At 40.5% G+C, this 72,089-nt stretch overlaps 2 protein-coding genes across 2 annotated transcripts; both read right to left on the bottom strand.

The window, feature by feature from the left end:
- Nucleotides 1-12,738: 12,738 nt before the first annotated feature.
- Nucleotides 12,739-14,791, bottom strand: POU4F1 (POU class 4 homeobox 1; the record flags this gene model as incomplete). The annotated part of the gene is made up of 2 exons (XM_084877124.1): nt 12,739-13,914; nt 14,669-14,791. 2 exons carry the CDS (start codon nt 14,789-14,791, stop codon nt 12,739-12,741), a joined length of 1,299 nt encoding a protein of 432 aa, XP_084733250.1.
- A 9,559-nt stretch (nt 14,792-24,350) lies between these two features.
- Nucleotides 24,351-63,558, bottom strand: OBI1 (ORC ubiquitin ligase 1). Its single transcript, XM_084877117.1, has 6 exons — nt 63,419-63,558; nt 52,961-53,096; nt 49,133-49,224; nt 47,525-47,773; nt 43,550-43,638; nt 24,351-27,090 (listed from the first exon to the last, which is right to left on the bottom strand). Exons 1-6 carry the CDS (start codon nt 63,488-63,490, stop codon nt 25,581-25,583), a joined length of 2,148 nt encoding a protein of 715 aa, XP_084733243.1. The 5' UTR covers nt 63,491-63,558; the 3' UTR covers nt 24,351-25,580.
- Nucleotides 63,559-72,089: the final 8,531 nt, after the last annotated feature.

Below are 72,089 nucleotides of genomic sequence, written 5' to 3'. Positions count from 1 at the left end.
TTGACGTTAAGTCAACAACAACTCGAACTACAGCAGTGCTTCAAGATTTAGTTATGATGGTAGAGATTACTGAACAAATAAGAGCCAGAAATGAATACAGATTTCTGAGGATCTGCCCCTGGCACCTTCTTCTTGACATTCTCCTCCATATGCTCCCCCTATTCAGACTGTATTATAATTAAAGATTTGCCTATGCCTTACGATTGGAAAAAGAACTTTAAAATAATTAGGCATATTCTCCTCTGTGTGTTTCTGTATTTTTTATTTTTTTTAAGGACAGGCTCAGGGAGAAAGCCAATTGAGTTTCATTATAAATTTCTTCGTGGCCTGAAAGTCACCCACTATAGGCTCCCTTACAGTGGGTGTTTAGTTTAGTTTAGTTTTTAAAAGATCTTACTTTCATTAAGAGTTTTTGGTAACTTTACTCGCTTACCTTTCCCTCCTTTCCTTTAAAGGAAAGAGTTGAGGACCTTCTAAAATATTTGAAGACTTTTGGCCAACTTAGGATCCCACTCGCGGGTGCGGATCCACTGCTAAATAATTAAACCGCACATAAAAAATTTCAGAAGTATTTAGATTTCACCTTTCCTGGGTCACAGGCTACGCTCCTCCCCCTGCACAACCCCATCCACCCTCTTCGGAGCTGGCCGTGGTGCTGAAAACCCAGCGTGATCTTTTGGGAAAGGAAGGCACCACTCATGGAGACTTTGGCTCCTCATAAGTGGGGGCTTAAATAATTGAGATTACATTTAAGCGCAAAGCAGTTCATTTCTCATCTTTTCATGGACAAAGGGGCTAATATGTTCCTAGTGTGCCTTTATTTATTCTGTGTGACTTCCTTATTGCAGTGGAATTGGTGACTCAATTTCCATTTGTCTTTTTGAACCAGCCAAGAACTTATTCCTTCCATGTTCTTCTCTTATTCCCCTACTTTCAGCTATAGTTTAGTCACCCCTAGTTTCTAAAATATTTATTTTGCTAGGATACATCCATATATTTGATTTTAAGGCTTTGCCCAATCAAGGGCTTGACACAATTTCTCTTTGTAGCTAGAAATTTATTTTCTGGGTTTCCAGGCACAGACCACTAGAGGCAATAAACTGGTACTAGATTCCCCCCCTCCAGATTTTATTTAAATATAGTATAATTGCACTCTGTAAAATAAGTTGCCCATCCCGGTTTCTCTCCCAATTTCTCATATTCCCCTCTCACGTATGCATATACCCATAATGTCTATAGATGTTTTCATCATGCTGGTTTTTAAATCACCCATTGTATCAGTTGTTTTCCCAAGTAAATAAGCCTGAAAATACAAAATTGCTAACCTTAAAATAAACAATATAATTCATAAGTAGAAAGGGATGTTTCATAATTATTTTGCCACTCCCCAGGATTAAACAATAAGTTATGCAATTGAAGCCCTTCTACCAGGGACAGAGGTGTAGTCCTGTATTCCTCCTCCTTTTAAAATATTGAATAGTACTCTCAGTCCAACAATGCATCTGTTTACAGTTTGCCTAAATTTGTTTCTGGATTTATATTTCAGTGTGCTCTTTAGGATGCAAAATTCCTGTCAAATTAAAGAGTGTTCAGGTCTTGCCCGCTTCCAGCAAATCACTCACAGCACCTAATAAATCCAGCTGGGGTTCCTTCCATAGCCCAATGCTGCCGAAATCATTATTGTCCTGCCTTGTTTCATGTCAGAGGCCTCTTCGCCTCATCTGTCATGAAACCAATTTCACTTTATTTACATCCATTTGCTAGTTTAATTACTGTGCTGATGAATAGCCTGAAGGAATTAAGTTACGAGTCTTTGGAAACCCAAAGCGACAGATATATGGGCTACCTTTTAACTACAGGGGAAGAAATGAAGGCCAGTGTGTGGCATGCACAAAAATTTAAAGATAATAAGTGTTTCTCTTTACCCAGCTACTCTTGAAATTCAGGATGATCCTGTCTTCATCCATTTGTCATCTCCTGGATGAAATACAGTGTGTTAGGACCCCTCATATTTGCAGATTGACTGCAGTTCTCTACAATACAGTATAGTTCCCTATTTTTAAAAAGCATTCAGGGTGTCAGATGATCTTCTAGCCAAACCAAATAGTCTAATGTACTGATGTTTTTAATTACAGGTACCTATAAATGTTAACCTTTCCTTGTAACTGAGAACTTCTATATAAACACAAATAGATGTTTTTGTGAAATGAAAGAATGTTTAATATAACTAATCTAATATACAGTACAAAGTACACCACTTATATATTATAAATAATGTAACAAAAGTCAGTTATATAAATTTTGTTTATCATTGAGCACAGTTTCACAGTGATATTCTTTTTTAATATATATTTTTATTATTGATATTATAGTATTACAGATGTCTCCCTTTCCCTCCCTTCTTTACTCCCCTTTTCCCAGCTTCTATCCACCCAGCCCCAGGTCTTCACCCCTCTATTCCTGCATCCATGGGCTATGCATATGAGTATATAAGTCCTTTGGTTTATCTTCTTTAATGTATTTTTAAATCATAAATAAGAACATTCTGAAGTCTCTTTTACAAGTCCAACATAATAGAGCACTGTGAACCTATGTTAATGACAGAGGGTTTGTGGTATGGTTGAATAATCTGTGCTCTCAAATATACATAAGTAGTCAATCATTTGCATATATTTTTTAAAACCTAACATTAATAAACTTCAGTCATTCCTTTATCCTATAAATTAGCTACTGTGGTATAAGCCTATTAATCATGACACTATTAAAATCATGCTTAATATAATATAATCTTCAAATTTTCTAAATGTTATCATTAATGTTAGACTTTAAACTGAACATTGATAATCCAGAAATTAAGTCTTTATATGGCTCATCTTCACTGAGTACCAATTAGAATAACAACAAACCAGAATTGACATTAATTTCATATTTTCTCTCCTCAGGTAACATCACATAAGAAAAGAATACAACTTTAAAATCTAATGCCTATATATTTTCCTTCCTTTGTTTCTGAGAGTTTCTGACATTTTAAAATCAGTACTTTCATTTTATTTCCCTAAAAATGATGAGTTTAAGGCACACAACAAATATATTCAGCATTTTAAGAAATAATCTAAATTTTTTTTTCCTATAGACTTAATGGACTTACTTAGACCATCTCCATGTTGTGCACATAATTACTTCTAAGGTTGTACAAACTTTCTAAACCGTCATCTAGTGGAATATTTTTTGAACATTCATGGAAGGGCAAGAAATTACTTCTAAATAAAACAGAAATGAGAAAAATTAAGGTTTTTAATGTTTTCTCATTTTCTCTCCTCCTAAAAGAATTAAATACCTTTTGTGCCTATAGACTTTGCAGTGTGGTTTATTACAAAGCCAGCTTCAAGAAAAGAATAAGAATATAAGCATTTTATATTTACTATCAGAAGACCTTAAAGTGCTGAAAACTCTACTATTTATGTAGATCTATATTAATAAGTTATATTTTCATTACAAACCCTCCAGCCTTAAATCCTCTAAAAATACACTTGCTCCATTCTTCCTCCCCCATGACTTTTAATAAAGCTTATTGACAAACAACCTACATTACAAAAACTAGTTTTTGTGTGTATCAAAGAACCTTGCTTATAAAAGTTTTTACAATAAAGGAACCCTAAACAGGACCCTACAGGTAAATTTTTCCTCTATTTTAATAGAACCAGATATTATTCCATTTTTTAGTAGAGATTTATGAACAGTCTTTAACTTGACAGAAAGGAAACCTGTATTGTTTGAGTCTCTTTAGTTATTTTTCTTCATTTTTTAAAATAAAAGAAGTGAGAATGATGGGGATTTAAAAATGCTTTTTCTTTCTCCCTCTTCCTCCCCCATTACTCTCCTTCTCCCCCTTTCTAAGACCTTCTTCTCCCTCTCCAGCTCTTTTTGATTAATAGATCCATGTGGCTAACGGCCTGACATATGGTGTGCGAAGCAGCTTGAGATAGTACCTTAGGCATCCCCTACGGCCATTAACATATTAGGGGCTTATGTGCAGTCAGACAGACCTCATCCAGAGCCTGCATTTTCAGAAAGGCTGCACCCCAGAGCTGTTTGATAGAGAGTTTCAATAATGCACCACTCTTCAATTTTAAGGGAGTTGCTTCTGGTACTGAAACACTGGAACAGAACCGGAATAAAGTTGAAAAACACCCAGTTACATTCACCAGCAATAGTAAAAATTGTGCTTACATATATTTGTATATATGAAGGCACACCTTCAAACTCACAAACATGCACCAGCTTCTAAGCATTATTGGTAAACAGCCTAATGTCAGCTGCCTAGATTTGGTTTAAAACTGTATTTTGTTTTAAAGTTCTCCTTATGCAGGGAACACTAACTAACAGTACAGTTACCGATAAAGATTATTTAAAAACACACACACAAAATATAGCATAACATTTAAGAAACTACTCTGAAACATATTACTTTCCCTAGTAAAAGAAATTAAGTGTATGTTTACATCTGTAGCCTTAAAACAAGGGGAGGAGGGGAAGGAAGAAAAATTTAAGTTTAAAAGATTTTATCACATTTTTAGATACATTCACAGATCAAATCCCTGGAGAGGTAACTATTCTTGTTCTACAAAACCTGAAAGTTTACAAACAAATTAAAGTCTGACAACTCAAAAAGATGGGGGAAGCCTCTAGTACGTGCATAGATGTCTATATAGACATATAATATATACATGTATGTATGTATGTATAAAATTTTGGAGAGAGGAATAATTCAAAATCAAAGCAGACATTCCACTTGGAGCTTATTTAGTTCACTTGAACGTCGTAATTGAAGCTTGAAATTCGTTTTGCCCAACGACCTTCTCTTCTAGCCTCCTGCTGCTAAACCACTGTACCTCCTTTTGAACTGTACTCTGGCAGTTTGCTTGGCAAATAAATGCTGTTCCGCCCTATTAAACCTTTTAGGTAGTTTCATCTTCGGATTTCTCAAATACAGAACTAATAAGGAGGTGCTTTGATGCTGCTTTACTTTCAAACTATAGCCTCCGGGCGTTAAAACGCGCAAAAGGTAAGCGAAAAAGTAAACTGCCACGAGCGAGGCGCACCCTCCCTTTCAAAGTCCCTCCGACCCTCCTCGGCGCACTGCGTGGCGCCGGAGAAAATCGCCTGTCCCATGCAGAACTAAGTTCCCTCGGCGGCCTCTGGGGTACTGAACGGGCGCCACGCTACCAGGGGGAGGAGGAGGAGAGAGGAGGCACTTTTAAGTGTAAAGCCCTGGGATCCCTTGGGGAAAGGGAAGGATGGGAGGCAGAAAAGGCAAAGGGTCCAAAAAGTTTATTTCAGGCAAAAAAAAATAACAGACAGGAAGTAAAGATTAAGAAATGTCAAACTGTTTAAGCAACCAGGAATAAAACTTTTGCATGAGGCGTGGCGGCGGCAGGACAGAGCCGGCCCTCCCAGCTCCAAGCTGGTTTTAAACCTCCGGCTCAGGTTACACCTTTGGAGGGAAGACCTTGGCGGGCACTCCTCCTGGCACCCTCTGGAAACCTCCAGCCCACCTCGGCCCACCTACCCATCGCCCTACCCTCCCACCTTAGTTGATTATAAGCAAATGAAACTATTGAAACGTAAATGTTTTCTTTAAAATTGGGATGAGTCTCCTGCTCAAAGGCGGCAAGGTTCCTCTCTCACGTAGGTCTATTTTCAGAAGAAATGGGAAGTCCCGGGGACTGCCTAGCGTCAAATGGACCCTCCCTGCTTTTTAAAAATGCCTGTATTTCCATTGCTAGCTCGTAAAACACATTTAAAGTGGGATAGTTGAGCTCCAGTCTCAGCCTCAGAGCTCCTTGTCACATCCTGCTTCTCTTTCTTTCCCTTTCCCATCAGAACGCTTTGGGAAAGTCGCATAAGTGATCAAAATTAACATAAATCATTATTAGTTATTAGGATTTGCTCTAAATTACACTGTGAATATCGCACCAGCCCCATCTGCCGCCCCAGCTCTCGCAGCAATAGATTGCAGATAAAATAAATGTCCTTACCCCCATTAGAAGGTTCCTGTCTCTGTAGCCAAAAGCCAAACAAAAGCAATAAATACCGGGCTTTTCCTCTCCACCATTCAAGCTGTGACTCTTTTCATCAGCTCTTCCTCTAGAAAAGCTCGATAGCTGCCTGAAAATATTGCATTTTATATCACCAAAGGGCGATTAATATTGCATTAACTGTATTTAACATTTTTAAGCCCGAATAAGCTACAATGAGTTTGTTTCTGCTATTGAGAACAGGGGGCATGGGAACTGCTGCAGACCACTTAAGTTATCTGTATAACCCTATTATTTGTCTCACACTTTGTATTTTTTTATATTATGTTGGAGTTAGCGGCGCACGCGATGTTTGAAGTGGAACAAGTATTCTGACACTGACTGGAGACATCCAAGTCCCTGCCTTCATTAAATGTTTATTGTCAACACTGGGTGGGGGGGCTGAGGTGGGGGCAGAGACTGGTGTAAGTGAATTTCCACGGCTGGAAATTGTCATCATTTTGTTTAATTCAAATCCGTACCCACAAAAGTTTGTTTACGTTATGCTGCACCGGAGTCAGGAGTCAGTTATCAAACTTTTGTTTGCAGTTCGTTTTGCCTAATTAATGCAAGGAAACTATTCCTCTTCCTCCCCCATGCCCCCTTTTCCAAATCTCTTTCCGGGCACTCTTTCAGCCCCCCTTCTCCTCTTCCTACCCTCTTTCTTTGCAGCCTCCGGTGCCTTCGGGATTGGGGCAGGGGATGGAGGCGGGAGCTCTTCGCCCACCCTGGTCTCTCACTACCTCTGCTTTTGTAGCTTCTCTGCGACCCAGATTTTTCACTCTCTGTTTTGCGATCCAGCATTCTATTGACTTCTTCGGAAGGAAAGCCCAGTGTTCAGCCCTCCTCCCGTCCGGAGTAAAACCCTTGCCTACCGTAATCAAATTCAAATCCGTAGCAGGGCTTTGGAGGTGTGCACCTTAACAACGAAACAAAAGCCAAGCTATCATTGCTCCCAGTTCTTTTGGGGGGAAATGCAAACCAGTTTTGAAAGTTTTGTGGTGTTTACGGCGTCTGTTTGCTTAGGGCAAACTGTGGGGAGGGGACTATGGGCGGCACTGGGCCCTTCCCTTTTCGGGACGTTCTCCGGGGCACTTGCAGGTGAAGCGAGCATCTCCGGGGGCGCTGCGTTCACCGGCCGCGGAACCCCACTCACCTCTCCGGCCGCAGCGACTCGGCGCGCGTAACGCGCATGCGCGGGCTCGGCGCGCTCCCTGCTCTACGCGCGCGCGCGCCTGTCCGCGCCCGCGCCCCGCCCGCCACGCCTGAGCACGCGCCCGAGAGCCGGGCCTCGGGCAGTGGACCCGCTCCGGTCCTCCGCCGCCCGGTCAGGTCCCGGCCGGAGCCCGCACGCCGGCGGCCGCCTCGCCAGCTGGTGAGGAGCTGCGGCTGCGGCAGCTGTAACCTCCGCCGGGCCGCGAACCTCGGGGCGACGGCGGAGGGGCGCGGACCGAGCTCACCGCGGCCGCTCGGCCAAGGCTTGAGCTCTGGGGATCTGGGATTCCCCGCGTAGACGGCCCCGAATGGGTGGGTGGGTGTTCCCACGGCACAGAAAGCGCTCCCTGCACGCCCGGGTGGATGGGGGGGCGGGTCCCCTCCTGGCTGCAGATTCTGACCCAATCAGCTCCGCCGGTGGTTTGAAAAGGCACCCGCCAACCCAGTCCGAAGTCGCGCTGGGGGAGAGGGGCTGTCTGCGGGCGGCCGCGGCTCGGAGGGAACGCAGCAGCCCCACCAGGCTGCACCCGCAATAGCTCCCGGAGTCCCGCTATGTGTCCCAGCCCCTCCTCAGTCCGAGCCCAGCCCTGTAGGTCCACCAGATTTCGGGATGGGGGAAAGAGAGGGGCTGCCTGTGCCCTATCGAGCTGACTTGAAAACAATTAGTAAAGTTTTTAATTAGCTCCTTGTTATCATTCATTATATGAATTTCCAGAAGTCTCAAGCCATGAATTATTCAAAAGCAAACCAGCGCAAGGGCTGCAGGGCCGCGAGCGCGCGCGCCCCCGCTGCAGATGCCCGGCCGGCTTCGGGGGCCGCTGCTCGCCCGCCCGCTGCCCCGAGGGGTGAGCCAGCCCCGCGCCGCCAGCCACGGTGGCGCTAAGGTTTGATCAAATATTAAATAACGTAATTATTGAGACAAGGCTTATCTCGCAGGTGGAAAGAGTAGCCCAACCCCCGTGAGAATAAGAATTTGACTGCTATTTTTTAAAAAATCAATTAAAGCTTGCGGTCTCTTTTGAAACCGCCATGGAGGACCAGGACTCAGTGGCTCTCATCCTGGGGCTGAGACTGCCGCAGCAATAGCACAGACAAGCAAAAACGGTACCCGATAATTTGTTGGAATCCCCTTTGCCATCCCGCTGGCCACCGAGGCCCTATGAATGGGGCGGGGGACGCTGCTTTCCCCAGGGTCCGAAGTCACAATTCCAACTTCACAGCCTAGATGATAAAAACCGGTCCACGTGAAGGATGGAGCAGGAATGCTTCGCTGCAGGGTTGGCGGGAGAGGCCGGGGCTGCAGAGCCCAGCCTGGAAGCTGGTTAGGTGAGTCCCATAGTGAGGGCGCCCTGTCCTCTCCAGGCATAGCCACTTGTAGGAACAGGACCTAAGTAGTTTTTCTCAAGAAAGTAAAAAAATCAATACAATCACGGCAGCGGTTGCCTACGGTTTGATTATGAGAGTGTAATAGAAATTTGAGAGCAATCTCAGAACACACATTAAAGAGAAATCTGTTCAGAAGTTAGTTGATGTGTCTTGAGGACATCATTTCTTAGACCTGCAGAAGGAAAGGAACGGGACCTGGAGCTAGGACTGGGGAAGGGAGAAAAATTTCAAACGAATGGATGGCACAGGCATGGCAGGTGCATTTGATGCTTATTTTTCTCTTGTCTTCCCCACTCCTCCACCACCTGGATTTCCTGGGAAGCCAAACGGAGGACAATTTCACACCCTCTCCAACTTATTTAGAGATTGTTCTTTAAAAGAACCAAAGTATTTCCACCGACCGGTGCCTTGAATGCGCTTAGAGTAAAATTCCTCTCTCCAGAACCAGAAAACTTTGAAAGGCCAACTATTGCTGAGTGCCAAACCTTTGCATTTCCTTCAGGTGGACATGTGTGTGTTTACCCGTTTGTTTGTTTCTTCACGAAATGACAGTTAAACTTGTCTTGGAATAGTCTTATTATTCCTGCCGGTGGTACACAGATTCACTCGCCAGATAGCAAAGCATATCTTGTTTTGCACAGTTTCCTACTACAGAAAATAGGAAACTCTGCAAAGCATGTATTTTTATAATCTGTTTTATTAACATAATATTGTCTTTTCATTTGGTAAGGGTTTTACTTAATACAAAACAAATGCTTAAGTTCTTATTACATACATTGGTCATCATTATATAATACAAATGTATTTGCAACATTTCGTTTGGGGCAGATATTTTTTTTAAAGCAGCCTTTGTAAATCTTTTCATCTGTTCATTCCTGGTTCTCCAACAATGAGATCGGTCATACTTTTCTATAAAATAACATGTTTTCTTTACAAATGCATTTTATTAAAAACTTTGATGACATTTCAAGTCAATAACAGAAAAAGTCAGTTTTAATGGAAGAGATCTATTTTTTAAAAATACCTCTAAGTGCTTTGTTTTAAAACATTAACAACTTTAAAATCACAGCTTTTTTAATGTACTATTCTTTGTTGAACATCAAATGCTTTGTTTCACAGATTTGCCGGTGAAATTAAAAAGATTTGGCTAAAGTAGGATGACTTCAGAAGATATAACCCCAGCTATTAAGAAACTTTGTACATTTGGCATCTGATCTAGTCCTGGGTCACCAAAAAATAAAGAATCTCTGGTTCCTCTGGAGCAGTAGGTGGCACACTAAATGTTCCAAATGAACAGAGGCATTTGTCTTGAGGGTGGGACAGATTAGTGGATGGTTTTTGTATTAGCTTCCAAAAGAAAAGGTCATTTAGTTACAATACTTTTACATAATGTTTTTAGGCTAGAACAAAACATATAAACCTCCAAATGCCTCTGTCCCTGAACCTTGATTTAAATATTTGGGGGTGCTTGGATATTTATTAGCTTCCACCACTCTGAAGGGAGTGGGGGTGGGGGCTGTGGGTTAAGAATTTCTGTAAAGAAAACTTTGATAAACACAGGCAACTAATATAGAATTCATTTTATTCAGAGCACCACTTTTCACATGAGTTGTCTGAAAGTGAATTCTGATTCAGCAGAAAAATACATCATTCTCACCCTTTCCCCTGTATTTTTGGTTGAATTGAGTTTCATTTGCTGACCGGCTCTACCAGGATTTGGCCTCGTATAGACACAAAAATGCACCCAAATCATAAAACTGCTCTTCTTTCAGTTATGTTTTATTTGTAAGTGTACTGGGACACATCCCCCTGTTGTATTTTGGCGCACATAAATGGTTCTGATAGAAGTGGGAAGGAGAAACAGTAATAGAGCAGACATAACCAAGGAGAAAGCTCAGCAGACATACATGGACAAGTATAACACTGGCAGTCTGTAACCACTGTGTGTGTGTGCATTAAAGAAAATATTTACAATAATCTTCCTGTTTTACCTTTTTTTTTTTTTCTAAATACAAGCATATGACAAGAATGCTGTGTTTTCGGTGAAAACAGGCGGTAGACTGTGAGATCACACTATCCACAAAACGGTCTATCAGAAAGCTAGCCCAGTTTAGTGCTCAGTTTCAAATGCATAGAATGTTTGCGCTGCAAACAATGATATACAATGTAATTAAATAAATAATGCCTAACCAGAGTGAGACCTAATTGTGTTTCTTTCTGCACTTTTCAGATCATGCATGATTTTAGTCTTGTTAAATGGCAAGGTTTTTTTTTTTTTCCTTTTCTTTCCACATTTGTTTTCAATTTTTTTAAGTTCATATTAAAGGATAGTAATAAACCATCCCCACGTGAGATCAAAAGAGTATCTTGTGCACCAAGCAAGCATTTTACCTAACCACCTTCAATTGTCTTTCTCATTTTTTAATCCATCAGCAGTTCATAAAGTACCTTGATTATAACTATGAAATACTATACACGGTTTTCTATCTGGGAGACTGGTAGTGCAAATTAAAGTTCTTGCTACCCAACATTTATCCCCAGCAATAAATTACTTTTGAATAATAATAATGAAACACAGTTGTTCTGCTTCCCCCCCTCCCAACATGCAGACCCTTTTGAAACAAACGGAGGACTTTAACTCTGTCTTCCTCTCATTTGGGATTTAGCTGATTTTTCCCCCACAGCCAACTCCTGCTCCAACAGAAAGCAAAAACTTCTCAATATTTCAACCATCTCATGTTCTCCAAGAGAGAAGGAAAGGGTACCTAGAAGAGCTAGATAAGTCTTGTTCTGTGGAGTACAAGGGACAGAGGATCTCTCCTATTGTTTTCCATCCCATTGATCTATTTGAATCGATAGGAAATAAAATTATTTTTCTGAGTGTAGTTCATTTAAAATAAACTACACTTAGAAAAATAAGTGAACATGAACGGGCAAGCAAGTTCTATGGAGGGGGGTGGCACTGATCTTGAAATAGTCTTGTTTCTAGATGTTAGATATAAAGCAAAAACAAAAAGAACTTGTTAAAATTGGTTTATTCTCTTAGAATAAAATTATTTCTTCCGGAGCTCTATAAATTCTGCCTATTAGTCAGCTCAAATACTACCTCTGGCTCCCTAAATATCCCCATCCCCAATGGGCCCAGGCCACAGGAATATAGGCTCCTAAATAGGCCATAATACCCCCACCCCCCTCTCAGCTGTTCCCCCTTCTCACTTTCTGGCAATGGAGAGCAGCCATCCAGTCTCTTTGGAACAGCAAAAAAATAAAGAGAACGTGGGTGGGGGTAGAGGTGAAACTGAGAAGGAAAAATTAAATTAAATGCACAGAACAACTAGCTTAGCTACCCACAATCTCACCTTCCAGTTCATTTGGTTTTCATTTGTCAGTTCATTTGTGAAGGGGTGGGTCAATGGTAATAATGGTGGTGCTTTTTTTTTTTCCTCTTCCTTGGGGAGGGGAGGGGGGAATTGAAGCTGCAGAATATGGCTCCCTGGAGTTAAATTTCTAAACGCATATTTTATTTGCTTTTGTTCTGCTTTGTTTTAGTTTGCTTTTATTTGTTTCGTTTTTTTGGTGGTTGGTAGATTTTTTTTTTTTTTTTGTACATAGTTCCTTGGTCCCCAGGAGATTTTGATAAATGTCTCTGGTCCAAAACAGTCCATTTCTCTACCCTTCCAGTCTCCCCTCCCCACCCCACCCCCAACCCTAACCCCCAGAACCATCCTGCTCCTCAACACCCCTCCTCCAGGCTCTGCTTTCTTTCGCCCTCGATAACTACCAGCTCCCCCAAACGCTCCCTCTCCGACGTCCACACCCAGCACCCAGGCCTCCGGGCTGGCAGAAGGGGAGGGCGAGGAGAGCACACGGAAGGAGGGGGGCGAAAGAGAGCGCCGGGAGGACAGATTCGCCAGAGGCAGGCTGGATAACAGACCCTCCACATCCACATCCGGGGAGGGGAGAAGCGGGCCCCGGGAAAAGCCCCGAAAGGCCCCTGCAGCTCCCCTGCTCTGCCACCCCCCATACCTCCAGCTCCCACCCACCCCAACCCACCCGACCCTCAGTAAGTGGCGGAGAATTTCATCCGCTTCTGCTTCTGTCTCTGGTTGCAAAACCACACCCGCACCACGTTCTTTTTGAGGTCCAGTTTCTCGGCGATGGCGGCGATCTTCTCGGAGGAGGGCCGCGGCTGCACGGCGAAGTAGGCCTCGAGGGAGCGCTTCTCGGGCGCGGCGATGGAAGTCCGCTTGCGCTTCTTCTCGCCGCCGTTGAAGAGCTCGGGCTTGTTCATTTTCTCGCGCTGCGCGCCCTCGGCCTCCTCCAGCCACGCCTGCAGGATGGGCTTGAGCGCGATCATGTTGTTGTGCGAGAGCGTGAGCGACTCGAACCTGCAGATGGTGCTCTGGCTGAGCGAGCCCACGCCGGGGATCTTGAGGTTGGCCAGCGCCGAGCCCACGTCGGCCTGCGTCACGCCCAGCTTGATGCGCCGCTGCTTGAAGCGCTCGGCGAACGCCTCGAGCTCGCGCGGGTCCGTGTCCGAGTCGCAGATGGACGCCAGGCCGGCCGCGCCCACCACGGCCGCCGCCGCCGACGCCGCCGCCGCCTGCCCCGCCGCCGCCGCGGCCGCCGCCGCCGCCGCCGCCGCGCCGTGGTGCGCCGCCGCCGCCACCAGCCCGGGGTGCGGCAGCCCCGACGGCATGTTCATGGCCGCCGCGGCCGCCGGGTGCGACAGGTGGCCCAGGCCGTGCATGTGCGGGTGCGGGTGCGCGGATCCGCCCAGCAGCCCGCCGCCGCCCGGGCCGCCGCCCCCGCCCCCCGGGCCGCCGCCGGGGCCTCCGGGGCCGCCGCCGCCGCCGCCCCCCGGACCGCCGCCGGGGCCGCCGGGGCCGCCGCCGCCCCCCGGACCGCCGCCCCCCGGACCGTCGTGGGCGCCGCCGCCGCCCGCCGTGCCCGCGCCGCCGCCCGCGCCCGCCATGAGCGCGAGCGACGGGGAGGAGATGTGGTCCAGCAGGTCGCCGGGCTCCAGCGCCTGGTGGTGGTGGTGGTGGTGGTGGTGGTGGTGCGCCAGCGGCACGGTGGCCGTGGACGTGCAGGGCACGCTGTTCATCGTGTGGTACGTGGCGTCCGGCTTGAACGGGTGGCTCTTGCCCTGGGACACGGCGATGTCCACCGCCGCCAGCGCCTCGGCCCGCGCCAGCAGCGTTTCGTCGAGGCTGGCGAAGAGGTTGCTCTGCAGCTGCAGGCGACACAAACCAAACCAAAAACAAAAACAAAAACACAAACACAAACACACCACAAAAAAAAACAAAAACACAAAACCAAACAAAACCACACACACACACACACACACACACACACACACAAACACACACACACACACACACCAGAAAGCACAACAAGCAAAGAACAAACGCAAAGCAATCAAAATAACGACAACATGGTTGGGGACAGTGGAGACCGGGGGAAACAGAATGGGGACGTGTTGGAGATGGGAACGGAGGAGAAGGGTCAGAGTGTGGGGAGGAGAGCAGATGGAGGGAGAGGAGAACACAGGAGCACATTGCGGGGAAAGAGAGGGAGAGACGAAAAAAGGAGAGGGGGGAAGAAGAAGAAGAAACGGAGATGTAAACTCGCAGCTGGGACCCGCGTCGCGCACCGAACAACGCGGAGATCGCCTCTCCGAGGCATGACATGAGCAGAGACAGTGTAGCAAAGTCGAGAGTCCCGGCCCCACCGGTCCCCACTCTAATCGCAAGCGCCCGACAGGAAGGCAGGAGCGACAGAGACATGACATTAAGTGCCCCTGTACAAAAAAATGTACCAAGCAACGGGATTTCTCTTAAAAAAAAAAAAAAAAATCCCTGCCCTCGAATCCCTGCACCGGGACCTTGGCACACACACACACACACCAGCGCCCGACATGCAGCGTCTCTCGGAGACGGGGAGGGGACGAGCGCGCGGGCTGGGACCGCGGGCATGGGGGCGCTTACCGGCGGCGTGGGCAGGCAGGCCCGCCGGATGGCCTCGGAGCTGGAGTGCAACGACGGGTACTTGTGCTCAGGGAGGGTGGGATGCATGGCAAAGTGGGGCTGCTTGCTGTTCATGGACATCATCTTGACGGCTTGGCAGGTAAATCCACAAACACTCCGAAAGTCCGCGGGAAAAGTCCGCGCGCCGGTCCCCCTGGCCTCCCTTCGGAGGCTGCAGCCTCGGCGGCTGGCGGCGCGGAGGCGGCGGCCACGCGGGGGGCTGCTGCTGCTGCTGCTGCTGCTGCTGCTGCTGCTGCTGCTCCTGCGGTCGCCGCTGCCTGCCGCCCGGCGCTCCCTTGGACCGCGCAGAGCGAGCCCACTTCTCCAAGAGCTCTAGCCCCGCGCGCGGACGGGATGCACTCCTCTTACACCTGAGCCCCACTTCTCGCGGCCGGCCTGGGGAGCTCTCGCGAGAGCTCTTGGCCCCGCCGCGCTGCTGCTGACAGTCATCAGCTGTCTGGGTCGGTCTGACGCGCGCTCTCCCGCTCCGCGGCGCGCGGTGCCACTGCGCGCGCGCGCGCGCTCGCTGAGCCAGGGACCGGCGCGTGGGAGCCACTCTTCTTATAGTGACCACCAGCGAGGACAGCGCAGGTGTTGTACCTGTAGCTGGCCAGTCATGCGCACTGCACACCTCACCTTTCCCCACCTCGGGTCTGAAAAGATCAAAAGGGCCAGCGATGGTCTGAGGGGTAGGCACCAGAGAAAGCCACCGTGTTCGTTCACTCGCTGCCCAAGGTTTCCCCAGCTTCTCCCAACCTCCGCCCCCCGCGCAAGCCCTGAATATATGCGCATCACTTAGGCACACCTCCTCGCTGGGATGTCTAACAAGCTGTTATATAAGGTATAGAGCTGGGCATTTGTATGTTAAATTATGCCCGCGCGTTCCTCTGTATACAGTATAAATAACAACACAGAAAATGCAGAAGGTGCTGTCCTGGGCTCCAAGAGCCTGCTTCTTTCAAGGTTTATAAATAGGTTCCTGGAGGATAATCGCGGTGACAGACGTTTGTTTGAAGCAGTCAGACGCTATTGATTTCCATATAATTTAATTTCCTCCGCACACTTTTGTTGTTGTTTTTTGTGAATATAACTGTGTCAGGCACCGACAGTGACAGCCACTTAGAAGCCACAAGGAGCGTGTGCTTTCTATTCGGGGAATGGCTGTTGAAATGAAATTGCACCTTTCTCTTATTGTTTGTCTCCTTTAACTGTGTACAAACCCACATTTCAAACGAGCTCCGGGTGATCTGAGGCTTCTAGTAAACAAAAGGAAAAATAGTTAACAGGGTGTAGTTGGGATCCTTTCCTTCCCTCAGCATGCACACACACACACACACACACACACACACACACACAAACTTTATGCTGGAAACTCCAGGAAAAGGATATTACTTCAGAGAAAAGGGAATAAGATGCTGGAAAGAGAACTTTCTTTTCCTCCCATCGTTTTAGCTTCTTTGCCACGTATATTTTTTTCTTCAATAGGAGATAGGGTTAAGCCAGTTTATTTAAAAAACAAACAAACATGTAATTAAAATATTAACCCAAATCAATTTGAAAGAACGGGGCCCAAGCTCTGACATGGCTTTTATAGTATTTATTTTTGTTACTGTAAAGTCAAAACCCAAAAAGAGAATAAATCAATTACCCAACCTATTGTATGACCCTTTCATGGTGGGCAAATCCAGGGCCTCACAAGGGACCACAGTTCAGGTGCCTGAGTCCCCAGGGAGCAGCACTTGCCCGGAGTGATAATAGCCCAGATGTTATCACATCTGGGGCGAGGGAGCTGGACAGCCGAAAAGGGCTGCCTCTGGGAGGCAGAGATCAGATAAATAATTTTCCTGGTCTCTCCCACACCAAAGGGGTCTGTATTTCCACCAATGAGCACATCTCATTTCTTATAAACCTAAATTTGCATTCGCGTTTGATTTTATCTTTTCTTTGGACAATAGTCTGTGTATTTAGCATACTCGCTCACTAATCAAATTCTAAGAGGAGCCCACAGGCGTCACCGTGGCTTTTCTTTTCTTTCATTTTCTCTCTGCCCACCCCCACCTCCAACCCGCCCCTTGCAGCCCAAGAAGGGAGTAAGACGGATGTTCATTTGCTGGTGCGAGAAGGAGCCGCGTTTCCATCCATTACACGGTCCCCTGGGAGTGCTAAATGTAACTTTATCTCCTGGAGAAATGGACGATGAGCAGGACAGCGCTGGAGGGAATGGGAAAGTCCCACGCAGTGGCCGCAGCGGGTGTCCAGGGTTAACCTGATCCCTTCTGACACCCTTCCCGGCGGTTCTCTGAGCTCTCCCTCAAGGGAAAGAAGGGATCCCCCCCCCCCCCCCCCCCCGCTGCGGGCGAGAGCCAGGATACTAGCACCCACCCAAGGGAAACGCGGACCTTTAGGGGCCATAAAGGGTTCAGGGAGACAGAATGCATCGATTTGAGCCCAGGTGGACTTCCAGAGAGCAAGGCGTACCCCAGAGTACCCAAAGCTCACCCTGATTTACCATCCAAAGCTTGGAGGGCACCAGTGAGCCCAGTGAGCAGAGAGGCACCTGGATTAAGGTCAGGAATCCACTGCCTTGCGGAGATCACTTTTAGCTTACTCTTTGGACACCGGATCCCTTCTTACCTAGGGAGCGGTTTTTTTTTTTTTTTTTGGGGGGGGGGGATCAGTCCTTTACCCAGAATATCTTGCTTCTCCAGGGGTTAGACATAAGAGGGCTGTGGGCACAGTTCTCAACCCACTCCCCAACCAATTGGTTGGAAGTCTGTTTCAGGCACATCTTTGTCCACCATGGCGCTTAGCAAGGTGCTTGAACAGAGTAAAAATGCCCCATACAACAATACGTGAGAACAGGAGGGAAGAGAAGGCAGATGGGGAGGGCCAGGATTAAAGCTAGAGAGGCTTCAAGAAGTCCGGGCTACTGGGAGGCAAGCAGGAAGATCACTGACAGGTCTCTTTTTTCCTAAAAAAGGAGATGGAGACTGGCCAGAGGGGTGTGCTGTCCTCACACAGAGCTTGTACATCTTAACTTCATACGTTCTATTTCCAAAACCAATGATTTCACCTCCCTCTCTCTTTTGTTTTCTACCTTCCCTTCCTTCCTCAGATGCTCGCTGGGCACCAGTCTGGGCCAAGACAAGACACTGGAGATCAAATGAGTTGTAAAATGCGGGCATCTGCACTCCAGGATGTGGCAATCTCTGATGGCGAGGTAGCTACAGGTGAAGAGGCGTTTATGGCACAGGTGTGACAGGTGCAAGGTGAGGTAGTTGTAGAGAAAAATACGGGGTTGGAGGTGGGAGTGGGGTGATGGTTGGAGAATTATCCTGCCATATCCCTGCTGGACATTAACCCCAGGCTAGAGAGTGAGGCACAGCAGTGGATCTAGAGGCAGGTGTGCCTTAGACCTTACCAAGCCTTTCCTTATGAACCCATGAAAGGAAAGGGTGGTGGACTGGGGCTCAGCCCAGGAGTACCTCAGTGTTCCCCAGTTTGGCAAGTGCAGACACTAGTTGCCCCCTGCCTGTACTCAGGGTGCCCACAGGGGCTGAGCCTCGGTGTAGATTCCCGAGCAGGTCCCCACCGCCACCCCCACCTCCTCCTCCTTGTTTAATGACCCACACAGACTCCCCCCTCCCCCATCCCATAGCTTTACATTTTATCAAGGGGCGGATAATGAATGCACAGCTATTGATTTCCAAGGAATTTCCGCCCCCCAGGGATGGGGAGTCTATCATCTGGATCAGAGACACATTTCTTTCCCTCATTAATTAATTTTCTCCTCCTTCTCTGGCAGGTCCCACTTAATGTTTCCTTTGGCAGAGCGTCCTTCCCAAGCTCAGGGAGCAGACTTCCCTGGGTTCCAGTGAGGACCAGAGGCAGAGGCGCTGTGTGGGAGCCCGCACTGTTGGGGGTGACATCTCCTCGCCTTTGACTGTCCTACGCGCCTGCTTCCCCCTGGTCCTCCCCCTCGCCCCCCCTCCCCACACACACACACCACACACACACAACACACACAACACACACACACGCGCACACACACACGCACACACGCGCGCGCACACACACACACACACCAAGTTCAGGAGAGCGTGCCTGACAGCTCCGCTCTCTGCCGCTGCCTTTCTCCTTCCAAAGGGGTTTGGGGAAGTTAGCGCTGGACTCAGGAACCGCTGCCTGCCTCCCCAGCTCTCCCTCCATCCATTGCAGTTATGTTTCCTGATTCAGGCAGTTTCTTGGCCGATTGAAATGTTTACTTAAGTGCGCGGAGGTTGTGTGGGCACAGGAGAAGGGGATACGGACCCACGTTCTTGCCCAAAGCCGGGGACGGGCCCTACCCGCAGGCTGGGCCACCTCAGGTTCCGGTGGCCCAAGGGGGACCTCTGCTCCTCCCAGACTGGGGACCCCAGATGTCCCTCCGGCGGTTGTACAGGTTGAAACTAGGCATTCACCGCGTGGAGGGGAAGGCCCCGCAGCCCAGGGGCAGCCTGTTTCAGATGGGGCTTGGGCTGTTCCAGGCAGTGGGAAGAGGCAGGCATAGAGGAGCCGGCCTGTGGTGGGGATGGGGGGTGGGGGTGGGGGGTTTTTCTCGAAAGAGGAGTGGCACTAGGGCGGTCCTCCCATGCTCCAGCTCGGACACTGTCCGAAGGGTGAGCTAGAGGAGGGACTGGTAAGGTCCTTTCCACTTGGACTCTCTTCGCCTTCTCAGGGCCACGCCTGAGCTGTTTTGATCCTTCGGCTCCCAGCGCTACCCTCTGGCATTCCGACTCGGTCCTACCTTGGCGAGAAGACTGGGCTCCTCACCGGCCCTGCCAAGGGCCCTGGGCCGCCCAGCACGACGCCCACCTCTGCCTCCCGCAGGGCCCAGCTCAGGCCAAGACGCGGGGCCAGGAAGAGTCTCGTTCTCTCAGGCTGAGGCTTGGAGGCTTCCTGGAGGCCTTGGTCCTTCCTTCCTCCCTGTCCCGGCCGCACTCGGGCCGCTGGTCTAGGTCTGTCCCCAAGGTCAGGGGTGAGGGGATGAGTTATTGAGACCCGGAGTGAGGCTCTCAGACCCGCATCCAGACTGGGCTCCAGCTGGGATTCGCGGACTATGTTTTGGAGTAATCCAGTGCAAAATCCACTATATTGTTCCTCCTGTCCGTTTAATTCAAATGCAACTTCCGTTGGGAACCTTTTTCATGGATGTTGACCACCCACCCAGAGACGCCCATGATGCTCTTACTGAGCCCAGTGAACTTCCCTGCGGGTCATCATCCCTCGGCGCTACCTAAGTAGACATCTATGTGCAAGGCTGGGCACATGTAGGTTTACAGTTGTGAGTACGCGAAACAGAGTTTATCTTTGTATTTTTATTTATTCATTATTGTATTCTTTTCATACGAACTGACTGTAAACCAGTTTTGCCCTTCCCTGTATGTACCTATCTCCAGCCTAATAATCTCCCGGTGGCCTTGAAGCCCTAGGGGTGATACAAGACAACTACGTCTCCGTCCCAACAGGGACACGCCTTCCGCGCCCGCTAGTTGCCGGGACCAGTTGGGTTGCCCCAGTGCGCAATGCTGTGAGCGCTCAGGCTGGCCACAGGCCCCTGTGGTTTAGGCCCCAAGAGCCGCCCCTGCCTCGCCCAGGCAGCTTCAAGACTGCCAGAGCGCGCTGGGTTAGAGAAAGGGTTTCGAGTTCCTCTGGATTAAAAAACAACGAACAAACCAATTCTGCAACAGACACGCCCGCCCAGGACCTCAGGCGAGGAGTTGGAAGTTCCCCGGCCCTCGCCCTCCCGCCGCCTGCCTCGCCCGCAGCGGCGACCCGGGCGCGGCCCTCCCGGGTTGGAGGGAGCTCCGCCGGCGCCAGTGACCAGCAGCGGACTCCCAGCCCGGCCGCCAGGGCCGTCCCCGGGGCCGAGGGGCGGGCTGCGCTGCCCTCCGCAGGCACAGCTCTGCCTGCAGGAGCGGGATCCCCCAAAGGAGGGAAGCGCCCAGCCGCGAGTCCACACGCCGGAGTAAGGAGCTGGGTCCGAGGAGCTGGGTGCCGCCGCCCGCCGCCCCTCCTCCCCGCCGCCGCCCGCACACATCAAAGCCCCTTGCGAGGGGGACTGGGAAATAGTTTGCCTTGTCATGTAACACATTGCCCTGATTTATTATAAAATTTTAACGAAATCATGCATATTTCAACAGCCTTTAATCACTGCATGAAAATTTAATTCATGGACTGTAGCGCGTTTAAATAAATGAAGTGTTAATTCATTAGGATTAATTAATTTGTTAAAGGATTGTGTGCAAGGTTAAGGTGGGAAGGAAAACTCTTTGTTGGTGTGGCGTCTTCATCGCCGGGTCCGTGCGTGGTAATAAAATTATAAAGGGGACCGCGGAGCCAGTCGTTTCTCCGGGTGGGGCCGGGGCGGGACCCGCGGAGAGCAAGCGCCTTCCGAGGCGCTGGGAACCCCAGCCCGGGGGGCGCGCCCCGCGCGTCTGTGCTCCCGCTGGGCCGGTTCGGAGGAGGGGGGAAGCGGTACTGGTGCGGGGATCCGGGAAGGCTGGGCTCGCTGGAAAGAAGGGAGGAAAGAAGGCTCAGGGCCCGGTCCGAGGGCCAGCTCTCCCCCGCCTCCACCCACCCCTACCCCCGCACAAAGATGACCCGTGAGTGAAGCGAGGTCGCGCCTTCCGGCCTTCGGAGCGCCGAGCCTCGGCTTAATGGACAGATGATGGGCCGGTCCAGCCACCTCCTGAGCCTCTCAGCGCCCAGGGAGTCACTGTCTCGCCATCAGGCGGCCGCCGGCCCTCGCGGCGAGGGCAAGCCTGGAGTCTCCCGGGATGCTCAGAGGGAGAAGGCGGGGCAAAGGCAAACTTGCAAGATCAGGATGGAGCATCTGGAAACCTTTTTTCAGTCGGGAACCCTGACCCTAGAGAATGGTTCCTTCTGCACCTCTTCCAGGAGTAGGCTAAATAGGCCTCCCATCCAGCATAGTGGCCACGCAGGAAATGCCCTCTTCCACACTTAACTATTATTCATCCTTAAAGACCCAGTACAAATAGTACCAACGTGAAGCCATCCGGTTTCCTCTTGGCTCCACACTCTCTCCAACAGAACTTTTCCATTCACCAATGGGTGTGTTGTAAGAATTATAATGGGGCAGAACTAGGTCCTCCCTCCTCACGGAAAGTCTCAGTAAATACCTATGTAAAATTATTGTCCTTAGGGATTGGATCTTTCCACCCCCAAATTATAAGTGTCACGGATGACCCATGATTCTACACACTTGCCTAATCCAACTAACATTTACTAGAGGAGGTCTGCTCCCTGTTAAAACACAGCAGATCCAGGAACCTTCCATCTTTGAAGAAGTATAGCTTCAATTCAAGGTATTCTAGCCTGCCTGTCATATAAAACAAAATCACCCTAGCCTGAGTTCTAGATGAGTTCTCAAAAGAAATCTGCATTTAACAGATGCTTCCTCGCTCAGAGTAGGGTTCCGAGAATTAGGCAATAAATGTTCACTATGCACTCTGAGATCATTGCTTAAAAGGTTTTCTCTCTGCCAAGTATTATAAGGATCAGGTTACATCATGATGGGCAAAGACTATGCTGTAGGACTCCCACAAATAGGAATGAAAGACCTTCTTAGGAGGCCTTGGGAAACCCCTCTAATCTAATAGGCCACATTCAACAAAGTTAAACTGTTAATCTGATGTTCTCAAATATTCACAAGGTCAAAAGCAAAGGGGAAAAAAATCTAGTGTATATATTTTAAAAACTGGAAGCATTGAAGTATATAGAAACAAGTTCCTAAAACATTTTAGGGTTCAAGATCAAAGTTCTTCCCTTTTTCAGTGTTACCTACAGTTATTTCAAACCAAGGTAAATGAAAAAGAGTTTAGAGAAAAACAAAGTAGATTTGAAATTAAGGGTCTACCATTTTGAGTTTTGGTCTCAGTTGATTCATTAAAACAGGAAAAAGACTTGCTTTAAATGGGATGTAGATTTTGAAAATTAAAAGATGAAAGCTAAAGGTCATGTAAAGAAAAAAAAACCTAGCATTCACACTGTATAGCATTTTAGAAAGATGAGCAGTCAACAGATGCTGTTTTTATAAAGACATGAACTAATAAGTGTCTGCTTCCTTTATCACTAGTGCATCTTTTTCTAGCATAGCCTTAATGCTATTTTTGAATTCATGTAAGTGTCAGAGTTAATGTGAATGTTTATAAACTTAAAAGTGGCACATACACACTCCCATCATTGAGCTTCCATTTAGTAGCAGAGTCAGATCCAGGAACAGAGGCAGGAATTAAATTTTATTTTGGGGAAAAAAACACTAATACCTCTAAAACATGTTTAAAAGGATCCTTGGAAATTTCATATCCACTCATTCTTTGGCCTAGAAATGTGAACTCCCATGCACAAGGGAGGAAGAGTACAAGCTATGGAGTAGAGGTTCAGCTGCAAAACAATTCTATCCCATTCCAGATGCATTTGACCACTAATCCTCAATTCACTTATAACTGGGGATAACAGTTGGCTCACAGAATTTGAAAAGAGGATTAGGAGATAGGTTAGCAAATTGCTTGAATTCAATAAAATATGGCTGTTGTTTTTTAGTTTGTGTACATAAGAAATATATTTAAAAATATAAGACCACCATATTTGTCATGACATAGATTATGGTAAAGAGGACAAATGAGACTGTATTTAAAATAAAACCCTTCAATTGAGAAATTTACAGATTTGAATAATTTAATATATGAAATATTGTTTTGGGAAGGATGGAGCGGTGTTTCTAAAGTGGCTGGGAAATACTCTGGTCCAATTTAGACACTCTTATTGTAGATAGGCATTAGTAAATCAGGTTACACACTGGATTCCATTGCACAGTGTCAGTATATATTTGGATTGAAAACTGATACATTCATGACACAGAAAAGTTACAGACAGAATAAGAGGCTTACCCCCAAATTTATTCTATTCAGAAAACATTTAGATTTCTACATTTAATAAAATTTCAAATGTATAACCACATTGTCAAAGGTACTTACACTGCTAATATCTCTGAAAGTATCCATTAGCTTTTAACATATCAGAAAGAAAAAATGATACATAAATACTTTTTGGGGAAATATGTATGATAAAATTAAAAAATGCTTTATATTAGCTCTTTAACATTTTTATTTTGGCTTATTACCTCTAAAAATGGAGGACATGATTCTCCAAGTCATAAAAGTGATTTGTTTTACTTTTATGGTTTCGTTGAATCCTGAGTCTTAATGACAGTGGTCAGCAAGTTTTTCTGTATTTTAGACTTTGTGAGACATATGGTCTCCGTCGCAACTACTCCACTCTGCCACTGCAGTACATATAGACAATATGTACACAAATAAGTAGCTGTGTTCTAATAAGACTTTATACAGAAACACTGGAATTCGAATTACTTATTTCTTTCCTGTGTTATGGAATATTCCTTGCATTAAAAAAAAAAACATTAAAAAATATAAAAACTCGTTTTAGTTCATAGGCCTTTCACAAAAACAGATGGCCAGATTTGGTCCACAGGTCATAGTTTTTCAACCCTTATATTGTAAAAGCCATTAAAAATGATAAGTTTTCCTGATCTTTACAGGCTAATTCAAAATCTGAGACAATATTAAGGATTACAATGCGATGGCAACCTTTCTTCAATTCACATAGAAAAGCATGCAGTATAAACATAAAATAGTATGATATCAATGTAAAATGTTCAGTGCACTTTAGCTAAGCAAGTCACTAGCATATTAAACCATTTTTAAAAGCCTATATAGCTATATCAAACATGTTGAGAGCAAATTTTTTCAGATCCTAAATTATAAATTGTGCTTTAGCTCACCTATTCATACCCTAACACTCTTCATTAAAAAAAATAATGTCCTACTTAGAAGATATTCCATTAGCCAACCGAAACACCTTTTTCTTAAGAAAAAACAGTGCAAGCAAGAATGCTACCATGCATAGAGTTTTTACAAAGAACAGTAACATGCAAACAACAACTTGATCATTCCAAAAAAGCTTCCCTGGCAGATTGGCACAAGTGGATCCAGAACTTGTGAGTGTTTTTGCACCTGTCTATCTGGAACAATGAGACTACCATGTTTAGGCTCCTCCAAACGCAACTGTTCCATGCCTTCTTTCCAAAGTAGGCTCAATTTTTTGATTTTTCACTACACACAAAAAGATGAACAAAAGAAAGTTATCTGACATAAAACAAATATTTTCATATAGAAATGTATCCTTTCATACTAGCAAAATGTTTTTACAAAAACTGAACAAAACACAATATTAAAAACACATACACACAAAATCTAAAAAAAAAAAAAAAAAAAAAAGAATTTAATATTGGTCTAAGGTTAGAGTGCTATTAATCCATGATGGCCTTGCATAAAAGGCCACTACTAGACATAAATAAAAGGGGTCAAAATAATGTCCACCCTAGGAAAATCTTTTAAAGAAACTCAAGTGTCATGAGCAGTGTGTAGACAACACCGTTTTATTTAAAAAAATCCTAGTTCTGAAGATAACTGAGGCTCATTAATAGGCCATTGTATCTAATAGTTAAATCAAGATTCAAAACAAAATATACCCAAATCAGATACAAATAATATTCATTTAAAAGAAACCTTCTGCCTACCTTCTGGTAAAAAATATTCCCATTTGAAAATGAAGAAACTCTTCAAAATGAACAAAAGTATTCTGGTATAAGCTAATCTACCATTCTTACTTGATAGTTGACTAAAGATTACCAATTCAAAATTGTACAGAACTTTTATGAGGGGGAAAAAGATAACTTTAAAAACTTGTATTCATCTCTGGACAAAAACATAAATGGCACCCTCCTAATGGGTCAACTTTTAGTTGCTTTTGATGGGCTAGCATTGGAAAGGCTGCTCTGGATTTTTCTTTTTGTTGACTGATTCCCATTTTTATTCTTCTTTTCAGGCACAAAAGAAGTAGACCAAGGAGACTGAAGGTGGTTAGGAAGACCATGCATCTCTGAGGACATCTTAAACAAAGATGACCCGAACCTTTGATCTTCAAACAGCCTATGTGAACTGCTTAACAAAACATCCTGGGAAAACTCAGTTTGAAATAAGCAGCTTGGGGGTTTGAGTTCATTAGTTCCCGAGTTAGAACTGGGATGGACCGAAAATTCACTCATTTCTTGGTCAGGTGGAGAGAGGAGGAAAAAAGAAGAAGATTTCCATTCATTTCCATTTTCTAACTGATTAGAAGTTAGAGAACCTTTGGAAAGGTTTGGCTTAGTTCTTTCTTCCAATTTATCTGGTTCCTCAAGAAATTCACTGCCTTGAGATGACTTTGATAACCCTTCCAAATCCACTGACTTAAAACTGTTATTACAAGGGCTCTTACTGTTGTCCGACTCAGACATCATTGAGTCCAGCTCAGAGATTTTGTCAAGGTAAGCTGCGTCCATTGAGGCTTCGCTGGATGTTCTTGTCCGATTCATTTCAGAAGAGCGAATAGAATTCAGCCTCTTAGATAAACATGAGGCCGATTTCTCACTCAGTTTTGAAGAAATCTGTCCGACAGAATTTGCTATCGTGTTGTCCTCTGCGTTTTCAAAATCCAAGCTTTGGGCATAGCTTGTGGAACAACAATCCCAAAACCCAGTCTTTGGGGAATTAAAACGTTCTGATTTCTTTTCACTTTCACTTTTATCATCTTCTGAAGAATCTTTATTACAAACATTTGTAGAATCACAAAAATCATCAAACACCAATTTTCTGAGATGGTTTGAGTGCTTTTTGGAACTTCCCACTTTGGCCATAGGGCCCTCTCTATTCTCTGGAGTGCTGAGCTGAAGGCAACTAAGGGACAAAGGAGTGCAAGGAGCTGGAAGATCATAAAGTTCATCTTTGTAGGGTGCACTGTCAGTTGGCTTATTACCCCATTCTCCTTCCAAATAAGTATCCATACTGGCATCAGTTACACCTAACATTATTTCCACCTGTTTTTGATATAGGTCTTTGTTCTTGGAACAATTTAGTTCTGCTTTGTTGGTGCTTTCCTGCCGGGCGGAACTGTTAGAAGGCTGTGTCAGGTGGGAGCTTGGGGTGGAAGAGCTAAGCTGCTTTCTGGCACCATCGCCTTGATTTGTGGATGCCATATCCTCCTCGCTGCCTTTGCACCCCGTGCCATCTGTAGAAAGTGCTCTCTGGCAAATGGAATTCATAGCTTCCTTCTCTTCACTTGAATTTTTTAGCTGTGCAATTTGAGATTCTAGTTCCTCTATATACTTATCACTTCGTTCCAGGGCTTTCTTGAGGCGATTGGTTTCACGTTCATACTGTTCTACTTTGGACTGAAGAGCAGCCACTGTAAACCTTCCAAACCTGCAAGGAATGGAAGGACAGTTAGCCTCACTTTTCAAGAATGCCAATTGTCTCAGCGCATTCTAATTTCACATGTGATATTTCAATGAAGAGGACAAAGCAATGCCAGATGTATTAAAAAAAAAAAAAAAAAGGTTTTCCCCACTAATTTAACAATATAATAATTGTTATTATATTGCCATATAATAATATGGCAAAGATTTAAAGAATACTTTTGTGGTCAAATCAAACTAGTGGTAGAAGAGGCAGAAACTTGCTGAAGATTTCCCTTCTAAGAACTAGCTCTATCAATTCATCTCATATATGCATGAAGAGTTATCCCCTAAAACAATGGCAAAGATTTATGATAACATTTGAACAGTGGTCCACATCTTGAAATATTTACATTCAATCATTTTCCTATCATACAGCAGTGTTTTATAATACATTTCTTATACAATGTCACCTTGTCAAACATAAAATGCCATTTTGAAATTCAGAAATCCTAGCAGTCCCAGCAGGGATGGTTTTAAATACTTATTTGGATCCTTTCAATTATAGCCACCGTTGATCTGAAGCTTTTACTTGGCCTTTTTGAACACTGGGCTTTAACTCATTTCAGTTCTACTTATTTTTGGCATTTTACAATTATGTGAAACATCAATCTCATTTTCTCCAACTCTGAAATATAAAGTCAGTGCTTGTGGTTACAATATATTACGCATAAAAACATTTTCACACTTTCTGAAAAGGAATACTTCGGAGAGTAACTGAAAAAGAACACATAAAAAATTCACTCCTTTTGCTTGAGCTTATCTTATTTTCAACTTCCTTAAGAATGGGTATTGATTGGGCCTTTGCTAGTTTGGCTCAGTGGATAGAGCACTGACCCACAAACTGAAGGGTCCCAGGTTTGATTCTGGTCAAGGGCATATACCTCAATTGCAGGCTCAATGGCAATCCCCAGCCTGGTCAGGGCTCCTGGGGGAGGCCACCAGTCGGTGTATCTCTCTCACATCAATGTTTCTTTCTTTCTCTCCCTCTTCCTTCCACTCTCTTTGAAAATCAGTGGAAAAGATAGGAACTGAGAAATTAATCCATGTAATTTATTTGTTTTCTGTCTCTCTCCTCCCCTTTAGAGTATAAGCTCCAGGAAAGCAATGGAAAAGTTAGCAAGTTATTTAATCTTCTGGTAAGGATTAAAAAATAAATAAAATAAAAGAAGAAGAAGAATGGCATTGGGTTCAGCCCAGTTATAAGCACCTAGTATGGGCTAGTGATATTTTTGGAACTAAGGATACAAAAGTCAATAGACTGTCCCACCTAAAGGGACATAAAATGTCTACCTTAAATTCCATCTTGCCACCAAGGAAAACTCTCTTAAAAAACAAAACAAAACAACTGCTTGTATGAGTCAATAAACATAAGCCTTATATTCTAACCCATAAAAAAAAAAAAAAAACTTTTCTCCACAAAAGCTATTTTCTTAATCATTGCTTTTATTAATTATATTATATATTGAACCATGAAGAATTCAGGGGTTGTCTCCTTGGAGGAAGATACTTATGAAGGAGACTTTTTACAAATGTTTTTTATCTATGGGTTTATCTTTTCTCCTCCCCTCCACCCCCCATAATGAAAATAATTACAATGAATAAAATGTATGAAGTATTTTTAAAAAACTATAAAGGAGAAGAAACCAATAGTAACTGCACCCCTTAGAGTTACTACTACATGCTCTATCACATCCTCCTACACTAGCTCAATTCTCTCTCCAGTTTACCTTTGATATGATCCTGGCTCTTGTTATCAAGGGAAAAAAGCAGGGGCAAAAGTAAATATAGATTCATAAAATCGCAAGGTTAAAAAGGGCCTTAAAAGACTTGTTGCTGAATATTGATCTACTCACTGCAATTAACTGAACTCTCAGAAAGAGCATACTCCCTTCAACCTCTAAAAAGAAAAGCAAAAAAATAAATAAATAAAAATAAAATAGGTATAACAAAAATAAAAGCAACTAAAATAACAAGCCTCCCTGTTTTAAAGACCAACCTTACCATGATGAGTATTTGGTTAAATGAAAAAAATGAAAGGGTTTCCTTCTTTAAAAAAAAAAAAAAAAAAAAATTTGGTTTATAAATGTTGTATTTGACAAAGCTGTAGTTTCTGTAAGATAATTTCGAAAAGTGGACAAAGATCTTTAATGCCGTCAGCAACAGTGTGAGTTCTTGACTGTAAACACTCTGGCATAATAAAATAATCTACATATTTTTAAATAGAAAAATTGTGTAGCATGTTTATTTAATGCACACAGCAAAGTGACAGCTTTAAATTTGTCTGTCAAGAAAATTTGTTTTTTTTAAGTGTAATTTTTATGATAAAGCTATCCTCAGATGAAAAATATAAAACAATTTAAAATCAAATATTGTTACTAAATAGTGTCTGTTATGAAAGGGATATCCTTGGGAACTCAGAGGCTTATACCAACAAATACGGAACATTTCTCAAAAAAAATCAGAAGCTTCTTATTCCAGGTTTTGTTTGAAATTTTCACATATAATGTCATTGTAAGAGGCTATATTTGCATCTTGTGTTAATTAATTAATTAAAAAAAATTTTTTTTGAGAGAGAGGAAGGGAGGGGAAGTGAGGAAAGGAGAGAAAGAGAGAAACATTAATTTGTTGTTCTACTTATTTATGCATTCATTGGTTGATTCTTGTATGTGCCCTGACTGGGGATCAAACTTGCAACTTTGGTGTATCTGGACGACACTCTGACCAACTGAGCTACCTGGCCAGAGCTGCCCCCACAAGTTTTTAAAACAAGTTAAAAAATGGTTCTGAGTTGAAGTCAAAATGATAGCCCTAATCATATTTTTTGTGTTACTTCTAAAAGAAAGCTGAAGTGCCATGAGAACAAACAAAGGCCAGCAAGGGAGCCTGCATATGAGAAGAACAAGCAAGCAGAAGTCACTGATGAAGCTAACTGTTTTCTAAAAGGTCACTGCCCTCAATTCCATTCCAATACTTAAAAAGTCTATAATACTTGGAGTGATCAGACCATTTTACCATGTTACTGAGGGATCTATGTTGATGGACAAATTAACAGAAATGCATAATGAAAGCCATGGAACTGATACATTAATCTATGTAATTTACTTGTTTTCTGTCTCTCTCTTTCCCATTAGAATGCAGGGAAGCAAAGAGTTCGACCATCTTATATTTACTGCTAGATCCCTAGAACAATTACTGGTGTATAGCAATTCTTCATTAAATATTTCTTGAATGAATGCTATTTTATTATTTTAAGACACATCAATGTCTTACATCAAGATAGGGCCAACACCACAGGATAAGCCAAAGGTCCTTAGGCCTCTTTTACATGTAAGATTTATGAGTCGCCATATTATTAAACTAAATGTTTCATACATATGACTGCTGCTTTTTTCACTGACACCAAGAAAAGCAACAAAGCATGGCTTATAACAGTATAACTTTTTTTTTTTCTTCCCACTACAGGCTTGCCATTCTAAAATGCTCCATCAAACAAACAAACAAACAAACAAACAAAAAACCCCTCCCACTTTTACCCTAAACAGATGAGACTTTTGACATAGGCTATAGAGATTTTTAGCTTACCCTAGATGCCTATATTAATTTGGCAAAGAGCAATTTACCTGATCACATAGAAATAACAATTAGGAATGCATATATGATGCTAAACTTCCAAGGAAGAAAACAATGAGGATAAGAGCTTATTTACCTTTGGGTTTTAATACTCTCTTATTCACAGTAATTCCAGATATTTCCAGAGTACATCTCATTAAATGAATCAATGCCAAGGCAAGCCGGAGGGATTTCTAACATCATTTACCATACTTCCTTTTCCTGAGCAAATTTCAAAATGGAGTATTTTCATAAACATTCCATTAGAGACCAAAAGGCTTTGATTTTCAAAGTAGCAGTGATGGCCAAAGGCTTCATTATGTTAGAGAAAACATTGTAGAGCAGAATGGGAACTGCAACTGATATCGGAAGTGTGTTCTGCTAGAATCCAGGAGAAGCTCAAAGGATTTCTCACTTTGCAATGCTAACTGATGTGTTCTGGTGGAGGGCTCCCCTTGTCCAAAAAGCTACAGAAATATAAGATTATTCCTGTCCCTACTGGAAAAGAAATTAAAGTCCTACTGGTTTCACCTTTGAGGTATTACAACTATTTCAAGGGGACCTCCAACGAAGAAAAGTTCCCATGACCACATTTACTTATAGACCATCATACAGGAGGAACAGGTTATGTTTGAAGGAGGTCAGAAGAAAGCAAATGTAGTAAAAGAACAGATGCCAGAATTTACTCTCCCTCTCTAGTTCTCAAATCATCCCAGACAAAAGGAAAACAGAGCGAGCATAGCTAGTACTGAGACCACCAAACTTTAACAACATCATCTTGAGGGACAAAGGGGACACTGGCAAAGTGAGCTACCTGCTTCCCATGCTTCTTCGATTTTATATCTTTTCCTCACTTGCTAGCCAAAGCAATTATGAAACAAAGTGAAAGAAACCTTTGGTTCTGGCCCAGCTTTGTGATCTAGCCTGATGGATTTTCAATGCTGATGTCCTTGCTGGACACCGTTCTAATATGCACAGATTTCAGCTGGCACAGGTTAATTAATAACACCAGTGACTTAACAACATGGTTCAAATTAAAGTAAAATTTTCACTGCCAGCTTTCAGTTTACAAAACACCAATAAGTAGCAGATGTGTATTATAATAAGTGACCAATCAGATCACTGTTTTCAAAGTCTGAGAGTGACTGGCCACACTGATCTGATAATCAGTTCACACACAAACAGCAAACCAGGGAGCTGTGCTGCTACATGACATTTACAGAAATGGGTAATCAAAAGGCAGGATTAGCCCACAAAGTTGAAGGAGCAGCAAAGAAATGAAAGGTGGTTTAATACTAGAAGCAAAACTAGAATCAAATGTAAATGTAAGTATAGAAGAATAGCTGGAGTTGGGAATGCTGAACCTGTCACCATTCGAGAGCCTCTAGATATGCTTGAGGAACTTGGGAGAGGCAAACTTATTGACATAAATGAGAAAATTGGATGTGATGAAAAGAATAAAGATGTCTAGAGGAAGTAATAGGCTAGCAAAAACTTTCACATTAAAGAAAAATGGAAATATTTCATGACATTGAAAGCACAAAGGATATAGTGATAGAAGCTGATGCAAACTTAGGAGGAGGACTGTTTGTTAAGGTGTTAGAAAAGGAGCAGGACAATTCGTTAAGGTGTTAGAAAAGATGCTTCATATATAAGTTATTCCATAAGGTGGCAAGCACTACTGATTATTCTCCGTAAGTTTTTTTCAAAGAAATAAACATTAACTTACTAAATATTAGTTTTACTATTTTTTTCATTTCCATATATACTTATAAATAATAAGAGATATAATGTTTTGACAAAAATTGTTAAAGGTTATAGAACAATGAGATTTTTCCCATTATTACTACTTTGCATGGTTTTAGCTTGAAATACTATTTTTATGGTACTTTAAAGGATGTAAAGTAAGGATTAACAATATCATGTATATGTGCTACCAAAGCAAGCACAGGATTACCTAAAGCACATGTGTCAAACACAAGGCCCGCCAGGCCTTGCAATGTGGCCCGCACCGCGCTGTCATCACTGCACTCCGCTGTCAGTTTATGACATTGTCAGTTTATGACTGTTCAGTAAACCATTCGGCCCGCGATTTAGGCTGGATTTTAGATTTTGGCCCCTTTTCTGATTGAGTTCGACACCCCTAACCTAAAGTAATGGCTAGTATGTGAGAAAACCAAGTAAAGTTACGTGACTCTCAAATATTTTTTAAAGTATTGCCACATTTACCCTAAGAAAGAATGAACCATTCACAGAGTGGGATTTTATTGTAGAGTTGCCTGTCTACATAACTGTAGATGTCTATCTTCTCATTTCCTGGCTTTTAGAGATATTAGAAAAGCATGTTCTTTATTTTAAACATGGAAGAGAAGTAGAGTCTGAGAGGGAAAGGAAATTTCCACTGTTCCTTTCTCTTTCCAAAGAATTTTCTCCTTAAGTATAATCCACCAGAGACTCTTTAAATGTACAAACTCGTCTTTTTAATTATACCTGACTTAAGTGAGTAGCTTATAAAATGAGCTCTTCAGGACAGAAGTGGGAAGGAAAGGGAGAGGTCCCAATGCTGTGTTCTGCCTTGTGCATTGTGTATAGGGTGAACTTGGGGGGGGGGGGGGGAGGTAATTTTAGGAAAAGAGAACACAGAGGACCAGGACTGTAGGGAGCTCAAAACTGTATTTGGTGGTGGAGGCCTTTCTCTCTCAACTGAATCCAAAGAGTTGTTTGTACATTATCCACATCTATTTCATCCTTGCGCATGTGCTAGTGAAGGGGGCATCTCTCTTTAAACACTACTAGAAAACTTTAAGAAATGGCCTATACATTTTTACCCACTGCTGACCTATATGACTTGCCAGTGTTTCTTCGAGAGAGTTTTTCTCTTTTAAAATTAAGAATTCAGTTATAAAAATGATACATTTCTAGAGAATTTTTAAATCATAAATGTACTATGTCACATTCCTAGTCACATAAGTTGGTTCCACAAAAATATCTATCTATCATCTATCTATCTATCTATCTATCTATCTATCTATCTATCTATCTATCTATCTATCTATCTATCTGAAAGCTTAAGCTACCAAATGACTGGTTGCTATGATGCACACTGACCACCAGGGATCAGGTGCTTAATGCAGAAGCTGCTCCCTGGTGGTCAGTGCGCTCCCACAGTGGGAGTGCCGCTTAGCTGACCGACCTGTCACTGTGGCCCAACATCCCAATGGCGCACCAGCCCAGCGCCAGCCACTCACTCCCTAGTAGTCCTGTGGGTCCAATCCCCCTTCCTCGCCCTCCCCCCCCCCCCCCCACCTCACTGCTCACTCAGGACAGGCACCAGAGAAGGGGCTCATGGCCTGTGCTCGCCTCTTCTGACTGGGTGTGAAGAGGTAGGTACAGCGGGGCCGGGATAAGCAGGAGCGACAGGAGGCACTGGACTGCCAGTTTCAGTCCAATCCCTGCAGGCCACACCGAGGGACCCCACTTGTGCATGAATTCATGCACTGGGTCTCTAGTATTAAATAATATGAGGCATACTGAAAGAGAACAGGAAGACATTCTTATAGTCCTGCCTCCTAAAGATGCGAGACAAAGTCTTTATCCCCTGGCCAATTAAAAAAAAGGAAAAAAAAGTGAACTTTTGGGATGGAACCAAGAGTATGTGTAAAGATAAATCTTTAATAGCAGTGAGGTATCTATTGACAATGATGATGGCAGTAACAATAGCAGCAGCCACAACTTATTGAATGTTTACTTACATCAAGTACATTGCCATATGCTTGACATATATCTTACTTAATTTAATCATGTTAATTTTATAAAGCAAAATCTGCTCTTATTTAAAAAAATATTTTTCATTAATTTCATAGAGGAAGGGAGAGAGAAAAGAGAAAAAGAGAGAGAGAAAGAGAGAGAGAGAGAGAGATAAGGAGAGAGAATCATTGATCAGCTGCTTCCTGCACACCCCCTATTGGGGATCGAGCCCTCAACCCAGGCTTATGCCCTGACTGGGAATGGAACCATGACCTCCTGGCTCATAGGTTGACGCTCAACCACTAAGCCACACCAACTAGACAAAATCTGATATTTTAAAGATTTGAAATGAGAAGTTTTAAAGGTTGTCTCTTGTTCAAGGTTATGCAGTATGAATACAGTATCTATTTATACTGTGGAATAGTGTAGAATGCAAGCTAGGTTTACTGAGCACAAAGTCTGTTTAAAGAGTCAAGGGACTAGCATTGTTGTGATATTTATTAATACATACATTTGCTAAGAGAAAATGGAGAGAGAAAAAAAGATGTGGGAAAACAAGATATGAATATACAAAATGGATATTTATCAAACACCAACTATGTTTCAGACACAAGCTCAAGAGTATTTTGAAGCTTCCAAAGAACATTTTCCAAGGAAATTATAGACCAGACAGATCATTCTGGCAAATGCCAACCAAAGAGAGTGTCTGTTTTAACCAGAGTCATGAAAGCTAAATTTGAACCAGAACTATGAACCAAAAGTTTTATTTTTAGTGTACTAAATATAAAAAGTATATATGATCATCTTGTCTAACTCATGCACAAATCAGCAGGCATCTTCAACTATAAGGAAACAATGCTACTTATGTGAAATAAAGAAAAATTTAAATAACAACATTTTAGTGCTTAAACATCACATAGGTACTTGTTTTAGGAACTAATATTGAGGAATTTAAAAAACAATACAAGCTATGTTATGTTGCATCTTGGTTTATTCACAAAATATCAAATGCTTCAATAGTTATAAGAATTTTAAAAAGCCACAATTTCCCCTTTAAAGACAAGGTCACATGGACAATGGACCTAAAAAAGAATTGAGGCCCTTGGAGACATTATTCTTCTACCGCCCAAAAATTCTATTTAAAAATTAAGGTAGAGCTTAGCTGGTGTGGCACAGTGGTTGAGTGTTGATCCCATAATCCAAGAGATTACTGGTTCAATTCCCCGCCAGGGCACATGCCTGGGTTGCAGGCTCCATCCCCAGTAAAGGGTGCAGAGGAGGCAGCTGATTGACGTTTCTCTCTTTGATATTTCTATCTCTTTATCCCTCTCCCTTCCTCTCTCTCAAATCAATAAAAACATATTTTTAAAAAAATTAAGGTAGAATTGCTTTAATAGCAAATGGAGAGCAGAGTTTAAAAATAGCTCATATTATTAACATAATTTTAAGGAAAGGTGTGTGCATGTGTGTGTGTGTGTGTGTGTGTGTGTGTGTGTGTGTGTATTTTATTAAACTTACCAGGTATTTGTAGTAAAAAATTATAGTGTTTAAAATTCTTGCTGAGATATCTAGAAATTCTTAACAGAAACAACTGGAGTGTTGGGTAGCATATGCAAATTGAAGAGGAAAAGATTCCCCTTTGGGGTAAATCTCCAAAAAGAGCTGACCTATATATACACACTTACTGCCTATGAGGGTGGATTACTCTTTTACTATGGAATAAATTTCATTCTATTTGATAAATATATATCATTACAATTCCATGCAGAAATGCCCTAATTTTCTGCCCAAGAAGATCATCCTTGATAGTTTACATGACATCAGTGGGAATACTAATCATTCATGGAAGGATAAAACTTTAAGACATGCTATTTCATATTTTTTTTTTGTAATTCTAAGATGAATTCTTTTCCTCAAAATATAAATATCCTTAACAACAGAATATTAATATTATAAAAGAGTAAAACTATTGTTAAATGAAAAAAGCAAACTTTAAAATCTCTGGACTAATAACTATGTATACATTTTCCCCTATAGTTAGAGCAATCTCTCTCAGCATGAGGAACAATCTGAAACAAAATAAAACAAAATAAAAAACTGTGATCCAGGTATCCTGTAATTATTACTGAGATGACAGTTTCTGAGGACTAAGGTATGCCGAGGGGCTATGAGGAAGGAAAACAAAAGGAGTAGAAGATATTATCCTTGTTCTCCTGCAGTTCATAATCGTTCTGACAAGCTTATTGCTTAGTCATTAGCATGCATTGCAGGCTCCTAAAATATCTTATCAACATAATAAAGACAAGTTGACAGAAAACTGCAGTAACTGTCCATCCCCAATTAGCTGAATATCCAGAGAAGGGCCCCTCAGGCGGCTGAGGGGCCTGAGCACACCTGGCTGTCACAGTCTGGCCCCAGGGTATCATCAGGCTCCCCTGACAGTCTACAAGTTCCCCTTCCGGGAAAACCAAAGGGCAAGCAGAATCACTCATTGGATCAGGCTGGGGTCAAATACCAGGAATCATGGTTTGTCAGAGCAGAATCATGAGAAACAATAAAGGCCAGCATAAGTCAAGAAGGGAGAACAGCCAAGGCCAGCAAGTGCTGCTGAAAAAAAAACAAGAGCCAGGAGTAGTGACAGTGATACAAGCATGTCTTAAAACACAGTTTAGGAAGAACAGACCTGTGAAATGGAACAGGCCATAGCTTGGAGTCAGCATGGACACAGGTAAGTGCAGGAAAACCTGGTTCAGGAAAGGAGACTCAGACAAGAAACCTTATCGAGGAGCCAGGCGAGCTCTAAGGTTGCCTCCTCTTTTCCTTTTGTAACTCTCACTCTTCAGTACAGTGTATGAAAATTTCAGGAAATCCTTCTGCTCTCCTCATTTGGAGAAAATGCCAGAAATCTGATTCCCTGCCCTCTTAAACACTTTATACTTTAACTTACAAGAAAGCTAAAAATCTTAATTCTTGGTCAGTTCCCTCCAAGTAGCAATATAGAGTATTAGAATATAAGGACACCTTCCCTTTGCCAGGACCCAGAGAAGATACATGTATGCTCATACCAGTAATAGAAATATGTACACACACACACACACACACACACACACACACACACACACAGATGCATTTTAAAAAAAAGTCTTAGCTCCAACGAGCTGATAGATTAACTGGGTGTTATAGTCATGGAACTAGTCAATATACAATGTGATCTTTAAAACAATGCAATAGAAAAACAATGGGAAGAACATGAGGAAAGTGTTTCCTCTGTCTAAGGAAATCATTGAGTGCTTTACAGATCTTAAAGGATGGGTAGGAAATAACCAGGCAGAATAAAAAGAAGAAGCTAATGGGGAGGACCAGGGAAGGCTTAGGAAAAGGCATGAGCAAATGTACAAAGACATGTCACCACATGGCAAGTCTGGGGCCGTGAGAAATTCAGCATGGCCAAAGCAGAGTACTGGAAGGGGGAGGCAGGAGAGGAGACTAGAAGGCTAAGCTGAGGACATATAGTTAAGGATTCTCACATACTATACTAAGAAATTTGGGTTTTAACTTGTGGGCAATTAGGAATCACCAAAGTTTATTAAGCAGGGGAATGAGATGATCAAATTTATTTTCTAGAGTTCAGGCAACAACAAAACAGATGCTCAAGGGTTCAGAGTGGAAAAGAAGAACAAGCAGTGGGAAGGTTGTTAAAATGGGCAAAGCAAGCCCGGCCAGCATGGCTCAGTGGTTGAGTGTCCACCTACGAACCAGGAAGTCACAGTTTGATTCCTGGTCGGGGAAACTGGAGTTTTTACCTTAGGCAAGCAGATGAGTAGTAAAGTCATTAAAGAGAATAGGAACAAAGCAAGAGGATAAACAGTCTTGGGTGCAATGGATGAAAGGTGCAATTATTTACACACACACACACACACACACACACACACACACACACACCTCTACCAGTTTGTTGTGCTACATATTATGCCAAAGATATAAAATAATTTATTTTAATCCTTGCAATATCAAATTATCCAATTTTACATAAAGAAAATGATGGCACCAAGAGTTTAAATAATTTTCCAAATGTTATTTATCTATTCATTTAATTACTCAACAAATATTTATCAGGTGCCTTTCAAGTGCTGGGGTTTTACAAGGGAAGGAGTTGGCAGCTAGGTCTTTACCCTGTGGAGCTTAAAACTTTAGAATGGAGGAGGCAGACAACAAACAGGCCAACCAATTAAACGAACAAGATAATTTCAGACAGTAATAAGGATGAAGAAGACAATAAATAATACCATAACACTGGTTGAGCATTAATTATGGGCTCTAGATGCATTTCAAGTTTAATTCATTTAACTCTCATTACAACTAGGAAGTTCCTGTCCCCATTTCACAGAAGATAAAAACTGAAGTGAAGAAAGGTTAAATATCTTCCCCCATGTCCCAGAGCTAGTAAGTGAACAATGAGTTCATTCCTAGGAAGCCTGCTCCGGAGTTCATAATCACACACTATACTGCGATCCCACGCCATGATTTATTGCTATTATCAATATAAGACTGAGTAAGGAAGTATAAGGTGCTGAAGCAGAGGGCTGCTTTTCACTGAATGATCAGGAAAGTCCTCTCTGAATCTGATAACAGAAGAGAGAGCCACACACATAAAGATCTGGAAGCTGAACATTCTAAGTAGAGAACAAAAGTCCAGCATGTTTTAGAAACAGAAGGCCATTATGACTGGAGCAGGATAAGTTGGGGAAATGAAAATAAGATGAAGTGAAACAGGTACACATAGTCTAGCTTGTACATGATCTGAATTTTATTTTAGGAAAGCACTGAATAGTTTTAGGCAGAAGATTTAAATAATTTGATTTATACTTTATAAAAAGACAATATTGAGTATGGTGGGTAGGGGCAGAGGGGCAGAGTGACAGCAGGAAAATGAAGATAGGTAGTCTGTCTCCAGTGCTAAGCATTTACAGTAGTCTCCCCCTTATCCACGAGGGATAGGTTCTAAGACCCCTAATGGATGCCTGAAACCGAGGATAGTACCAAACCCTATATATACTATTTTCCCCATATATACGTACTTATGATAAAGTTTAATTTATAAATTAGGCACAGTAAGAGATAAACAATAACTACTAATAAAATGAAAGTTATAATAATATACTTAATAAAATATATGTGAATGGCTTTGGGGCCACTATCAAATAAAACAAGGGTTACTTGAGTACAAGCATTGTTACACTGCCACAGTTGATCTGATAATTGAGATCAACTAAGTGAGTAAGGAGCAGGTAGCATATGCAGCATAGATACACTGGACAAAAGGATGATTCACATCCTGGGTATGAGGAAGCAGATAGCATGAGATTTCATCATGCTACTAAGAACAGTGCCCAATTTAAAACTTAAGAATTGTTTATTTCTGGAACTTTCCATTTAGTATTTCTGGATTGCTACTGAATGTAGGCGTAACTAAAACTGTGGAAATTGAAACCACAGAAAGCAAAACCGTGAATAAGAAGGGACTACGAAAGTGTCATTTGCTACTTAATGATGAATATATGTTCTGAGAAATGCATTATTAAGTGCACTTACACAAACCTAGATGGTATAGCCCACTACTGTAATTGTATGTGCTACTTTTATACAACTGACAGCACAATGGGTTTGTTTACACTAGTATCACCACAAACATGAGTAATGTGTTACCACTCCAAAGTTACAATAACTACATCATTAGGGAATAGGAATTTTTCAGCTCCATTATAATCTTATGGGACCACTGTTGTATATGTGGTCCAACATTGACTGAAATGTTACTTAGCACATGACTGTATTTAACCTCTTTGCTCTAAATTTAAGGTATAGCAATTCAGGTGAAAGTATAAAGTAGACAGATAGAAACAAGAATCCAAAGTTCAGAAGAATGGGCAAGGCCAAAGATATAAATTTTATTTTGTAACCTCTCACATATGGTAAATATTATTAAAGCCATGGGAATAGATGAGATTACACAAGGAACATAAATACAGTAAACATAAATACAGCATAAATGGAAGAAAAACACAGATTGTAATCTGTGAAGTCTATTCATTCCTCTTTAGAGCACTTCTTTTCTGCTCACTGTCCAGAGGGTGTCTGTAGCCCTTATCTTCCCTCAGGAGCTGGGTGAAGAAGATTGGTTCATAATGACAGTCTGGGGTTGCTGTGCAATAAAAGAGCTGCTTCATGCAAGGAGTCATTATCAAACCCACAGATCTCACTACAGACACAATTATAAGAACATAACATTCCTGAATCCATATTTATAGAAAGTAAGCCATTAATCCAATTATAACCAAGTTTGATATAAATGACCTGTGAAGTTTTATATATAGATCTTTATACCCTATGCTATTAAGGTGAGTTAATAGCTAACAGCAAAAATAGCTGTTCTGCTAAAGCCTCATAATAGCTGGCAATATAGCACAAATCCTGCTTAGCACACCTAGAACATAAAAATGGCACAACTAAATACAGAGAACACAGAGAGAGGGCATGGAACTTTTAAATACTTTACAAGTCAATTCTTCATACCTCTTCAAGCTAAAAGGTCACCAAGGAACTCCTAACTCTATCAAGGACAAATATATCTCATTTCCTGGCATAGTTTAGGAATAATAATTGAAGCCAAGAGAATTCAGTGGTATAAGAAATGCAATATTTGCAGTCTTCCCTTCAACTTCCTCTCATCATTCTTGTTGTTTCTTACCATGTGGAGTTGTAACACTCTTGGCACTCCACACTATATAAGAGGCTGCGACCAGGTCTTCCTGCTTAGAGCAAAAGTGGTGGATGTGGTGGGGTCGTGCTAATTAGCTATTTTTAGAGTGATAACGGTCACAATGAAGAGATGTGTAAATGACATAAAAGACTTATGCTCTGATGAGTTCGGGAGGGAAGCTATCATTTTTCTTGAGCGTGATGTTAGACTGCTATTGGAGACAAGGTTCTAGAGCTTAAGGGACCACACAGTGCTCCTCTCATCTCAAGATGTTTTCTCTGGCCCAAATGTTCTTCTCACTGAAATCTCCATCCTTCAAAGCTCGGCTAAAGTCCTGCATCTTTGATAAAGATGCTCATTACTACAACCCACCTGCCATTTTCTAAATTTATACTGGCATCTAACTAAGTAGACAAGAGAAAAATAATTGGTCAAGGTGCTTCCTAATCAAGGGGGAAAAAATGAAATGGGTGGTTTTTAGTTGCTTGCATGTAGTTTTAAACTCTTGAATTTTCATATTATTTTCAATATAAATAGAAGCTCTCCTCAGGTGAACCAGATCTGGATATTTTCAGCTGTGGTCAGCTTCTCTCTGAATCTCACTAGGGTTTGGTGATGCAGAGTAAACAAGGCTATAAATCAAATTGCAATGCATTTAATACCTCAATGCACTGTAAATTGATCTGGAATAGGGGTTAGTTCAAATCGTTTTTAAAGCGAAAGTGGCCCCTTACCCTGAAGGGATGGAATGGAAGTTAAAGATAGCAAATCCAGAGTTATATGGGATTTAGAAGTATGGCTGCTTATTAGAATTGAGTGCAGGTTTCTTCAGGTGAGATTCTTCAGTTACTTATCAGGATGGAGCCATGGATATTTAAAAACACACATCTTGGTGCCTGGCATTAAATCTGAAATCTGGTGGGCAACCTTTCAAGAAATAAAAGCTACAAACAAAATAGCTTTAGTTCCATTCAGCATGCTGTGGGAAATGGCTAATGGACAAGAATTACTATGACTGGCAGGGCGAGCTGCCAATAAATGAGAGGAGCAGAGACTCAAAACCACCACATACCAGCAACACTTCCTAAGCTTATTTCACTAATTTGTCATTATCTGAAATGAAAGCAAAATGAGGTTGCAGAGCACAGGGGAAGGAACTACTTAAAAGTAAAAGCTATGTTTCTTTTCTATTGGTTAGTTATCTCTATTTTGAGCAATTATGGTTTACTTCTACCATTTCCTGATATTACATTTTGTTTTACTGAAGGCAACATTTTCTCCTTTTCAAATCACAAGCAGAGAGCTATTTCTGGTAGGAAAAAATTTTCATTCTGCCTTATCTTTTTCCACTAGGAAGAAAGGAAGTCTTGTGGTTAGACAGGAAGAAAGTATGGAGTTCTGATATGCCATACCTCAGGGGACCATATTCTCTTCTCACTTGTTCTTTTTGTTTTGTTTTGTTTTCCTAGAAGAAGAAAAACCTAAGTGCTGTATCCCCCATCTTTTTTCCATCTTTAACTCTTAAGTCTCAACTCTTTATCATTTTAAACAGACAAACTAAGGGTTAAGTGGGTCAACACTTGTAATCTCTGTGATTGTGGAATGGAATGAAAAACTATCCCATCACAAAGGAAGAATGAAATCACTAAATTGTATAGTTCAAATCAGTCCAAAATCCAACTATTAATACTTTAAATTCTATTTCGGATAGATTTTTAGTGTAATGGGTAATGCAAAAGTGTAATGGTTTTCCAGTAATGGAACAGAGCATGGACTCTGGGGCTGGACTACCTGGGTTCAAATTCTATTTCCATAACATACTAGATGTGCAGGTTTAGATACACTAATTTACCCTCTCTATGCATCTTTTTCCTCATCCATAAAAGGAGAATAATATCAGTTGTACATCATAGGTTATTGTGCCGTGCAAAGAGAAAGTGCTATATGAATATTTAGTATTATTAGGTATATTTCAGAAAACTTCTAAAGGACATTGTTATCTCCCTATTCTTAGTTCAATTAAACAGTTATATGTAAAACCAAATAAAAGTCATCGGATTTAGGTCACAAAACAACCCTTTTGCTAGTCACATAAGGAAAAAGGATAAAAATGAAATCCTTTCTTCAAAATTAGCTTTAACTGAAAATAAGATTTTACCAATAACATAATCATACACTTGACTTTTAGAGGCAAGACATTCTACTTAAACCTATATGCTTCAATGAAAAACACATTTGACAGACAATAACAACTTATTTTAAAACATTTACATAATTTGAAACATTGCTCTATGAACAAAATACATACTTCTGTGGTGATCTGTTATCAACTTCAGCCTTCAGCCGTAAATTCTCCCTCACTAGGCCACCATTTTCCAATTTTAGTTTTTTATTTGCCTTTAAAAAAATGAAAAATAATTAAGTATAAGCTAAAATAAAAGTGCTTGTGAAATTTACAACATGAGCCACCAGTATTTTTTAGAGTGATAATAGCAGAAAACTGAATGCTGGAACATGGCCTTCAGAAACTTAGAATCACCACAGGGAATGACTTATGAAATTGTGAATAACAACCAAGCATTTTAAATCCATATTCTCCAAGCACTTTGCAAATCTCCTATCCAGGGAAATAAACGGAGCTATGTTAGTTACGAGTCATTAAAGGACTATAATGATTCTCCCCCACACCCCCTTTTCCACATAAGTGAATATTCTAAGCATGGTAACATTATACAATATACAATCACTCACAAAACTAATGCTAAGAGTTAAATTCTTGAGCCATAATATTGATTTTTGGTTGCTACTTAACAATAGTTTTTTCTTCAAAAGGCTTCCCCAAATGCCCTGGCTCACAACTTCTGAGACTCTCAAAATTTAGTTAATATTTTCTAATAAATTCTATGGATCTCTTGATTAAACAATAAAAAACCCAAGTATGGTTTTCTTTTTTCTAATTCTGACACCTAAAACTTGCTTAACAAAACATTAATTGCTATAAAATCTAGAACAATCATGTCAAACTCATGGCCCATGGGCTGCATGCAAACCACAATGAATATTTTTGTGGCCCAGGCAATATAATGATGCATAAGAAATGTTTTAATAAAAATTTCATAACTTAATTTTTATAATATCTTGTTATACATAATTATTAATAATAAAGTACAATGTTCACTAATGACTAATTACTATAATCGTGTTGCATTCATTTCCTTCACATGCCTTACCGCCCAGGCGCACCATTTCCCTCCACTAATACTAGCAGCAAATATTTTAGCAGCCAATTACCATTAGTCTTGTACTGACTTGTTTGATATGTGCAACAGGAAATATTTCACTTTTGGAGAATAAAAAAAATGGGTTTATTTGTTTTATGCTTATTAATTTGTGCAGTTATTCAGTGTCTGGTAAGTTAATGTTCAAGAAAAAATATTAATTTATTAAAATGTTCTATTATTTTATGTTAAAGATTACTCATTTACTTCAGTCCTTTGTATTCAGCATGTCTCTATCGAAATAACCCTACATTTCTATGAAAATTGAAGCTTTTGTGTTTTTGCGGCCCACATAAACTTAAACATTGTTTATTTGGCCCGTGTTAGCCTTTGAGTTTGACATGCTTGATGTAGAGGCCCGATATTGATTCTGGACAGCCTAAAAAGAAATGTGCCTAGATTACAGAGGTTCCTTAAAAGTTACTCCTGTAAATGCCCTAGTCATTGCATTTATTAATTCCATAGAAAAATAAAACTCTGTGGAGTAGAAACCAACCTCATGAACCTGGCAGGAAAAAGTCTTTGTTAGACTAGAACCTTCACTTTCAAAGTGAACAGGTCATAAGAACTGTTGTCAACAAAAAGGTTTAAACTAGGAAAACTTAAAAACAGATTTCAAAAATTTGACCAATGTTTTTTTTACCAGTTTCCAGAACTTCTGACTATATTACTTGCCTAACCACAGACAAATAAATACCCTAAGAGCATGATAAGAGAAGCAAGGCAGAGAATAAGGCACCAGCCTAACTCTCTTAGATTCATCCAGGTTCCTTTTGGGCTCTGAGCAACTGCTAGTCTTTATGGCTGTAAAACAACAAGGACTGTGGAGGGTTAATTCTTTAAGTGACTGATAAACACCATTACTGCCTCTCTGAAGATATAAGGAAAGTCATTTACTTCCTCATAGACACAGACAATGAATTAAGCTTTCAAGCACAGGACCATAAGAGGAGGAGGCACTTAGTGAATGCTTTTTGATGATGCTGATAAGCTTAAATTAGAAACTCACTTGAGATTTCTTTTCTCCATCCCCTCTGTATTGTATCATTATATTTTAAGATCTCTCGCCAGCCTATGGCTGGCTAGTTCCTCAAAAATCAGGAGATATTTTCAAGTTCAGAAGGGTTAGGAGGGTAAAGATTACACAAGGTGAAGTTTTCTTATTTTTTGCATCTAAGAGAGTAATGAAATCTTCAGCTATTTTGTATTCTCAACACTGACTGGGTAGTGAAACTAGCCTCATAAAAGTTCAAAACTCACCCTGTCCTAAAAAAAAAAAAAAAAAAAAAAAAAGGCATTTTCACTCATCTTAAATAATCTTTTATTCTGAATCTTTTGTACCCTTGTTTTTGATTTATAGTACATAATTTTATCCTTCATATATTCAAGTTTTTCCCCTGTAGTCCATGTTTTTAGATTCATTTATGCCCCAGGTTATTGCCTAGTACTACCTAATACCATCCAAAATTGGCTTACTAAATAACCCACATAATTCTGAGGAATCAGGATAGCTTTGAGTATTGAATTAACATATGGTCTTTAAAAAGCAAAGAAAAACTGTGTTTTATGTAAATTTCTTTTACATACATCCCCTACACCAAGCTTAGAAGCCCCGAGTAAACTTTATACCAAGCATCATGATCTAAGAAACACTGATTGCCAAAAACTTAAATAAAGTTTAATAAATATAAATGAGATCATACAGAACTTACTGATGGCTCAAGAAGAGGAAAGGAAGTTAAAGGAGACATTGATAAAGGTAGATTGATAAATAGTGTAACTTCCCAGTTGTCTCCTTTTTGTGTCCTCTTCTTAGACAAATCAACATGCTATCAATATTAACTATCAATTCCAAAGAAAATGCACACTTCTCCTAAACTTACAATAAACTCAGTGCCATTATGTAATAGTTTATTTTGTTTCTGTAAACGCATTGGGTTCTCTTCTTTCTCTTATTTGGGCCCAAATAAAATTCGTGTGTGTGTGTGTGAAAATAGCTTATTATTTACACTAAGCTGCAGATGTTTTTCTGCTACTTAACCTCACTAAGGATCTGAGGATGAGGTACTACTTTAAAATATCATATAGAGCCCATTAATGATTTTAAGAAGTGGAATTTGGTAAGTCAACATAGTAATAGTGTTATAAGGGAATGCAGATACTTTAAATGGGTGGTTATGGGTGTGGGCATCACAAAACCATCTTCAATTAGCACAAAGGACTTCACTGTGGATAAACTTAAAATCAAGCTAAAGGATAGTCCCTTTGGCCAACAAAGCTCAACAGCACTTGATTATAACCTCCAGTGATGATTGCATGCATCTCATCTCCTTTCCTAGACTGGAAAATCTTAGAGGCTTGGCTTCTTCACCTATGCTTTCTCTATCTTGTTGGATGGATGGAATAATTTGAAAAAAATGAACCTGCCTCGTAAGGCACAATATTCTTTTGCATAAAGTAGTCTAAAGAGGCTACTCAGAGCTCTCTTGATGTTAGTCATTATGTCTTTAACTATTTACAATATTAAATATCAGAGAATGGTAGTGCTAGAAAAGATAAAATCAAAGTCTTTCATTTGATAGGTAAGGAAATGGATATGTTTTTGTTTTTATGCATACAGTGCAGTCACTGACATAAGCTTTAAAAAAGTTAAGGTAAACCACAAAGAGGGGAAATAGAAACACATCCTTTAAATTGATGGCATTCTCCTACAAGAAGATGCAAACTCATATAAAAGCACTAGAGTCTCCAATTATAGGCACAAATGGAACCACCTTATATTTCTTGGCAGCTAATGACATTTTAGGAGAAAAAGTTTTCCTATTCCTTATTAATGCTCATTCAGGAATTTCTGTCCTTTCCCCACAAACCATCTAATGATGAGTCAAGATAATATGGCTATTTATACTTCTGAAGGTACTTACAATATTATAGAATTTAAACAAAAACTATAATAGAAATTTAAAAGCTACATATATTAAATTTTTAAAAAAATCACAACTTACCTCCTTTAACTTATCCACATCATCTTTCACTTTTTCATAGATTTCATTAGCTGTTCTAAGTTTTTTCTTCCACTCTGCTACAGTTTCTGGGTCAATTTTACTTGAATTATCTGCAACTGGATGTTTGTCTTCATTTTGATTGCCCTGCATCAAGGTTAAAGGATCTAAAATAGTCTTGATCTGTGACTCCAAGCTGAGATTTTTATTCTTAAGCTCTTCTACCTCTTTCTGCAGACAATCTATTTCATCCTGAAAAAGCATTGCATAGCCATTAGGTAGACACAAACACTAAGCAGATACATATACTAACCAAGGGTTTTTACATTTTATACTCAGAATTCTGTAGATACAAAAATTCTTTATGTATCAGAATAGTTTTGGATGCAGAAAATTACAGCTGAAATTCTCAAAATGTATTTCGACTTAGATAAAAACTGGCATTCTCATAAAAAAAACAACTGGTATTTCCACTGGTTTCATTTAGATTCAATGATAGTTTGTGGTTTTAAAAAATAAAAATGTCAAATGTCAAATCTTTTATTCTATTTAAGATATCCAGGAAACATGAATTCAACAAGGAAATAGATTCCTCAGAATTCTAAGGCATGTTTTACTAAGGAAAATTAAAAAATACAGTATTGATGTAGGTAATCTATTATGGTTTTGTTTGACGATTATATTTTTGCTTATGTATTTGAAATAGGAGCTGAAATCATAAGCTATTTCCTCCCACTTTCCATTTCAGAATAATATCTGTAGTTAATTTTTATTTTCTACATTCTGGTTCTTCAATAACCACTGTGACTAAGTATTAGATTTCAACATCTGGAACTGCTTATAATCTTAAATCCAATTGTTAAACATTTAAACTAGAACTCTTTTTTGTAATACCATTTATTCATCTACAACAGGTATCCTTTCTTAAACTAAGACCACGAGAAATTCTACTGTTAGAAAATAAACTCCAAGTAGCTCAATAGGCCAGTGATCTCCTAAAGGATTAATTTAATGCGTACCTAAGTATAATAAATATTCATTATGTATGTGAGAATACATTTTAGAATTAATACATTACTATTTACTATTTTAAATCACAATACATTTCATGTTAAATAGCATTATAAAATAAGAAAAATCACTGTTTGAATTGATATATTAATGAATAAACAAATGTAAGCAGAAATACACATATATGAATGAACATACCAGTGAATTTATTGGAAGAAACAAAACAAAAACAGAATGAGGACTACAGTCATCAATTGCCAGAGCATGCATAATGCTTTGTGGGGGTTGAAAGACTGTCTTTCATAAGAGGGTTTCTTTTATTTCCCAATTTCTTGAGAGAGCGAATACTTACAAAATGATGTATATGTTGAGGACAGATTTTAAATTAAAACAAAGGAAAAAAAGGAAATGCTTCTATCTATTCCTTTCCTCCATTTGAAATAGGAAAGGAAAAAAGAACTCATCGAATAAGACATTTTAAAATTGGCATTTAAATAAGATTTCATTGGATGTTTACTCTAAGAAGTCCAGGGTCTGAGATAGCTCAGTTTTACCTTGAATTCAATGCTATCATCATTTTAAATTTTAATTATTATTTACCTCATATTCTTTGTGGAGTAACTCAAGTCTAGTTTTCCGAAGGTGCTTCCGGACTGTATGGCTTAGCATAGGTTCACTTTCACTTGTCCCTCCTACGTGAAAAGAAAAAAAAACCATACCTAACTTTTCACTCTAATTTGGGCAGAATGAAAATGAGCCTTTTTCTTATTGTTTTATATCGTTTCCTAGCTTAATTTTTACTTATATACATATTTGGGGCTGCCATCTTGGCCTTTTCTCTATCTCACACTGGAGAAAAGATAATTATCAAATAATACCTTAAGAGAGAAACAAGATGGCAGTGTAGGTAAACACCAATACTTGCTGCCTCCCGCAACCACATGAAAATTACCACTAAAATACAGAACAACCATCATTCAGAACTGCCTGAAATCTGGCTGAATGGAAGTTCTGCAACTAGAGAAGTAAAGAAAGTGTATTGAGACAAGTCCAGGAGACATATCAGATCTACCTAATACATAGAAATAAACACAGGAAAGTAGCTAAAATGTGGAGATGAAGAAACATGTCACAAATGAAAGAAATAGAAGCAAGCAAACTACCAGATACAGAGTTCAAAACAATGGTTATAAGATTGCTCAAGGATCTTTTTTCTTTTTTTATTGGCGCAATTTTTATTTATTTATTTATTTATTTATTTATTTATTTATTTATTTATTTATTTTTGAGATTCTTTGCAAAACACAAGATAATAGAAAGCAAATGCATCTGGCCTGAGGAAACAAAAAACACCCAATCAAAAGAGCAAAAAAGAAAAAGTATCCAAAAATATAGAGATAGTATAAAGAGCTTCTGGGACAGCTTCAAGCGTACCAACATACACATTATGGGGGTGCCAGAAGAAAGAGAGCAAGATATTGAAATCTGTTTGAAGAAATAACGACAGAAAACGTCCCCTACCTGTTGAAAAAAACAGAATTACAAGTCCAGGAAGTGCAGAGTCCCAAACAGGCTCACACCAAGACACATCATAATTAAAATGCCAAAAGTTAAAGACAAAGAGAATCTTAAAAGCAGTTAGCTACCTCTAAGGGAGCACTCTGTCGACTGTCAGCTGATTTCTCAACAGAAACTTTGCAGGCCAAAAGGAGTGGCAAGAAATATTCAAAGTGATGAACAGCAAGTATCTACAACCAAGATTACTCTACCCAGCAAAGCTATCATTTAGTAATGAAGGCCAGATAAAGAGCTTCAAGATAGGAAAAAGCTAAAGGAGTTCAGCACCACCAAACTAGCATTATATGAAATGTTGAAGGGTATTCATTAAGAAGAGAAGAAGAAGAAGAGGAGGAAGAGATAAAAATATGAACAATAAAATGGCAATAAATTCATATCTATCAACAATTGAATCTAAAAATAAAAAAAACAAAAAATATAATAAACAAAATAAACTAATTAATAAAATAGAAACATGGAACAGACTGAAGAATCTCAGAGAAAAGGGGTGAGCTGGGGGGCAGGAAGAGATCCATCAAAGATCTTATATGCATATATGCATTACCTACGGACATAGAAAATAGGGTGGTAATGGCTTAGGGTGGGGTGGGAACTAGGTGGAGGGGGACAATGGGGATAAAAAGGGGAACATCTGTAATATTCTCAACACTAAAGGTTTTAAAAAAAGTTAAATGCAAAAACAAAAGTAAGAAAAAAACCAGTTGAGTTCATTTATCTGTGTATCTTATTATAGTAAACTCATTAAAGGTAAATGCTATATTTTATTAATTATCACATTTGGACTACCAGACAATTCTTAAATAATGATAAAATCAATGATTATTCTTATATTTAACCAATAAATTATATAAATAATGTTATCTATATACTTAATATATAATTATCCATATATTATCCATATGTCATAATATATAATACATATACATTATATTGTATATTATATAGTCAATTTATTCATTCCAGCATACCTAATCACTGGTAACACCCTAAAAAGATTAATGTGCCATTTCATTGATTTTAACAACCTAGTTACAATGTATTATAAATCATAGCATTATTGTATGCCAATAATGACTCGTTACAAATACATCCTAAATGAATTCTTCCCAAGAGCTTTTCACTTAAGCTGTGGTTACCTTCTTTGTTCTTCTTAGCATCATGATAGTAAAGGCATTTTACAGATGTTCTTTATCAGGATATTCTATCCAAAGGCTATAGATGAACTATTTTATTTGAGAGAATTTATGAAATATTTCTTACATATGAATGAAAGAAGCCAGGAGAAGAGACATGAAGAGAAGCTGCTAGAAAAAAAACATTTAAATTATTTTAATAATCTAACCTCATATTTTGCAAGAAAAAAACTTGACTCCTTGGTGAAGTTCAGTACAGGAAAAAAACTAGTGGCAGAGAGGTTAATACTATAGCATGCAGCACAGCAGAGAAATATTCCTCTGTCTTCACCCAGGTACCTAAGGAAAAAACCTTGAAGCCATCTCTAATTCCTCTTTCAGATCTCTGAGTTACAAAATCTTACTATAGTTTTTGTATTCTAGCTTATATCTTCTTTTCCATTTCCATTGAAAAAATTTTATTCAAGTCTATTTTCACTAATTTGGGACTAACACAATGACTTCTTAAGGTTTCTGAAAGGTGTCTCCCACACAAAGCTAATGATATATACGCTTTCAATTTTTCCTGAAGCAAAAACAAACAAAAATCATTTTAATTTCTACAATCTAACAGAAATAACTTATATGAGCAGAATAAAAATCCAACTCTTTAAATGTTTTATTTTGCAAGGATCTTCTAGTTCAAGTTTTTTGTTTGTTTGTTTGTTTGTTTTTAAATATGTCTTATTGACTTTTTTACAGAGAGGAAGGGAGAGGAATAGAGTTAGAAACATCGACCAGCTGCCTCCTTCACAACCCCTATTGGGGATGTGCCCACAAACCAAGGTACATGCCCGTGACCAGAATCGAACCTGGGATTCTTCAGTCTGAAGGCTGATATCATATCCACTGAGCCAAACTGACTAGGGCTTCTAGTTCAAGTTTTATCCTCCCTCTTACCTGCACTAGTACAGAAATGAATGTGTTTTTGCACGCTTAATCCAGATTCACATTTTCCCTCACCTGGGCAAGAACCTCCTACCTGACCATCTCACATTTTGTCTCTCCCCTACAGCCCAACCTACACAATCACTTGAGTAGCCTTCCTCAAGCACTTGGATCATGCAACTTCTTTGCTCAAAACCATCATACATACCTCACCTTTCTTCTTACCCAGAGAGCAAGTTACTAACTTAATTTGTCACTAAATTCTCAATTTACCTTTATAGTCTTATTTCAGTAGTCAATCCCAAACTACTGTTAATTTTCAAAAACATGCTTTTTGTTTTTCTACCTTTAAACTTTAGTTCATGCTATTCCCTCTGAATAAAATACCTTCCCTAATCTTTATCAGGTGAAATTTTATCAATCCTTAAATCCCAACATAAAGGCCACCTGCTTCTTGAAGCCTTTCTCAATGTTGCTACGTGAACTTTTCTTGCCTGAACACTCGAGGACTTTTTCTGGCTTTCTCATGTGCTGCTTTAAACTATTAATATTTTGATCTACATGCACAGCCCCTATCAGAATGTAAGTTCCATGGAGTTCTAAGATTTCTTATAATGCTTTGTGTTCCTCAGTTGCTCCACTTATAGATTATAAAAATGACCAATCTATTCAGTATGATATTGGCAAAATAACATCATTGAAAGTTGTCTATTTTGGTCTTCCTCCAAATAGACACTACTTAGAGATTGTTTCAAATCCATTTCTATGTGCTCAGAAAATAGGCCCTTACCGATAATCTCTTTGCAAGGATTTTCAGGAGTGATGGGGACTCTGCAAGCTGGACACTGGCTATTATTCTTCAACCACAAATCGATACAAATTGAACAAAATACATGATTGTTGATGCATATGACAGGCTGGCGTACCTTTGGGAAAAAAAAGAAAAGAAACATTATTTTTGGTACAGGGCAATAGTCATAACTAGAATCCCAATAGATTTAGTTAAGAGCAAACAAATTGCTTCTCTAGAGTACAGCAGTATAGCTACTTCTGTTACCACATTGTTTCTTATCTACAATAGGTTTGACAGAGATACTAGCTGAGATATTTGAAACATCTGACATATATGGTGGGTCAAAAGTATGCTTACAGTTGTTCATTTGGAAAATATAATAATTAAATAATAATATAAGAATAAACTGTGAGTCTCATACTCACAATTGTAAACCTACTTTTGTCCTATTCTGTATTATGAAATGGTTTTACTTTATTCCAAATCACACTCATGTCCAAAAAGAAAATGAATTTTGTTCCACTAAAGGCTGTGACAATTTTCCTTCAACTATTCTATTTTAGAATTTTGAAATGAGGAATAGAATGTTCTTTAAAGATCAAGTCCAAGCACCCATTTAATACTTGAATACTTCTCTCAATTGATTCTACTATATTAGAGAGCAACAGCAACCAACAATTAAGCATTGGCATCTTACTGGAAAGTCTCACAAACCAGAGACATGAAAGCTAAAACAACCTTAAAAAGCATGAATACCACTCTCAGGTGGCTTATAACCTAAACAGCAAACAAGATGACAGATATTGGCATACATCTAATACACAAATCTATGACTCAATTTAAACAAATACACATAATAATTCTTTACATTAATACAGTCATATATTTTACAAAGGACTTTCACATACATTTTCTCTTTCTCTTTTTGTTTTGCTTTGTTTTAAATAACCCTGTGAGGTAAAGAGTAAATATACTTTATAGATAAGGAAACCCATGTGGTTTGCTCAGGGTTAACTAGGTGTTTTGGCTGTGTTTAATTGTTTTATCAGAGGGAAAATAAATAGAAAAGTTGCTTTTGTTATGCCTGACATCATGCTTTGATTGTTCACATATTTATTATTTATCTCCCCAGAGGGAAGATAAAAGAGAGAAACTGCTTTAGTTTTTCTGCCTGATATTACATGTTTGTTTATATATTCATTATCTATCTGCCCTTTTAGAATGGAGGCTCCACCAGAGCAAGAACTTCCTTAGTTTCATTCGTTCCCAAACCCCTACTGCCTAAAAGACAGCCTAATACACAGTAGGCACTCAACAGAGGTTTTGATGGATGAAGTAATTGCTATTAAGACAGTATTTAGCATTAAATTCAAGTTGGGAACTTGAGAGAGGGAATAATGACTTAATATTCTTCAACACAAATTTAACAATAAAAACAAAAAAGAAATGCTTAGATTTTCATTTGATTTACATGGCACTTTTACTGCAGGACTCAAAACACTTTATAGTCATTTTCAATATTTTCTTGTTCTAATATTAACAATACTATTGTAGAGTCCTCCAGTATTAGGGACCGGAGATCAAGGAAAAACAGAGGAAGTAGAGAAAGAAAGAAGAGACAGACCACCACAAACCACTTTCCACAGAGAAATTTCTTGTCTACCTCAATATATAAATATTCAGAATATGATTGTCAATTTTAAAGGGGTCCGTATCCTAAGAGAATTCACAGATGTATGGTGATCTGTGCCAGGCAGAAAATCAATTGAAGTCTCACTACAAAGTGCTTTCTGGATCTAGTTTGGCTTCCAAAATTTAGATACTCCCTTATTATGAACACCAGTATAAGAAAACTAAAGAGCCAAAACTGGTTTGGCTCAGTGGATAGAACGTGGGCTTACGGATTAAAGGGTCCCGGGATTGATTCTGGTCAAGGGCATGTACCTTGGTTTCGGGCACATCCCCAGTGGGGGGTGTGCAGGAGGCAGCTGATCGATGATTCTCTCTCATCGATGTTTCTAACTCTCTATCTCTCTCTCTCTTCCTCTCTGTAAAAAATCAAAGTATATATATAAAAATAAAAATAAAGAGAAGATCTTCAGCATGAATTTAAGCTTCCTCTTGGAGAAACCAATTCTAATTCATTTAGTTCAACTGATTTGATTGGACTAATTAAATTAAATAAATGACGATAAAGCACTCATATTCTTCCATCAGAATACTCTACCAGCAGCCCTTGCTTATCTGGGAGTGAGTGTGGTGTTGTGATTTATTAGAAATATATATTTTTGGTCATTCAGATAACCTAAATATATTTCTCAGATATTTGATCTTCATCCATAGCTCCTGGTCCACAGCTCCCAAACCCATAGGAATTTTAACAAATTTTAAAAGATGTTTCTTGTTATGTTAATGAGGTGATTTTGAACCAAAGGTGGGGGCTGGTTGCTGGTAGGAGGAACCAATTTTGAGGACAGAGGAATGGAACTTTTAGTCCTATCCCCTAGTATGCTTTTACTATGTTTGTACTATGGTCAGTATTTTCCATAGAGGGGAAAGGGCTTGAGGCTGGTAAGTCAACAATTGCCAATAACTCAGTCAATCATGACTAGTAATTTAGCCTCCATATAAACCCAAAAGGACAGATGGAAGGAGACTTGACTTGAGGTAGTGAACACACTATACAATATACAAAAGATGTGTTACAGAATTGTACACCTGAAACCTACATAATCTTATAATTTTATTAACCAATGTCACCCCAATAAATTCAATTAAAATACCCAAAAGAACGGCCTGTCAGCCCTTTTTCAGAGAATCAGAGTGCTTCCACATGACACCATGACAAGTCCCATGCCCCCAGAAGACAGACAGAAGCTGCTTTGGTTCAGACCTCAGCCTGTATATCTCTTCAACTGGCCATTGATTTATATCCTTTAATATCCCTTGTAATAAATCGATAATCTAGCAGGGAAAAGTGTTTTTTTTTGAGTTCTGTGAGCTGTTCTAGCAGATTAATCGAACACATGAAGGGGGTCATGGGAAGCTCTGTCCAAAGTACTGGTAACATTCTGTACTTGTGACTGGCTTGTGAAGAAGTGGAAGGCAGTCTTTGTGGGACTAAGCCCTTTCTTTACCCATGAGAGAGGGATCTGATCCACAGAGAGCAAAGATCCTAAAAAATAAGAAGAATTTTATTTTTTAATAAAAATAAAGCACAATAGGGAGACCCAAAGCACAAGGGGGAGATTTTGGCTTATAGGAGTGAGAATCTGTCTTCCATAGAAAATGGAACACTTAGGGTATGAGAACTAACACAAAACATTTGGATAATCTATGGGTAGAAGATTACAGAACTCATGTTGCAACTGTTCTAATTGCTTATATTTTGTCATTAAATATTAGGTGAGATTAACTGCTGAAAGTGAGAAACGGAGAAGGACATCAACTTGAGAAAACAGAAAAATAAAGCAGTTATTTTTAAAAGTGAGAAAGTAAATTTACTAGGTACATGCAGCAGGATTGCCAAACACTACGGAGTTCCTATTTGTGGTTTTAACTGTAAAGATGAATTAACATAGGTGTGTATTTTCTTGCCAACTTTTAGCTACTTAGGTTTAGGCAGGAAGTAAATGAGTTGAAGTTTTGCCAAGAAGAAAGAGAGACAAGGACTGATGATAATAGATGACCATGGTTAATAAGGGAAATGAGTTCTTGAATGGTAAAGACAGTGAAAAAGTGAGAGAATTATAGAGTCAATGGATGGGTCTGGGTAAAGCTGAAATACTGCTAGAGAGTAGGCGTGATGGGAAGAGGATCAGAGACTGAAATGCTTCTAGCATTTACTAGAGGTGGTACAGCTACGTTCTCTGTTTTATCTTGAACCATCTTATGACATAGTCCTATTTCTCTCTTAATCTCATATATCACGTAGTGTTAACATATTTTCTATGGTGACAACTTCTGAGAATCCTCTGTAACTAGACCCCAGTAAAATGGCAGAGCTTGAGAAATAAACCCAGGGCTAAGTCTAGTTCTGTCTGAGGTATTTGACCTTGGGTAAGCCCTTTAGTTAAAAGAGGCATCTTTCTGCCTCTGAAATTGTAGTTTAACCTAAGTATATTTTTCATTCAGGTATTAGCAATACTTCAAACAAAGAAAACAAACAAAAAAGAAGGAACGGAAAGGTAACAATATTGCTATATCCATTTGCCCAGAAGACAACTCCATATAAGGTTCTTGTAGCTGCCTCAACCATAATATGTCCAAAACCAAACTTGGCCTCCTTATAATCTCTCCTCCCACACTCCTATGTACAAGGTAAGAAAATTAAATGCTATCTTCTTTGCAATACCTTCACTAATAGTTCTTCTTACATTCCCTCTTGTCTAAGTTAAGGGGACTATCCCTCCTCTGCTACCACCACTTGGGCTAGAATACTCAGAACTGTCTCTGACTCACTATTTTTACTTCTCCTGAACATCCAATCCAATCTGTCACCAAATTCTGGTATCATTTATCAAGTCTAAGAAGCCAGAGTTTTTAAGATGCATCAATAAGCAAAAGAAAGGAAAAATGCTAATTACTATAAGATACAATCAGGTGGAAAAAAGTACATCTCAGAATAGTTAAAATATACTAAATCTGTCTCTAAATGTTAATTGCCTATCATCTATCCCTTCTTTCCCATCATCACCTTAATAATGAATTCAGGTTCTCATTCTTTACCCTGATATATTGTAGTAACTCCTTCCCAAGCTTCCTTGCTTCCAAGTGTTCACTTCTGGCCAGTGCTACGCCAGTGCTACCTTCCTAAAATATGGATCAGCAACTTTCACTGTTCTTTTGCAAAACAGCAATGTTTTTTTTGTTTATTTGTTTTGTTTTTTTCTGCTCGTAGTTTTAATTATAGCATTCAAGAGCAGCATAATCTGTCTGGTTCTTTAACAGCTATTTCCCTTGATTTGCTATTTTAATATTTGGCATAACCTACAATTCAATCACATGGTCTACTTAATGTTCACCAAAAAGAATACCAATAGTGGAGGCTCCCTACTTATTTTGCTTTCATTTCTTATCTCGATGTGTCCTGTTGGTCTTCAGTTTCCCCAATCAAAATAAAATCCCTCTCATCTATGAATATGAAAATCAACTGCTAATTCTTCACTAATCCTTTTTAGAAGTGCCTGAGACTTTTTCTGATTCTCATAAGGGTCCCCATTATGTACTGATTTAATGTTCACTTCTTTCTGTGTTGTGCTGTAGTTAGAAAATAGTTTACATCCTCATTCCATATTAGATTTCAGGATCTTTGGCGGTAGTGGCAATGTCCTGCTCATCCTTGTATTCACCTACAGCACCTGATAGAATGCTTCAAATACTCTAAAATAAACATGAATTTTTATATATTAAAAAGAAAGGCTGAGATAATGCTCTTAAAAGCATTTCAAAAAGCAAAGGTCAATGGCCACGGTGAAACTATGAAAAACCAAAATTTTAATCTTTCTATTTAATTTATCAAAATATATACAAGAACAACCAGTCAAACTACTTGACTATCTGCTAAGAGTCTTTAGCAATGTCACCTACAGGAGAATCATTTTCACTGTTCAATATCTGGTACCGTTACAGAATAGGAAGAAGCCAGGAAATTTTTAGGAGAAGTGAAGAGGGAAACTAAGATAGCTAAATAGCAGTTTGCAGCATCTATTAAATCCCATTTTTCCTAAGCACAGGATACTTAAGAGTAAGAGGTCTGCACTACTCCCCAATCAGAGGATAAATAGTAAACACCCAGCCTTTAAAACCCCTGAGAGTGAAGGTCCCAGGGCTCTCCCTCCAGGAAGCAAGGCCCAGGGCCATTCATTCCCTTCCCTTTGTCCTCTTGTCCTTCCCCACAGGCACATATCCCCTAACCTCTAAGGGACCGTATGAGACATGCAACCAGGGGAGCAATGGTCCTTGCTTCACTGTCCTAGAATGTTTTTACTGTGCTCAGTAAATTCTTGCTTGTTTTTCTACACTTTGTCTTTTGATTGAAATCTTCCCTCGTCTCACCAGTAAAAGTACTGTCACTGTCACTGTGATGGATTTTTAAACAGTTGACTAATTCATTTCTTTGGACTAAGTAATTATTAGATGATGACTTCTGAATTTAAATTTACCTTAGATGTAGAGAAACCTATATAGGAGAAAGAATTACTTAGCCAAATTATTGTACTCTGCTTACTTGACTATAACATACAGGAGCAAAATACAAAGAATCTATCCCTCCCTCAATTCCTGTCCACCCATCTATCTCAATCCAGATTCTGCTATATACAACACCAAAACACATGATAATGCTTTTTAATAGATCTTCCCAAGACACATAAATAGTCATAATTTGCCTATGTTAAGGTTTAAATCTAATTTAATCTCAAATGAGGTCTCTGACAATAAAACAGTACTCTTCCTCCTATATAATAAAGAGGTAATATGCAAATTGACCATCACTCCAACACAAGATGGCCACCTCATGTGGTCAAAGATGGCTGTCCCCAAGATGGCCTCCACAAGATGGCCAGCAGGGGACCAGACCGAAGGGAGGCAAGTTAGGGGTGACTGGACCAGCAGGGGAGGGCAGTTGGGGTGACCAGGCCTGCAGGGGAGGACAGTCCTAGGTGCAGCATGATTAAACTTATAAAGCTGTAACTTTTCACCTTTTACTAAAACAATTGTGGGCCACATTTGCCTGTCAGTGGTGGCAAAACACAAAGTCGCTCAATAAAAATATTTCATGAAACAATGTCTTGGCTTCACAGTTTGAATTCTAACTGAAGAGTTAAATATCTGGAATTATTAGAGAGAGATAATCTGCTCTCAGCATTCTGGTGGCAGTATCAAGATGTCACTTAACAGATATCCTGAGCTAGATCATTCATATATTGCTGCCGGTCCACTAGTTCAAGGCATGGTAAAAAATTAAGGAGAAATAAGCAAGAGAATATGTTATACATAAATCATCCCACAGGATGTGTACCTAACTTCCTCAGGACACATAGAGCCCTTACTTACAATATTGACAGGGTTGCTAAACATTATTGGGCAGAGATAATTCACCTTTAAGACTAAGGTAAGACAGAAATAGTAAATGCAAAATGTCTAAACTTTCCAATTTTGAGTACTACATTTGTATTCAAAAGACTACGCATTACTCACCTGCATACTTAGGCTATCTCCACTACTGCTTTCCAGGACATTCTTCCCTACCCACAACCCAATTAGCATCTATATTATCTCTTCAGATTTAAGGTCTCGCACACCCCCATCTCCTTTAAGGTAATATGCACCTTCACACACACACACACCCTCCCCCAGTCTCCCAGTGACACTCAAAAAATAATGGCTCCTTAATTCTATTGAACAATCAAAAGAGAAGGTTGCTGATGGCAAGATTTTGGGACAAATGGTGAGGGTAGCACAAAGCTTATTGGGAAGAGAGCTGGGAAAGGCAAACCTGAAGGCAGATCTCAGAGGCAGCTAGAGATGCTGTGTCAGGGAAGATGAAATAAAGTGCTACTCAAGGCCAGATAGCCTCCAGTAACCCAAAAGTAGATGTGTGAATGGGAGGGTAAGTAGCAAAAGCAGATCAGATTGGCTTCAACTATACAAAAGGTTATGGAACCAATTAAAACCCCTGAACATCCTGTGGCAATTTCCAGAACAAACAGGTACCACTCTGTTGGGAATGCAAATCATCTAGTGAGTGCTAGCCTCACAAAGCAACTGGGAAGAACCAGTTACTAGAAAAGGCTGGTTTCCTTAGTTTGATGGCCTGCCTCTGTGCCAGAGTAAAGATGAATATTTATTGAATATTAATTACTAAGCACTGCATATGAATTACTACATGTAATCCTCCAATAACCATCAACACTCCAATGAGTGTTGATACTATTACCATTCCCATTTTACAGATAAGGTAACTGCTCTGAAAGAGATTAAGTAACTTGTCCTATATAAGATCATGTAACTAGTAAGTGGAAGAGCCTAGAGCTCATACAATCTGAACATAGAACTCAGGCCCTCAATCACTACACTTTTTTACCTCCATAGTAGACAGAAAAGAAAAAAAAATGCCTGTTTACAAAGCATGAATTTTTTATTATCAAATTAGAGGCCCAGTGCACAAATTCGTGCAGGGGTGGGATTCCTCAACATGGCCAGTGATCAGATGATCAGGGCTGGGGAGGGAGGGATGGAGGAAGTATGATTAGTTGGCCAGTGGCTGGGGAGGGAAAGGCCGAGGAAGGTTGGCTGGCATGGGGGAGGGACCACAGGAGGTTGGCTGTCTAGCCCCCATCGGGGTCATCGGGGCTGGTTAGCCAGGGAAAGGAACTATGGCAGGTTGGCCCACCAGGAGCAGGGATAGTGGGAGGTTGGCCAGCCAGCCCCATCAGGTTCATCGAGTAGCCAGCTGGAAGGGAGGGACCACGGGAGGCTGGCTGTGGGGGTATAATGACCACCATGGGGCAGCTCATGCACTGTCTGCCCCCTGGTGATCAGTGTGCATCATAGCGACTGGTCAACTGGTTATTCCATTACTCTGGCATATAGATAGATAGATAGATAGATAGATAGATAGATAGATAGATAGATAGATAGATATAGATATAGATATATATAGATATATATATATACACATATATATATGTAATTTTAGAATACAGCTTAACTAATACAGGGAAATGAGAGGTACCAAAAGTTTCTGTTGTCATGGATGAGCTAAAGTGAGTTTTTAGGAAGTAATCTGCTCAAGACAAATGGCAGCAATAGAGGTTCAAATCCCCGAGACTCTAAGCCTTAGTTTTCTTATTTTAAAAAAATAGGGAAACCAGTCCACTCTAGCTCACAGCCATGGTGAGAGGAGTAAATGAAACAAACACATGCAAAAGCAGCCTGTAATCTGCAAATCACCATGTTCTATTAGGCATTATTTTTGTTAAACACAGAAAGCAAAGGTAGCAGCCAGGCAGAACACATTTTCAACACAACTGCAAAAGACAGCCTATAAACTAATGGAAACTAGATATAACTCTACAACTAAGACCAAGTTAACACTTATATCCCAAGGGTATTTTTATCAGCCTTTAAGACTACTGTTGGAGGAAATCCACTCAGAATTTAACATGTACTTGTGAGAACTTCATGTCAAGGCCCAAATGTAGACTTATCAAATTACAAACACCATCTCCTCCTCCTAGTCATGAACTAGGCTCTGGTAGCAAACACCAGTTCAAATACCACCCTCCAAGACAGCATCCTTCATCTCTCCAATCAGAAGCGATCCAGACATCCTTTAGTGCCCTCACAGCACATATTTGCTACTTTGTTGGCATTTCATTCTGATTGGCATCAAGAGTTGCTAGTTGCCTCCCAGCCTGACTTCCTGCTACTTCTTGAACTCAGTCAATTCACACAGAACCCCAAACATCTAAAGCAAGTTGATCATCTTGTCTAGCACTCAAATATCTGCTCTCCGAGACTATATTTTTCACTTCTAATCCTGCACCTGTAGGTTCCGTCTGCACTTGGGGGTGAACACACACATGGTACATACACACACACACCACAGACATGAAAACAGTTCGGCTGGGAAAAGAAATCTAATGGTTCACTGTGTCTTCTCCCTTCTGGATCTATCTACAAGGTGAAGGGATGCTCTTGGAAAAACAGAACGAGGCACACAAGAAAATAGATGAATGCATCAGAACATCCAAAACCCAATATGGAATTTAGATGTCCTTTCTCTCCGCCTTGCTTTAAAAAACACTGCAGGCACCTCTTGCATCACAAAGAGTGGGGATGGTATATGTCCTGACGAACCCCTTTTTGGAAAGAAAGACCACACCTCTCATTCTAAACCCCACGCGGGCCGCGTGCTATTTACTGCTCCGGTGCTGAACTCAGCGCCGGGGAAGCCAGAGAGCGACCTTGGAAACGGAAGACTGACTCCCCCAGGAGCACCAGGGCCAAGAGCAGGGACACTCTCGCCGTGCAGGAGACGGAGGAACCATAAGGGAGGGCTCCAGGGATGTGCTTTCCCGGACTTCACCCAGCGCTCGATCCGGTTGCTAGGGGCGCGGAGCACCGCCGCGCCCCGGGCCCGACCCAGCCTCCTTCCAGCCGGCGGCGGCCTGTGAGGCCGCCCGTGGCGGCGGTGGGTGGTGGAGCCCTCGCCGCCCTCCTTCCCGACCCCAGGCCGCTGTCATCCTCTTGCTCCACCGAAAGGTGCACGCACGAACCCCTCCGTCCCCGCGCGCCCCCTGGGTGGCCGGGGAGGCGGCCTCGGGCGCCGGCGGGGAGCCCGGTGGGCGCCTCCCGCCCCGCGCCCGCGGCACCGGAGACCGCGCCGGGCTCCCACGGGCGACTCCAGCCCCAACCCGGTTCGGAGCTGCGCCCGGAATCACCCGTTACCTTCCCCAGGCAAATGTGGCACGTGATGGGCAGGGTGAGGGACAGTGTAACGTTCTGCACGGTCTGAGCCATGGCAGCGTTCAGAATCCCGCCAACACGGAAGTCCCGCCGGCCGCGGGGCGCGGCGGCGGCGGCGGCGGGGGCGGTGCGAGGCCGCTACGGCGGCCGGGCAGGGCCACAGCCGGCCGGGGCGAGGGGACGGAGCAAACGCGCTTCCCGAACGCGGTCGCCGAGGCTTTCTTTCCCCTTCCTCGCCTCATTCCTTTCATTAAAAAAAAACAAACAGATTTTTAATAAAAGCTTTCCTCTGGGTGGGGTCTGCAAGATTCCCGAGAATGGGAGGGGAGCCGTCTTACTGCCCGTATGGAGGATCTTGAAAGTTTGAGAGAGGAATCCTGAGGAGAGAAGAGGAAGAGAAATAAAAGTTATTCAATCCCCCAATCTGCACCGGAGCGTGGGGAAGCGGGGAGAGTTTTCCACCTAAAGAAAAAACCCTAACCAGCCTGCAAATGCACGGTGCAGTCGAAACAGGAAGAGAGAAAAGGCGATCTCTGCCTTATTAATGGTTCAGAACAGCTTTTCTGCCACTCTCAGCTGTCTCTGTAATTCCTAAATGACGTGATGTCACTTCAAGACAACCAACTGAAAAACATAAAAAATAAAAACAACCAACTGTGACTGCCTCTATCTGTTTCTGAGGCTGTGCTGGAGACATTGGATCGCAGCTTTCCCTGAAGACACCTTTCACCGCGGGCCCCTGGTTTTTATCTGCAACGATGGGAACCAAAGACACGTTAAAAGATCTTGCCTGGGAAGTGTTAACCCACCCTGTATATTCACCAGACCTTGATCCTTCAGATTACCACTTGTTCCCATGGATGGCACATGCACTTTCTAAACAGCACCTCAAAACGTACCAAGAAGTGGAAAATTGGGCCTCAGAATGGTCTGCCTCAAAACAAGAAAAGTTCTATTGGGACGGTATCTACAAATTACCTGAAAGATAGAGGAAATGTGTAGCTAACGATGTACATTACTTTGAATAAAGCACTTTTGATGTTTCTCTTGAAATTATCGTGTTTTCTTTTATTGCAAAATCTGTCATTAATCGGTTAACAGTTAATCTGCATTTTTAACCAGTTAAAGATTAATCTGTATTTTAAACCGGTTAATAGTTAATCTGCATCATTAACTGGTTAGTATTTCAGATTAATTATTAATCAATTAAAGTATGGATAAACTATTAATGGATTAAAATACAGATTAATCATTAACCGGTTAATAATGCAGATTAATCTTTTGCCGGTTAAAAATGCTGATTAACTGTTAACTGATTAATAATGTGGGTGTTGTAATAAGAGAAAATATGATAATTTCAAGATAAACATCAAAAGTGCTTTGTTCAAAGTAATGTACATTGTTAGCTACACATTTCCCCCATCTTTCAGGTAATTTGTGGATACCATCCCAAGAGAACTTTCCTTGTTTTGAGGCAGACCATTTAGAGACCCAATTTTTCACTTTGTAGGTTTTCAAGTGGTGCTCAGAAAGTGTATGTGCCATCCATCAGAACAAGTGGTAATCTGAAGGAGCAAGGTCTGGCGAATATACGGGGTAGGTTAATATTTCCCAGGCAAGATCTTTTAACCTGTCTTTAACTGGTTTTGAAGTGTGTGATGGTGTGTCATCATGAAGCAAAATTACTTTGCCATGTCTTCTGGCCGTGGTTCAAATTTAGTGATCAGTATTAATAGTTTCACCTGGTTTTAGAAGCTCATAAACACCACACTTTCCTGATCCCACCAAACGCAAGACATTGTCTTTTTCCGAAGCGAGTTGCCTTGCAGTCGATGTTAATGGTTGACCTGGATCAACCCATGATTTTGTGCATTTGGGATTCTCAAAATAAATCCACTTTTCATCACCAGTCACAATTCGTTGCAAAAAAAAAAAGAAAAAGACTTTCTTTCATGCCGTTGAAGCAACATTTTACTGATGACTTTTCAGTTTTCCATTTGTCTTTCGTTCAAATGATGTGGCACCCATTTTCCTTCCTTTAAAATCTTTCCCATTACTTGTAAATGATCAGACATTGTTTGCTGAGAAACGTTTAATCTTTCTGCAAGTTATTTTTGAGATTGACATGCATCTTCATCTAATAATGCTTGTAATTATTGGTCTTCAAACTTTTTCAGTTGATCTGGATATTCTTTGTCTTTCACATAGAAATCATCACTTTTAAAGAATTTAAACTAGCATTCACAAGTATCTTTTTTTTTATTATTAAATTATTATCTGTGTATATATCTTACCATTCCCCCCCTCCTATACATACCCTCCCTCCCCAGAGTTTTGTGTCCATTGGTTGTACTTATATGCATGTATATAAGTCCTTCGGTTGATCTCTTATCTCCCCAGATCTCCCTACCCTCCCCACTGTAATTTGACAGTCTGCTTGTTGCTTTACTGTCTCTATATCTATCTTTTGGTTCATCAGTTTATAATGTTCTTTATTATCCATAAATGAGTGAGGTCATGTGGTGTTTCTCTTTCATTGACTGGCTTATTTCATTCAGCATGATGTTCTCCAATTCTATCCAGGTTGCTGCAAATGATGAGAATTCCTTCTTTTTTATGGCAGCATAGTATTCCATTGTGTAGATGTACCATAGTTTTTGGATCCAATCATCTGCTGACAGGCACCTAGGCTGTTTCCAAATCCTAGCTATTGTAGATTGTGCTGCTATGAACATAGGGGTGCATATATCCTTTCTGATTGGTGATTCTAGTTTCTTGGGATATATTCCTAGGAGTGGGATTACTGGGTCAAATGGGAGTTCCATTTTCAGTTTTTTGAGGAAACTCCACACTGTTCTCCACAGTGGTTGCACCAGTCTGCATTCCCACCAGCAGTGCACCAGGGTTCCTTTTTCTCTGCAACCTCGCCAACACTTGTCGTTTGTTGATTTGTTGATGTTGGCCCTTTTTACAGGTGGCGTTCACAAGTATCTTGAGATGGAGCATGCTCACCATAAGCAGCCCGAAGTATATAACTTTTTCTTCAAAATAAAATAATGAATTAAAACTTCCTGCAAATGAACTTTTCCTTGGGGGGGGGGGGGGCGGGCACGAAATTCGACATTTTTAAGAGTAAAAATATATATGGTGTTAACACCTTCAGAAAATTTGACATGTGAACTTTTGAAGCTTGTTGTCAATACAACAAAATAGCATACATATCAAACCGCATATATATCAACATATGTATAACTCCATCTATTGAAAAAAATCCACATTATTGACCGGTACAACTAAGGAGGCTAATAGGGGTAATTCCAATGTAACCCTCATATTTAGAGGCTAGTGATCTGAATCCAAGCCAGCAAGCTCATTGTACATTCCTGATAACCTATAATTAAGACCCTCTCTCCTTCCCAGATACTGGTCTTACAGAATCTGTTACTGTTCACAGTGCACTGTCCCAGAGAAAGGGTTATGAACCCTAACACCAGGCCAGACCATCAGATATGGCCTGGAGACCCCCAACACCTGGGGCCTTCTTACAAGGCCCGCCAAAAGGACTGGAAGCATAATCCAAGTTTGTGGGACAAAGATCACAGGGAGGGAGATAGAAGGAAGGGCCCCATGTGTGTTCCTTCACTCAGATTTGGAAGGCTGTTCCCTGAGTCCGCTGGCGTATTAAACAGTGTCCCTCCTACTTCCTCAGAAGTGTCCTTGGTTTTCTTTGGTCTTCTGCAACACAACTAGTACATCTGCAAGGTGAGAAGGCTGCAAATTGTGTATGCCATCCACACTCCCCAAAGGCACTTGTTTAAAGACTTCATTTCAGGGGCACAGTTGGAAATAAAAGGTGCTGTTGAACTGCAAAGGAGTTTGTAAGTTCCCATTTTCTTCCAATGAAAAAGAAAAATCTCTGAATGTTCCCAAGTGTTTCTTGACTATAACAGATTTGAAATTTAACTGCAATTTTTATTTTTATTTATTTATTTTTAATATATTTCATTGATTTTTTTACACAGAGGAAGAGAGAGGGATAGAGAGTTAGAAACATCGATGAGAGAGAGTCATCAGTCAGCTGCCTCCTACACGTCCCCTACTGGGGATGTGCCCACAACCAAGGTACATGCCCTTGACCGGATCGAACCTGGGACCCTTCAGTCCGCAGGCCGAAGCTCTATCCACTGAGCCTAACCGGTTTTGGCTAACTGCAACTTTTAAATGAGGAAGAGCCAGTGGGATCAAATTATGCAAACAAAAACAATCCATGAATAAAGAGATTTAGAAGTAAATCCAATGAAATATCTTTGACTAATATTCCTGAAAAAGACAGTGTAAGGGACAAGAAGCAGCCTCGTGCCCTGGTAGGCAAACCGCAGCTCGCAAGCCACATGTGGCTCTTTGGCCCCTTGAATGTGGCTCTTCCACAAAATACCATGGCCTGGGCAGGTCTATTTTGAAGAAGTGGCGTTAGAAGAAGTTTAAGTTTAAAAAATTCGGCTCTCAAAATTCTGTTGATATTTGGCTCTGTTGACTAATGAGTTAGCAGACCACTGGCCTAGTGGTTAAAAGAAAGAGGCTCTGGAGCTGGACTGTGAGGGTATAAATCCTTTTCCTGGCTCTACCGGCTTCAGACAATTTATTTAACCTCTGCTTCTTAGTTTCCTCATTGGTTTTGTGTGTGTGTGTGTGCGTGTGTGTGTGTGTGAAATGATGTCAATGTATGCTTGCTCTCAGGTCTATGAAAGAACAATCATGATATTGAAACAGCTAGTAATTCACTTGAAGAAGCCCAAGTCCAGTTCGAAGTAGGCTCACAGATGACAGTGAGAATTTTTCCAAACAACTCTGTAACTTCATTTTCTAGGAATTGGAAACTACCATGTAATTGAAGTTGGGGAACTGGGTAAAATAGTCATATTGATCGTCAGTTTAATGGTCACTTTTTCAGAGTGCCTGGCACTGTTTGCCTATTTCCTGGCTGTTTGAAGTCATATTTCTATGGGGACTGTAATTCACATGTTTGCTATCGCATCTTTCCCATTCCTGGCTGCAGACTCTCACGCTTCAGAATGAGAAAGCTGCAGATCATTACTCACTGTCATTCCAGTTTCCCCATCTTACTTAGTTCCTTTCCCCGTATTACTGTGTTCTTCCATATTCTCATTTTGCTCATTCCCGGTTCTCACCTTTCTGATATCTAAAGTGGTATTTTAGGGCTTTCATTCCCATCTTCTGAGTGGGATGTAAAACTCGAAATGTTCTGCCCCTGGTACCCATCCCTGGAAACAATGCGACAGAAAGGTGTGTTGAATACAATTTTTTAAAAAAAGACTTTTCCATTGCTACTGGGACAAGTTCATTTCTTGTTAGTCATACTGGTGTTTACCCTCAGTCACAAAGATAAATTTTAAAAATCACAGCATATGTGCTAAATAGAATTTTAGGATGGAGAATATTTCCAATATCTTTTTCCATGTTTACTATCATTGTTACAGCTTCTCATTACTGTTTCAGAGCTCTGTCCATATATCTATTTTTGTGCTGGTCACATTGCATTATAGCTGGTTGTTTATTGTTTGCCCTTACAACAGACTGTTTCTTGAGGTCACAGATTTGTATTTGATTTATCTAGTATCTGGTATTAAATGACTATTCTACAAACCATATTTTCTTTAGCTACAAACTACCTTTAAAAAAATAGACCTACACTGTTTAAAATATTGTCTTTACTTGTTTTTTACTTCATAATGCAATACTGTATTGATTTTTGCTAAATATAAAAATAATAAGGTTTATTGTAAGAAAATTAAGCCATCTAAAGATATATACAATAATAAGAGGAAGTTCCTCTACACTCATGCCTCACCTCTCTATCCTGTGTAGTAATCACTGTTAACAATCTAGAGCATATCCTTACAAACATTTGTATATTATTGTGTGCATAAGCACAAATAGGATCATACTTCCTTTGTTCACTAATGTTTTGTGGATGAGAACACACACACACACACATCTAAATAATACTGTTAGCAATACCAGAAGATTAGGACTCTCTCTCTCTAGGTCCAGATTGAAACCAAGCCAATTCCAAGGCTTTGCTTTTAATAATGTAAATGGTTAAAACCAGGAACTGTGTCTTCCATATACTCTATAAAAAACATTATTATTATTATTATTATTATTATTATTATTATATATTTTTATAAATAGTGTTAAATGGTCATTATCTGACCAAAATTGTTAAATAATGTTGCCAGGCTTATTGACTTTCTGCTTCATTTCTTTCTAAACTTCTTAGTAGCATGAGGGCACAGTACTGTGACCTGAGGAGTCTATCAGCCGCAGCACCTGGGATGGAGTAAAACCTTAATCCTTAGCTCTAAACTTTTAGAACTAGAAAGGATCTTAGGGTTTTTTTGGTTTGTTTGTTTTAATGTAGGTCTTTCATTTTACAGGTGAGGAAATTGAGGCAACAAATAAAATAAACCAGCAGGTAATGGTAGAATTGGAGCTAAATCCTAGATCTCACTTGGACACTCTGAGATTGTTGGCCCAATGCCTTTGAATAAGTGCAAGATGTATTTTTATTAATAAAGTAATTCAGTAATAAAAAGTCAGTCATAATTGAATTTCTTTCCTAAGAAAAACCATTAAATAGCTATGGAACACCTTTTACCCCTTGTTTAAATCAGAATCATTTTTATGATAAATTATTTAAAAGCAAGTTTAAAAAAATATAAAGTCTTAAGTGCTATTAAAAATTGATTAGGAATGCATTATTCTTTCATTGACCCAGTTCAGATTGTTTTTTAATTTTTTTTGGTCAAAGCTAATAAATTTGAGTAGATGTTTCAGACAGACATTTTGTAATCATTTGGTCATCAGTCAATTAATCACAACTTCATAAATATTGATTTCAGATTACATTTATTTTTCATTCCTGAAAGACAATCTTTTTGTTTTGTTTTGTTTAAAATTTATATACCCCCCCACTTGGATTGTGGTTAACACTGAGAAAACTCATAAAAGTTGTATTAAAAATTAATCAGAGGTGCTGGCCCAGTTGCATGGATGTCTTCTTCACATGGTACCATTTTCTCACAGGCTGGAAATGAGCTAACATGTCTGAAAATATGTTTGTTATTACAGCAGAGGGACTTGACTTTTCTTTGAATGTTTTTTTAAAAGATTAGATTGCTGGAACTTATCAGTCATTTATTTAATGTATTTTTATTAAAGATAGGAAGGAACAACTAACTCAAAGTTTTGTTTCATGCAGCTTACGCTCTAGTAGAAAAGTTATTATGCTGCACTGGCTTGGAACCAAATCCTGACCTCTTGTTGTTTGTTTGTGTATTTGTTTGTTTTAATGTTTTTATTGATTTTTAGAGAGGGAAGGAGGGAAAGAGAAAGAGAAACATTCATGTGAAAGTGGGACATCGATGAGCTGCTGTTTTTTTTTTTTTAATTGATTTTTTATAGAGAGGAAGAGAGAGGGACAGGGAGTCAGAAACATTGATGAGAGAGAATCATCGATCAGCTGCCTCTTGCTCACCCCTATTGGGGATGTGCCCGCAACCAAGGTACATGCCCCTGACCGAAATCGAACCTGGGACCCTTCGGTCCGCAGGCCAATGCTCTATCTACTGAGCCAAACCGGTCTCAGCAGCAGTTGAGGTTTTAATACTGAATCTGTACATCAAGTTTGTACGAAATGACGATGTAAGTGTTGCTGAAGAAGTGAATACGATATGATGAGTTACTTATTCCACAGAAATATAATTAAAAAAAAATGTATTTTATTGATTTTTTACAGAGAGGAAGGGAGAGAGATAGAGAGTTAGAAACATCGATGAGAGAGAGTCATCGATCAGCTGCCTCTTGCACACCCCCTACTGGGGATATGCCTGCAACCAAGGTACATGCCTTTCACCGGAATCGAACCCGGGACCCTTCAGTCCCCAAGCCGACGCTCTATCCATTGAGCCAAATCGGTTTTGACCCAGAAATATAAATGTTTTTATGTGCCAGGCAATGGTCTTAGGGTTGAGTATACACCTGTAAATCTGACAAGGTCCCTGCCTGTGTTTGTTCATTCAACAAATATTTTATTGACTACCAATGATGTGCCAGACACTGTACGATTAATGAGCCACTTTATAAATGACCCAAGCCTTCCAATCCACCATAAAATGCCAATTTCTTCAGTAATTTCTCTTCTGGGTGCTCTTATTGTTAGTTATCCCCTGTGATTGTGACAAAACAAGTTATAATTTTAAATATTTAAAAATGTTGCAAATTAGGTGATTGTTTTACATCAGGTAATTTAAAAAAGATGTTTTAGTACCATCCAAGACTGTGGTATTTCACAAATATTTTTTGATTGCTAGGAAATGAATGAATATCTCCAGGACTATCCTAATAGGGACCACAAATAGGGATTTGCCAAAGAGCAGCATAGGGAACCCAGCTCTGAGTTACTGGCTGTTTTTGTCTTTGACAGAGCACATTCCTTTTCCTCCTGCCCTAATTTAGGTATGAGCAGACTTTCCAAGGTGAGATCATCCCATAGGAACTCCAAGCCAGGACTCTGTTTTCATTCTATTTACTGAAGCCCTATGAATACTCATATTCTGAGGGCATGTCTCCC

This window comes from Pipistrellus hanaki, assembly GCF_964339955.1.
Source record: "Pipistrellus hanaki genome assembly, chromosome: 3".
Taxonomy (NCBI): domain Eukaryota; kingdom Metazoa; phylum Chordata; class Mammalia; order Chiroptera; family Vespertilionidae; genus Pipistrellus; species Pipistrellus hanaki.
Note: the sequence above shows the minus strand (reverse complement) of the source record. Positions and strands in the feature narration are given on the sequence as shown.

What these genes read in the sequence shown, in the direction of transcription:
- OBI1 (XM_084877117.1), bottom strand. Translation starts at nt 63,490, where the DNA reads ATGGCTCAGACCGTGCAGAACGTTACACTGTCCCTCACCCTGCCCATC. An exon ending in GCCACATTTGCCTGGGGAAG is followed by an intron (nt 53,097 to 63,418) that starts GTAACGGGTGAT and finishes TTTTTCCCAAAG; the next exon opens with GTACGCCAGCCTGTCATATG. An exon ending in GATAACAGATCACCACAGAA is followed by an intron (nt 27,091 to 43,549) that starts GTATGTATTTTG and finishes CATTCCTTGCAG; the next exon opens with GTTTGGAAGGTTTACAGTGG.